The sequence below is a fragment of the Setaria viridis genome, chromosome 2, assembly GCF_005286985.2.
Source record: "Setaria viridis chromosome 2, Setaria_viridis_v4.0, whole genome shotgun sequence".
Classification (NCBI taxonomy): Eukaryota; Viridiplantae; Streptophyta; class Magnoliopsida; order Poales; family Poaceae; genus Setaria; species Setaria viridis.
In genome coordinates, this window is record NC_048264.2 from 38,965,293 (window position 1) to 39,031,362 (window position 66,070).

Below are 66,070 nucleotides of genomic sequence, written 5' to 3' on the forward strand. Positions count from 1 at the left end.
TTTTTAGATTGGTATTTTCGGCGTGCAGTGAAGCTTCCAGTACGTCTCAATTGGTTTACAGATGCGAAGGCAATTGTTTCTCATGTATGTCTGAATATTGTCTGAATATTGAAGGCTTCTACTAGTTCAGTTGGAGCCTATTCAGAACAATGAGCAACAAGCGCACGGTAATGCAAGTCAACCAAGCACTGGTTAAGACAGACTCGATCTGACCCCTAAGCAAGCACTCCAGGTAAACTGTAGATGCTAGGGCAATTGCACAGCAGGTAAACTTCATAAACTAAGGTGTACTTGGCGGGGCGGACTGGCACCTTACGGTATAAAACTGATAGTCCTGAAGGTATTCACAAATAAACAAAAAGGAATCCAAAAATGGATCCACCAAAAGAACCGTATCTAGCCATTTTACAGCGAACTGCTAATGCTAATGTGTTGCATTTTTCTTTTCGGTAAATCTTGACTATACACGTCCAACACGTTGTCTAGTCCCTTCGAAGTGCTAAGAACTCTCTTGCGATGAACATCTTCCCTCCCACAGATTACTTGCCAAGAACTCGCCTTACACAACATTGCCTTGGAGTACTGCTGAAGAAGCTCTTTCCGGCGTCGGTGCTGCCGTCATTTTTTCAAAGAAACCCAGAACTGCATTCGTGGAGTGTGATACGATACCGCTGCCAGATTAACCTGTTCCAACAAGTAATCAGAGGAAGATAAGTGCATGTGTTACGACCATGGGTAGTTGTTTAGTTTGTAGCGGAGTTTATCTTCGATTTTGAATTTAAGTATTCAACATGACAAGATGAAATGAGCTGCTGGTGCTGGATCCTGATGCGCCAAGCCATCACCCCAGCAACTTACTGCATGCTATCAGCTGAATTGCTATCATAAACATTAGTTCATCTGGATCCTAGTGTACGTAATCATCATCCATCTTTGATACACTTTTATTTGTTTGTTAGTGTTGTTGTCAATTCTTATCACATATGCATTTGCTCAACGCCTACTGCAACCAGGGTACTTGGCAAAGTGTTCACTTTTATATTAACTATTTTTTTTACTATTCCCGATGTACCAATGATTGAGAAATGCCTTTTTGAAGAAAAAAAAAAGATATTTTGAACCTAATATGATTTTGAGGCACATTTTTCTTTCTCTACTTATTGTAACCTTGCTTAAATGTTCCTCGCCCACATTAACTTCCTTAATTCGTGTGGTAAAAAAATCAAATGGGCGGATCTATTAGTAAGACGCAAGAGAAAAGCTCCTACTTAGTAAGATTTACCATTAGTTGAACCTCCAGTAGTTGACTGAGAACTTATCTCAGATATGGGAGGATCAGCATGGCTGACAGAATTTTCATGGGCTTCGTTATGGCCGACCATGGACTGCTCCCTTATCTCATAGGCTTCTTTCTCTCTGAGTTCTCTTTGCTCCACAGGACTCAAACTAGGTACAGCTGCCTCACTGGAAGAAGTCTCCATTCTTGATGGTGAACCCTCCTCAAGATTACGAGCATGACCTGCAACTTTAATTCTGTACTTTAGGGAAAAAAAACAATGGCAATGTTATGCCACGATTAGAACTGAACAATTATTGCAGTCTTTAATTACCATCTTGCAGCACAGCTTCACCAATTACTAAACCAATAGGTGCGGGCTTCTCACTTCCTGAAGGACTTGAATCATAAACAGGATCAGGAATGTGGGTATCATCAATGACCACCACTTCCTTGGCTAGAAAGTAGGAAAACACTTATAAGATGTGGGATTCATTATATAAATAACTAGCTGAAAAAGAGATATTTCTCTGGGATTACCTGATAGTTCGATGTCATTCACTTCGAAAGGATCATCAGAGCTATCGGATGATGACGACGTCAACTCAAGATCGTTTGAATGTGGGGACATATGATGCAACCCATTGCTTGCCATATCTATTTCTTGATGGTGTTGCATAAAACTAGGATCCTCTAATAATGTATTATGTGGAAAACTGAAATCACTCTGTTGTGCTTCTTCCCAGTCATTTGTATGTTCACCAGACAGTGATATGTCATCATCAGAGGAATCGCTTATTAGTACAGGTGGCTCCATGTCAAGGGCAAGAGAAACTTCCCTCACATGCCGAGCTATATGTGCATGTTCATCTGTCTGACTGAATGAAGATTGTTGTCCTTGGTTTGAGAAATCCTCCAAAACGTCCTTCTGGCTTTCTTGATCGGCAACTGATGAAGTACTATCCGAATCTTGAACTGAACTGGCCTTGGAGTTGCTCTTTTCACTAGTTTCTCCTTCAAGAACTGGATCTGTGATTTCTTCATTAGCCATGTTTTCTGTAACAAAGTATGGTCTAAAACGGGAAGGCCGTGCATCTTGCAAAAAGTCACTGAGGAATGGTGCTCCTTCAGTGAAGCTCTCATGCCTCCTTAACAGTGCACTCCTTTGTAAATGAGATGTTACAGGAATAGGTTCTGCATAGATTGAGTTGGTTCCTCCAGAGGAGCTGCTCTCATTTGCTTGTTCGCTTGGTAAATCAAATGGGTTTCCTATTTCCAGCGGCGCAGATGGAGCAGAATCTGGGAAGTTATCTTCATTGTAAGGAAGATCAAAAGGATTTTTCCTAGGAGCAAAAATAGAAGGGATTTGAACATTGAACTTTGATAGCTCTTCAATCGTAGGTAAGGAATCACTGCTACCAAAATCTATCAAGTTCCTGTCCGTGTATTTCCTCGCCCGACGCCTAGCAATTAAGGTCTCCAATCTTTGGTTACGCTCAATCTCCAAGCATCCGATATTCAGTATGTTCTTTTGATCATCAGCAGTCCATGCCATAACTTTAACATGCCGTTTGCCCTCACGTACATTGCCCCCATTGCCCTGTTGATTATCCATTCCATCTTCAATGCTGCTGTCATTGGAGTCACCATCTTGAGAGGACTGTGATGAATTGCTGCCTGACCTAAGATGATGAAATGCATGTAGCATTGGAATGTTATCAGTATCTGAACCACCTGATTCACTTGATCCTTGTTCGGAAGAAGCTACAGCGTGAGATCTCTTCCTAATCTTCTTATCTCTGTTTATGTGTTTGGCCACTCTCTCTTCGGATGGAATTCTCGGAAGAGGTACGCCCCTAACTGATTTGTTGCTATCATGAGTATTCAGACACCTAGCTTTCTCAATCTTTTTGTAGACATGATCTTTTTCAGAATTGTTTGGTTCACCAAAAGCAAGGATGACTCCAAGAAAGACGCCAGCAATTAGGAAGATTGGTGATGTGGTCACAAGAAGGGTGAACCAGCCGAAGAAGTACTTGTACAATATAAGTAGAAGCAGCACCAGGCAGAGAACCGAAGGATGGCGCCGAAAGAATCTGCCCGCAGTCCTCAATGGTGTCATTTCCTTCAAAATCTTTCTCCATTTCATTGTACAGTTTCCCACGTTCTTCCATATGTAAAAAATGTGTCAGCTCCGATGTTTACATCTGACAAGACTTAGAAAGCACAACAAGAAACAATTCTTTTGGGATTATGAATCTCAGATTTTGCACATTTGCACAACAAGAAACATCTTTGGGACGATACATTTGCTGGATCACCTCATGAATCATGAGTTCATGATGGCTTAGTCATCAGGTGCGTAATTGACGTGAGCCCTAAAAATCTGGAAATGTGAACCACCAGGCATAAAAAACGTACTACGACGTGTTCGAGGGCAAATAATCGAAGGCCTTGAAATCGAGCGCTGGCGGTACAGAAAAACAAAATGCATTTGCAGAAGGAAACGAGGATTTCCACCACGGGTTTTCGTACCGACGAGAGAGAGGAGAGGCCGAGCCGAGTCGGGGCGGATCTGCGCTCCACGGCGGCAGCGCCCGGGAGGTCGCGGCGAGGACGGCGAGAGCGCCTGCGGCGCGGGAGGAAGGGAGTGTGAGAGGAGGAGGAAGAGAGGTGCGGTGAGGCGCGGAAGGCGGTGGAGGCCTAACAAAAGCAGGGGAGGGAATGGTTGCCTCGCGGACCCGACTGGTTCTGTCAACGCGGTTGGGACTTGGGACTTCGCTAAAACATGCATGATGCTTCTGCCATGCATATCCTTTTAACAGTGGAATCAAAATGCTTATAGTATTTCATAAAGTCGAGCGTGAACCCAATTTATGATCTGTAATTCCTATATTTTTTATTATAAAGTATGACATCAATGTTGACTATATTTTGAAATAAGATTTTATACAGACGTAAATTGTCTAATCAGAATTGAAAAATGGTAGATTAAGTTGATAATGCATGAAACTTTCCCCAAAAATCCTATACAGAAACATGAAAATACATTGAGCTGTTCCACTCTTTTGTTTGCTCCCTCTCAAAGCATGTTCGCCACTATATTCTTCACAATATCAACGCCAGCAGTTTTTTAAAAGTGACAGACAAGTTAGAACACACGCAAAGGTATCTTTGTCACATAATTACTTTAAAATATCGCTGAAGCTAAATGAATCATTTTATATGATCTTACTTTGAAGAGATCGTTGCAAGAGAACGGTGCAACCGGATTTTGATTTAGATGTTTAGTTTTAAAAGTATTGCATTTAAAGTTTGGAATTGCCTTGCATGCGGATGACTGACATCATACGTTTTGTTGCATGAATGTATCTCATTATCTCTAGTACGCGGAGTGCCTAAAGCTGTATATATTCATGAGGTGACCCAGCAAATGCATCGTCCCAAAGATGTTTTCCCCCCACATGTGACGTCAATCCACGTTTGTTCTGTTTTCAACATGCATACATCTTTGTTTTGTTAATGCGGTATATTATAAAACAATCCTAAAAAGAATTTACAACAAAAATGTGTTTTAGAACCATATCAATGCCTGAAACATATATCTATGACTAAAGCACCCCGATAAAAAAAAGTGTGTACATCATATTGTTCCATTCGACAACTTTCTTTTAAACGTCCTATATACACACACTACGCAACAACAATAACCACGACAGATGAGCAAATGCTAAGTTTAAGTTCTGTGAATAAGATAAAATATTCAGATAAATTGAGCACCTATGTAGTTCAGAGACATCAACCCTGAAACTCCGTTGATATGATTGTTCACTACAAAATGAACATAAAAGAATATTTTTATACAACACCTCGTCCCATTTTTTACAAGCAACCTCAAACCAAGAAACTGAACAAAAATGTCAACCCCTGCTCATAAAAAATGCCGATCCGTGTCCCAGAAGACATAGGCCAATCTCTTTTTTTTGCTGAGAGCAGAATATCAGCAAAAACAAGAGAGTAATGCTGTGTGACTGGTGAGAGTATATCATTCCCTTGCCAGTGTGTCCACCATAATATGGACAGAAATTTCTGCACCTACTTCACACTCACGTATATTCCCGAACAGGCATTCATAATTACCCACAAAAAAGTTGAAAAGAATGCTATGTAACTTTGAGTGTGTCAATCTGTGAGCACTAATACAATCTGTTCCAGGGTATGTATGGGAAATATGTACCTCCATGTAAATTCTGTGGGCAAATACAAAACTTTTTACAGTTAGCAGGAATAGAGATATACTAGAGCGCCAGCTGGTACCTGCCAGGTCCTCAATCTTGAGGAAGGTTGGCTCTGGATAAGTATTTATTATCCTCAGCAACCAAATCAATAGTAGAAATCTAACGCAAAAGAATGTGCCTCTCCACAATGACATATGTCCAAGCCAGAAAATAGGTATTTAGTCAGCACTCAGCCACAATGTATCACCGGTATCTCCCGATTTGCACTTTACTCATGCTGCTCTCCAACCTCTGTATACTTGCAGCAACCCGACCAATATTTGGTTTTGTGTCAACACTGTTATCCTCGCTGACAACACTTCCAGTGTTAGTTTGTACATCGGTGTTCTTGGCATCACTGTTTGCAACAATTCCAGTGTTGGATTTTACAGTAGCTTTGATGGCATCGTTGCTCTTAACACTTCCGCTGATTGGTTTCACGTCCATACACTTGGCATCACTGTTTGCAACAATTCCAGTGTTGGATTTTACATTAGATTTGATGGCATCGTTGCTCTTAACACTTCCGCTGATTGGTTTTACGTCCATACACTTAGCATCATCAGCATTCGCAACACTTCTAGTGCTGGGTTTCGTATCTGAGTTCCTGGCATCACTGTTAGCAGTGCTTCCAGTGTTGAACTTCGCATCAAAATTCTTGATATAAGAATTAACAACACTTCTGATGCTGCGCTTCACATCTCTGTTGACAACATTGGAAGTGGTGGTGTCCACATTACTGCTCTTTTCATCCCTGCTTGAGATGCTGCCAGTGTTGGGCTTCGTATCAATAGTTTTGGAATTTTTGTTGGTGGTGTTACCTGTGTCCAGTTTTAAACTAGAGCTTTTGGCATCGCTGTTGGCTATGCTTCCAATGTGGGGCTTTGTATCAGAATTCTTGGCATCTCTGTTGGTGATTGATCCAATGTTCAGGTTTACATCAGCATTTTTGGCAAGTCTGTTGGCAATGCTTCCAATATTGGGCTGCACATCAGTGCTCATGGAAGCATTGTTGGTAATGCTACTATTGTTGTGTTTCGCATCAGCAGTCTTGTTGCAACTTCCAGTGAGGCTCCCTTTTTTGTCCGTCACATCAATATTTGTACAGGCACCACTGGTGGTATTCCCTGTGCTTTGGGCATCATTATTGTTATGAGGCTCACAAGTTTTGTCCTCATCATATTGAAGCCATGGATGCTTTAGGCATTCTGCAGCTGTCGGCCTCTTCTCTGGTGCAAAGTCAAGTAAAGGGCAGAGAAAATTGGCAAATTCCCGCGCATCAGATTCAGAAATCTTGTATTTGTCAACAAGGATGCGTTCAACAGATGACAACTTCAGCCTTCTTATCCGCTTTAGATCTCCATGGCGGTCAAAATACTCCTTTGATCGTGTTCCCATGGTGGCGATCTGAACTCATTTAAAAGTTATTAAACAGGTTAGTTTGATATTTCAGAAACCAAGGATTGAGTACAAAAAGAGTGCTGCACATACCTTTTTTGGCATCTTGCCAAGTAATTCCATCATTAAAGCCAAGTGATCCTGCAATGACAAATCTTCAGTCCTCAATGATGTCACTAAGGGTTACAATCAACTAAAATTTGCAAGGCTTAGCGCTCATACTCCTAGAGTACATGGTAATGCCAGGACGCCAAATTCAACTTAAATTTAAGTTCCAATACTGGAATTGGCGCTTCAGAATGTTGTAGATTAATCTAATATTGAAAGTTGCAACCCCTAGTAGTTTTTTAATTACCTGAACAGTTCCACTGCTATTTTTTGGGTGCACATTTATTTGTGGGTGTTATTCAAGGTAAATAGTTTTCTATCTATTAGTACAATGACACCTGCGTGTTCGAGGAAAAAAAATTGAGGTGAACAGGAATGATAGAATTTAAAATTCTAACGCCAAGCATACTCCTGTTGACTGTGACTGTTTTCTGATGTTAGACATATACTCATCTTATGGATAACATCAAATGTGTCCAAGTCAATGCTTACTTTTTCACAATTTCACTTCATTAAATTGTATTAAGTCTCTAGTGAGAAGGCACTGCAAAATTGAAGCCAACTCATAGATGAAAACAATAGCTAGGCTCATGAGGAATATGATATGTACCTCATCTTCGCTGTATCCATGGCCTTCCTTGGGTGTAAATAGCATTTCTCCTGTTGCAAGCTCAAAAGCAATACACGCAAATGACCACATGTCAACAGAAAACGAGTATCCTGCACCTAGAATGATCTCTGGCGCCCGATATTGCCTTGTCTGAATAAAATCAGTAAATTGCTTGTCAGCCCAACAAGCATTCCCGAAGTCCACAATTTTGCATGTCAGATCAATCCCATCCAAGCTCCTTTCTGAACGCGAAGATTCCACAACTGATTTTCTTTTCTCAGCAAGCTTTGCAAGCACCCTCCTTGCTCTCATCTTTAGTTTCTTCTCGATTGGGTTAAGACCAACTTCTCCGTTAGGATTCCCCTCAGGCTTCTCAAGGTTAGGTTTAAGCCCAGACCGAATGGGGTCCTTCGAGGGATCAATCGTTGAGACAAGGAGAACATTCTCAAGCTTCAAATCCGAATGGATGATGCCAAGCTCATTGTGCAAGTAATCAAGACCTACCAAAATCGACTTGCATATTCGCTTCACCCTATCAAAACCAATGCCTTTGTACCGGTTGTACTGTACAAGCTTGAGCAAGCTATCTCCGAGGAACTCAAAGACAAGGCAGATGTGTTGCCCGTTCGGTCCTGTGTGCTTGAAGTGATCTATTAGCTGGATGATACATTTGCGATTTGACGGATCCCTCTTTGTGATTTCTGACAGGAACTCTATTTCATGAAGAGCAGCCTGCGCAAACTCAGGGGCACTTTTTTGGATCTTCAGGGCTACATATCTCTGCAGAAAAGAGGGTACAATTTGTGACAACAATGTTTCATTCTTTGTGTTCAATTTCATAACTCTTGTTAAAGAAACCACCCTATCCAGAGCAGGTCTATCCAGAGCAATAATTACAAACATGTTTAGTTAAATGTAAGCCATATTTTCAGAAAAGAGAAGCATTAAAAGAGTTGCCCCAGTACTAGCAACCGAATTTCTTTTTGTATTGTACCAGAAAATAAATGAAAACTTCAATTTGGCATGACTTCGCTCCAGCATGTAAGACCTGATCCCACCTGATCGCTTTGGTAACGAGAGTAAAGGCTTTCCCAACGGCAGCGGCAAACGGATGAACCAAATTACCAAATGGGGAAACGGACAAACTGAATCCCTAGTCTAGTGAAACGAAGCCTACAAAAATCCAACAGCTCCCCCGCCATCCCTCCCCGTCGCAATCCCAATCCCAAGACCCATTCCCCTCGCGTGGGGCCCACGGGCAGGGCGCGCGCCCGCCAACCACGCAAGGCTGCAGCGACCCTTGCGATCCGATCAAGCGATCGATCAGCCCTCTGCAAATCGATAAAGCGCGAGATCTAGGCGGGCAATCGCATTACGAAGCAGAGGGAGGGGGTCGCGGATGCGAAGGCGGGCGATCTTTAGCTCCCCGTCGATCGCTGAGAATGCCGGGAGATGCCGCGATCTCGGGCGGATCAGGATGGAAGGGGCGGACGGGGGCCTACCTGCGATTGGACGTCGAAGGCGAGCCAGACGGTGGAGAAGTTGCCCCACCCGAGCTTCCGCTGGGCGACGTAGCGGCCGGCGGCGAACTGGTCCCCGGGGCGGACGGCGTGGTAGCCGCCCTTGCGGTACCCGTCGACGCCCTCGTCCTCCTCTTCCTCCTCCACCTCCACCTCGTCGCCCGACAGCGACGGGGACAGCGACATCCTCGGCTCCTCCTCCCAAACGCCTCGTGCTTCAGGGGTTCGGCCCGAGGAGCCGCGCGCGCGTAAGTGCCCGGCGATCCCACCGGCGGCGGCGAGCTGTTCGTTCGGGGCTAATTGGGCTGGGAATCACGGAGGCAGATGGTGGTGGGTTTGGTTGGGTCGCTTTTTTTCCCCAGGTGGTGGGGGGCGGGAGGGAAGGGAGGGAGGGAGAGGAGGAAGCGGGGAGCTTTCCCACGTCGCTCCTCCTATTTTGGATGTATTGCACGTTCACCCACGACGCCAGCTTCGAGCTTCCTCCTCGCCACCTCCTTTGCTCATCAGCTTCTTCGAAACTACTCTCCTTTTTCGATTTGAAGAAACCATCAGCAGATTTTCATCACCGGGCAACAGAGGCTATCATTGGTCATGATTTGTAGTGCGTAATGCGTTTTCTCTTTTTTCCTGTTGAATGTTTAGTTATACGAAAGCAGTAACGAAATTGTGCATACTAAAGATATTTGTTTGAGATTTTTATTATTAATTTGGATAAAAATCATGTATGCATGAATCTCTAAAGCATGTAGATGAGTCTGACGATAAGGGTATAGAGCAAGTCCAGCTCCAATAATTGTTAGAGTTAGCCATCCCTAACTCTAAAAATTCTTGGAGATAAAGCTGTCTTTATATTAAAGGTATTTGTTTGAGTTTTTTATTATTAATTTGGATAAATATGTAGTATGTTCAAACAATTTTATTTAATTCTAAAAACTCTATGCATTAATCTCTGAGTTGGAGTTGTGCCGGAAGGACCTTGGTTTTGCTTATATAGCTCATAATATATAAACTCACATGTATGTATAGGTATATATCTATAGTTAGGTCTATTTTTCACAAAATAAAATATTATATTTTGAATTTCAAAGGATCGCTCTCTCGAAGCATCAAGTTTTGACTGTGATGATAATGCCTTTGGCTATATTCCGAGTTGAAAATTATTCATCAATGGAATACTCATGGGGATAAATGTGTATCCTACTTCCAACAAGTAACAGCTTTAGATTAGCGGTGCCTTCGCTGAAAAGCAAGACTAATCAGTTTTATCCAGAGCAAAATGGATACATTTGTGAAATTTAGAAAGTCCGAGATGCCATCTGTGAATTTTGTTAGACGGGGAAAGTTGTTGCGTTGGAATTCAGGTCATCAGGATGGGTGCCGTGCACCTTGGCCACGTCATCCTCCAACGTCGTGGGTTTGGTAGATTCTCTGAAAGCTGTGAACAGCGGCAGGCAGCCCATCATTTGCTGCTGGTACCCATATCATTAATCAAACATTCAACCATGGTGCCCCTCGCTCACGCATTTGATTAGCGAATGATATTCTCCCTATTTCCTTTTATACCCTTCGGTTTCAACCGAAATAGTCAATCTAAGTTGGAAAATATTTGGTCTCTTTTTCCTTTTTGGGAGGATGGCTAATAAATGTGGCTACATTCTTTTATTAAAAAGCAATTGCACAGTTGTTAACTCCTTATATGATGCATGCTTGATGGAGAGAGCTAGGGAGAAATCTAAGGGTCTGTTTGGCATGGCTCCACTCCAGAACTCCAGCAACTCCACCAAAAAATCCAGCCAAACACCTCAACTCCAAAACTTCATGGAGCAGCCAACTCCATGGAGCTGTAGTGCAAATGGAGGTGGAGTTTTGGAGCACCTCTTTTGCTGCTCCAAAACTCTATATTTCGAACCTCCTCGTGGAGTTGGTGGTTAATTACCCACCAATACCACTGGTTAAAAAAAACGTTTCATTATGTTCCTCCCGAGCTCCCACCCGTGCCTATTTCCCCACCCGTCACCAGCCTACCGCCTCCCCGCCGCCCGTCGCCGCCCTACCCCTGTCGCCGCCGTCGCCGGCCCCGTGGCCGCCTCCACGCCGCCCTTCGCCGCCCCACCCCGCCGCCCGTCGCCGCCCCGCCCCCATCGCCGCCGAGCCCCGCCGCCCGTCGCCGCCCCGGCCCTGCCACCCAAGCCCCGCCGGCCGACCCTGTCCCCGCCTAGCCTGCTGCCCAAGCCCCGCAACAATGGCAGGAGAAGAAGAACCTGAACAGCACTGAGCAGAACGTGGCAGGAGAAGAAGATGGGATAGCGAGGATGACAAGTGGGGCCTGAATTGGGGGCAACAATGGCAATCCACACTGAAATCAATCTTTTTTGGAGTTGAGAGCACCCATCTAGCCAAACACCCCATTTTTGTTCTAGAGTTCTAGAGTGGAGCTGGCTCCGCTTGGAGTTCTGGAGTGGAGCAGCTCTACTGAGTTGGAGCCATGCCAAACAGGCCTAAAAAGGTTTTGGTTGCATAAAGCATGTACTGATATGATGGTACTACTGACCGACCCCTATTGTTTTTTTTATTTGTGCATTTTGTAGCATCACTGATAAGAAAATAATAATATTGGATATCCAGTTTTATAATTATGTGTCGTCAAATCTTGCCTACACTTTTCTTCACTCTAATGTTGTCATAATGAAATTATGCTAGCCCCTACTTCTCTGGAACGTATAGACTACGCTCAAGTACCATGTGAAAAAATACATTTTTTTGAGGGAATTGGCAGGGGAGGCCTCTACCTTTTTTATAAATATATATAAAGGATGGTATTTACAATGAGATTACACCGGCAGTAAGCCGAAAAGATAAACAGAGCGAGGAAAACTATAAGCGACTACTCATCCACTGTTTAATTCTACTACTGGTAGCTGAATTCACTCGCAGAGTTACCAGCTTTAATTCTTCCTCAAAAGAATGTTTCCATCTTGCAAAAGATTTCTCGAGACCATTAAAGATAATGCCATTTCTATGTGTCCAAATAGCCCAGCTGGCAATGATAACAATTTCCCTGAAGATGCAATTCCCAAACTGTTCTCTAGCTTGAATGATCATGTCAAGTGGTGGCAAATTCACGTCCCAGTTAATGCCTAGGAATATCCAACAAGCCTGGCTGATGGGGCACTCAAAGAATAGGTGGCTGAGAGTCCCCTCACAATTCTCGATGCATTGAACACAGTTGTAATCCTCAAAAAAACATGTGTTTTCTTCTAAGCACACATAAATGTCCACAACAATAGATTTATGAAAGTTACAAAAGTCTCATTATTGGCTTGCTGCTATGCTCCTCGCTTAGGGCATGTACAACGGTGAGACAGCCTCCTGTCTGTATGTTATTGGGATCAACAATACAGACGGGTAAACAGACACTACGTACAACCCACAGACAGAGGCTGTCTGTTTAGTTGTCTGCAAGTGTTTTAATGCTCGGATTTAGCCATGATCAATCGTGCATATCATTTTAGTAGACCATTGTGATGTTGTTTGATAAGAAACAAACAAATGTAATATGAACATGATTACGATATTTTTTATAACCATAAATGCAAATGATATTTATATATAATGGCATATAGCATGTTCTCATAAAACAAATATAATATAATATGATTGCAACATTTTTTTCTAATTTCCTCTATTTCCATAGCGCTGCCATATGTGCTCGACTAGATCTTTCTTGAGTTGCCTATGCGTGGGCCGAGCTTGGATAGCGGAATTCCTCCAAAGCACCTCTGTAAAGCATGGATTAGGGTCGTTGCTAGTGCGAACTTCAGGCGGGAGCACTATCTTCGCACTCGCATTCTCATTGACATCCAAAGGAACTCTAACCAATTCCTTCTCATCTTCCACAATCATGTTGTGAAGGATAACACAAGCTTGCATTATGTTGATAACGTCCATCTGCTTCCAAAGCCTTGCCGGTCGACGAACAATATCAAAGCGGGACTGCAAAACGCCAAATGCGCACTCGACATCCTTTCTTGCTCCTTCTTGCATCTTTGCATATAGTTTGTCTTTATCCGTCTGAGGAGACGATATTGTCTTCACGATCACCGCCCATTCTGGATATATTCTATCACCGAGGTAGTAGCCCATTTCATACTGATTTCCATTTACAATTTAATGTACCTTAGGAGCTTCACCTTTTATGACATCGATGAATAGTGGTGATTTGCTTAGAACATTGAGATCGTTCTGAGATCCGGCGGTACCAAAGAAGGCATGCCATATACGGAGATCATGAGAGGCCACTGCTTCGAGGATCATAGTTGGAACACCCTTATCACCACGTGTGAACATACCAGCCCATCCTTTTGGACAATTCTTCCATGCCCAGTGCATACAATCAATGCTTCCCAACATTCCAGGAAAACCTCGAGCCTCATTGACTTGTAAAATTTTTTCTAGTTCATCGGTAGTAGGAGGGTGCAAGTATTCATTACCAAAACATTCAATAATTCCAATAGCAAATTTTCCCAAAATATCCAATGAAGTGCTTGCTGCAATCTTGAGCACCTCATCAAGTGCATCTGCCGGTGTACCGTATGCTAGCATCCGAATAACCGATGTACACTTTTGAAGTGATGACAGCCCTTCTCTACCGGTTGCATCCGGCCTTTGTGTAAAATAAGGAAACCTCTCACTTAAAGTATGTACGATGCGAAGAAACAAGGGTTTATTCATGCGAAATCTCCTACGGAACATTTCATCGGTGTATATAGGATTTGCGGAAAAATAATTAGCGACGAGATCATCATGACCTTTCTCACGACTCCTTGGTATGTACCTCCTTGGTCCAATCTGTCGTCGACGGTGGCGAGTTTCAGATGATTCTTCAACAGTACCGGCCATCAATTGATCTCCAATCTTGCATATAAATTCTTCCAAGATTTCATCCTCTGCTAGCAAATCTTCTACAGTGAACACCTCTGTAGGATCAAAATCCTCGGCTTCCTCAAGATAATTTTGATCATCTGGTGGCGAAGGAGAGTCCATAGGAAAGAGTATACTATGCCGGATGAAAATGGAATGGAAAAAGTCTCTACCACTCGCAAACATTTTATACACCAATCAGGAAAGCAAAGAGGCACAGACTCAACAGTCACACGCACAAACTGAACAGTCACACGCATAGCTGAACAGTCACACGCACAGATAAACTGGTGCACGCACAAACTGAACAGGCACATGCTGAAACTGACATGCACAACTGAACATGAAAACGGCCATCTGTTCACACTAGACAAACACAAATTGATGCTTCCAGATTACATATGGTTGACGAAAAACTGAACAGTCCAGATAGCAATTAACTTACAAGTTCATACACTGAAAAACTTACAAGTCCAGATAGCATTTTTCTCATCGAGATAGCACTTTAACTTACAAGTTCATAAACTGAAAAAATGATAGCAATTTAACTCACAAGTTCACACACTAGATAACTGAACAGTCCAGATAGTACTACACTGGAAAAAGCCAAAATTATAGCAAAATTCATCTCAAATGTCTTCATAGTCCCTGCAATCACAAACACACAATCAGATTATAGCTGGTAATAATAAACTGAGTATACAGTACACTGCAGCTATACATACCAAAATTAAGTACTACTGGGAAATAGCCTCTCTCTAAAACACTTCATGGTAGCAATATATTCAGACTTTTCTTCATCAGACATTGCACTTGTATCTCTAGAGATGAGAGTAGTGTAGGCCTCCATCATCTTAGCCTCTTTCTCAAGTTTCTTTGCCTCTCTGTTCTCCTGAGCAGTAAGGTGAGCCATCCTAGAGCTTTCAAGCTTCTCAGCAGACAAATTCTGTTGAATCTCTAACGCCTTCATGCGATTTGCAGCAACATTTTCTTGTATTTTGCTCAACTTATCAAGTCCATCCACATCAATTGCTGACTCTTTTGATATACCATCTTCACCTAGTTCCTTTGATTTACCTTTTGCAGCAAGAGAAGCCTTTTTTGCTGCTTTCTGCCCTATTGGTCTCTTTGGCATTTCATCTGAACTTTCATCATTTGTATCCTCTCCTCGGCAAGCTTTCCAAACCTTTTTTAGCGTGAAGGGTCCTAGCTTAAGCTTTTTGTTGTCCTCCACATAAAAGGTTTGGGCTGCATCATACCACATATCCTCAGAATAACCACTTGCAAATACTCTTTGAGCCTTCAAGTAAGCACATTCAAAAAGGTCAGTCCACTTATTGATCTTGTGCCATCGATCCTTGCATTGCTTGGCATTTCTTTTCCTATTTAACGGGATACTCTTGTTGTACGAATCAACAACCTCACCCCAATACTGGTTGCCATCCCTATCAGCTCCTTGTGTAGAGTCCGTAGAATTTTCAACCCAAGAGCTCATCAATTTTTCATCCTCATCTATTGTCCATAAGATCCGCTTTTCAGTTCTTACATTTTCACTGTCACTATCAACTCCATCATGCTGGTGATCAGATAAATTTTCCAAATCTATTGGTGAACTTTCAGCATTGTGGTTTGAAACTGTTGTACTCATTGTTGCTCCAACCAAATGAAAGTTATGCGGCTGGTTAGGAAAATAACTCATAAATCCACCAGGTGGGTGTGTCTCTTTGTCCCTTAAGTACAAAAATAACACACATCAGAAATTAATAGTGCCACCATGTGCAAAAATTGGGGTACCATCAACTTATGCATTATGAATGCACCTAATCAGATAGTCCTAATAATTTTAGCACTACCAATATGCATCTCAGTTTCTTATAACAGATCACATTCTGTAATCCTATAGGGAATCACTACAAAGTGTGGTATATAACATATCACTTTTGTTATGTGTTCAGAACCAAATTCAGAGCACAAACTGAGTGGTTCACACCAAACTGAGCACAAACTGAGTGGTTCACACCAAAAAAGAGCTAATTTAACAGCACCTGATAGCAGTTTAACACCACAAATTCAAGATATGAAATTAGCATTTGGAGTAGTCCTATAGTTTAAGCATTGCCGCTGACAAATAGAAAGTAATATACAGAGCAGACATTCAATCAGAGCAAAAGATTCTACTGGAAGAACAAACATTCAGAGCACACATGGGTTAATTTACAGATAGAGCTTAGTGTTTTACCTTGTTGGATCCCAATTCGATGGAGTACCAACTCCAGGTGCTTCCCACCATACTGGACATGGGGAAGGAGGGATTGGGAATCCATTGGAGGAAGGAGAGCCACCAGATGTTGGAAATCCCCATCCGGTGGAGCCAAATCCGCGACCAGCAGGGAAGAGGGCCGCCGCCGAGTTGGATGAGTTGGGTGCTGCTGCCAAGCTGCTTGCACGCCCCATGAATGCTGCCGCCAAGCCGGTTCCACGGGGAAGCCTGCTCCCCATCGCCGCCATCGGAGCGGCGGACGTCCTGGTATTCTCCGCCACCGTAGCCTTCCTCTTCGAAGCCGGTGCCGCCTCCTTTGACATCGGACGGTGGCTGGGCAGCACAGAACGGCGACAGACAGGCAACGACAGCGAGGACGGCGGAGACAGTCGACGACGAGGCAGTGCAGCAGAGATCGGTGGAGATGGGCGAGGAAGAATGGTGGAGGCGGAGAAGGATGAAGTCGAGACATATATTGGGGATTTTGGCGGCAATCTTCACCTCTCTCTCTCGCGCGCAGCTGGATCCGCGAGGCGACGCCTCCGTACAACGCGCGGCGAGCCGGTGTCTTGGCCTGGGAGCACGAGCTCGGGCCGTCGCGTGGTGAGGCGACGCTCATCTTCTCTTTCCTCCTTTACTGCTGAGCGGCGGGGGGTTTTTGCATTTTGGAGGCTACGGAGACGAGGCTTACAGCCCCGTTGTACGTGCCCTTAAGCAGCTAAATCCATGACTAAACTATAAGGGCCATCAATTAGTCAAGCAGCCGTACTATTTAAGATGAGATGTAGACATGTAATAGATCTTTAATAGTGAAAAAAAAACTGAAAAGAAACCCAGTGTCTCCTGCAACCGAAAAAAACGTGCTAACGAAATTTACCAATTTCACTGAAAAGAAAAAGAAATTTATCTCTTTTCTCCTTTTGAAAAATGGATTCTTTTATATTACTTCAAATTGGAGTTGACCTCGGGATTCACCTCCATCCTCCCGACTCCGTGGTGTCCAAACCGTTGCAGACATCTCACGCCACTGCCACAGTACTGCCCGATCTTAGGGCCCACCTGTCAGCCAACGTTGCACGGCCGCGATCCAGCTCCTCGTCTCTCCTCCTCCGGCCCTCCTCCGTTTGCCACCGACGGCGGCCGCCCCCACCTTCTCCCTCCTCCCCCTCCGCTGAGGCCGTCCGAGATCCCGGCTTCCTCCTTGAAAACCATTATCTCTTCCCGCCTCACCCTCAATTCGAAGCAAACCCTCCCGGTCCAACCCCCGCGAGCGGAACACATTTGGATCCGGCTCGGCGAGATGGATCCCGAGGAGAGCGCCGCGCCGGCGCCGGCGCCGAACCAGGGGGAAGAGGCGGCGGAGGCAGCGGAACCTGCGCCGGCGGAAGAAGAGAGGGCGCCGGCTGAGCAGGAAGTGCCGGCGGGGGAGGACAGCCCGGCTAGCGGGGGCGAGGCGGCGGCGCGGGCCCACCACGAGAAGGAGAAGGAGGAGCTCGCGCGGGAGGTCATGGAGCTCGGCCTCCAGAACGAGTACCTCAAGTCCCAGATAGCCGGCGCCCGGCCGGCGGGCGGCGCGGATGAGGGCTCGGAGCTCGTCAGGGGCTTGAAGGAGCAGGTGGAGAAGCTGACCAGGGAGGTGCAGGAGCAGCGGCTGACGCGGGAGGCCACGGAGAAAGCCCTGGAGCACGTCAACGTGGCCTACGCCGAGGCCGACGGCAAGGTGCAGGGGCTCACCGCCAAGCTCGCCCAAGGTTAGCCGCTACTCCCCTTGAGCCTTCGCTAATGAAGTGTAGTCGGCCACCGAGCATTGATGAACTTGGAATGACTCTCACTTTTGCTAAGCTCATGTTTTATCCCTGCTTCCCTTACGTTCACCACATTGCAAGTAACAAGCTATCCTTGATTGACTGAAAATCTCTGTATGTACCACCAAAGGCCAAACTTCATCGTGTGTCAGTTAAAGACTTGTCTCGCTAATAATTTGAATCATCCAACATAATTGTAGGCGGCGGATTTGCTATTGAGCTTGTCTGTAAGTCCATACTGTTGCAATAACTTCTCCTAATGTATGCCTGTGAATCTGTGATTATGAAATACAAGTTGTCAAACTAGCATACTAGTCAAAATGGCTAGGGCATTGTTTGGTTTAGAAAATCGCGTTTTATAGAGGAGCAGATACATTGAGAACTGGTGGGCGTGAGGTTTGTCAGATCAGCATACACTCTGATATGTCACTAATGACATAAGTAAAGTAACAATGTAGCAAATACCCCAACAGGCATGCCTCTTTTGGCAGAAATGTATGGGTGTAAAAAGGGTAAGTATGAAAGTTAATCTTATTTACTTGTGTGGCTGAAAGTGATTCTCTAAGATAAACTCTATGGGGTAGGTGATTATGGGTGTGAAATGAACCAGGAGAAGCTAGTTTTTTTTAATTATTTTTTATTCTAATCTCCAAGCATCTAGTTTATTTCAAAGAATCACTTCATAGAATCCGTGATTCCCTGTAAACTGCCGTTTGGCAGAGCTTCCCACTATGCATGTATTATTACAGTTCTGAGGCAATCGCATGTTAAACATGTGCGTGATTACTTTTCTGAATTTATTTCTAGAATAGCTGTATCTTAGCTTGATCAGACTATCAGAGTACACCCTGTTATTTCATTATAATATGTCATACAACCTCGTCCTTGCTGCTACTGTTTTTGTCTTTCTTGTTTCAGAATCTTATTCATCATTAGTTCCATGCATGTAGCTGAACAGAAAATGGAAAAGGAACTAAAAGAACGTGACGACAAATATGTTGAGCTGGACACCAAGTTCCAGAGGCTTCACAAACGTGCAAAACAGCGTATACAAGATATACAAAAGGTAGTGGTCAAATTTAAATTTTCAGCTGTCCTATCTGCACATTAGCTTGAGAATATTAGATCTTATAATTTGCTGCTTTGGCCTTCTCCCTAAATATGGAAATTTTCTGCTGTCCTCTGCACCTTAGCTTGAAAATAAAGCTACTAAAATTTTTAAATCACGTGAAACAAGGAGCAGTTGAGTTTTAGTCTCTTCCTACACATTTACAGGAAAAAGATGACCTGGAAGCTCGATTTAATGAAGTCAATCAGAAGGCTGAGCAGGCTGCTTCTCTGCAATTAGCGGCACAACAAGAACTGGAACGTGCTCGTCAACAGGCTAGTGAGGCCTTGCGGTCAATGGATGCTGAAAGACAGCAGTTGCGGGCAGTGAACAGCAAGTGAGTGACTTTATTAATGTCATTGTACAATGCACATGCCATCTTCTAGCATATCGTGAATATAACACTAAACTGCCGTTTCTCTCCTTCCTTGGGGTTGGTGGATCTGAGTGGAATAGTTATATGAAATCTGACTATGTTGGACAGCAGCTCCTCCGTTATAGTTACAGTCCTATATTTATATCGGTAGCTCCTCAATTGCTGATGGAAATAATGTTTGCAGTCCTTTCATGAAGTCTTTCACAACATGCTAATTTAACATAATATACATATTAAAAGTGAATGCAAACCATGTTTAGGTTGAGAGCTAACCTTGATGAGACACGTCTCACCTTGGAGGCCAGAAACAATTCCCTCGAGAAACTGCAACAATCAGTGCTTGAAAAAGAGCAGGTATGTAAATGTAATGGTTTTTGTCTTTTTTTTTGTTTGATGACCTTTAAAAGTGGAAATGCATGGCCTAAGAAAGCATTAAAGAGTTGCAGGGCATGTAGTTGGAATACTAAAAATTCTTTTATGGCTTTAGGAGGGTGCCAAGTTCTATGGTGCTTATATGGATGGCGGAAGGGGGAGATAGGTCTAGCTAGCACTAGGATGACATTGACTAAGTTACTTTCTAAAATGTTGGTTTATATATCTAAGCTAAAATAAGCAAAGTGAAACTGTAAGAGATTCAGGCTCATTTCAACAGTCTAATATATAGGTTGTATGACAGGATGTCGATGTATTTGGTTAGCACTAGCAATTATTTGTTCTGATCTAAACTGCTCACATTTTGAGTCAAATCTACAGAACTGTTAACATTATTGTGTTAGCTTATTTAGTTTATGTAACAAGTACACAAGTGACCGATGTGATGTTTGTAAAGTTGCTAGAGAAAGTTCAAGGATCCCTTCAATCTGCTGAAGATAAGAGGATGACAATAATTTCAGAGCTCACTGCTAAGCATCAGAAGGTACGAGGAAAAAAAATCAGGAATTAAATTTCGAAAGCATGATTTCACAAAAAATGTTAAGGTAATCTAAGCTCTCATTTGTCGTCAGCAATTAGAAAGCTTGCAGGCACAGCTAGCAGAAGTTTCTGCAGAAAGGACGAAGGCATCTGAAACCATAAAGTCTTTACAGGTAATGGACCCAGTAAATAGCATCATTTATACATCATAAAACTATAATTCCATTTAGTGTTAATTCATGTTAAGCTGTTGTCTAAATGCTTTGTAGTATTACCATTTTCTTGGTCTGCTTTAATGTTGGCAAAGTAGTGAGTAGCTGAATAGATTGATCTCAGTATGCTGGGAATAAACGGTGAATTATAGTAAACAAGCACAGTTAGCTGGAATTTTTTCATATAATTATACTTTTTCAGGCGGTACTAACAGAGAAAGACTCAGAAATAGCTGAAATAGAAGCAGCATCAACGGGTGAAGCTGCCCGGCTTAGAGCTACTCTGGAGGAGGTTAAAGGGGAGCTTGCTCATCTAAAGGATGAACACGTATGTTTCTCTAATTTGTTCTGATACATACCATTGCTGTACGAAGTTTGAGCATACCTTGTCATAGATGCCAAATTCAAATTGGCAGACATATGAAGAGAAGTAGTTCTAATGCTGATTAGTTTCATACAAACCATGATGAGTTTTAGATTAATGAGCTTACTGCTTGCTCGCATTTGAGGCTGGCATAACCGTAGAAGAAATGCTGAACAAAAAGACTTCTGTGACTTGAAACTCTGCCCATTATTCAGAGCGGACAGAACACATGGTCATTTTGTTAGTAGATTACGGTAACCTGAAGTTTAATAGGTTCGTAGAACTTCTAGGCCTCACATGAATTTAATTTACTGTCACATGTTCTCTGAATGCAACCATATTTCTACATATTCCTTACTTTATTCAGTTCTTGTCTTGTGTATGGGCTTGCCACATGATGCATTAATTTGCATCGCAATCATTTGATTTGAAAAGTGACTGATTCCAGTAAAACCAAGGAATTAGTGTTAGCTTCACTACTATTTTTACCACTCCATCACTAGAATATTTTTAATTTTTAGTCAAGACAACTGTTGAACAGCTCTTGTTATGTTTGGTAGATCATTTATGATGTCTTGGAGGAACTAACAAAACTCGTCTAACTTCTATAATTACTCAGGAAAAAGAAAGGCAAAGCTGGGAGGCTACTTGTGAATCTCTTAGGTCAAAGCTGGAAGCATCAGAAAATGCGCGCCTTAAATCTGAAATAGAATCTACAAAACTTAAGAGTAAGTTTGCTGGTACTTCCCATTTTGATTTTGGTGCAACATTGATACATCTATGAACCTGTTTGGATATTCTGCAGGTCAATTGGAGTTAGAGTTGTCAACACAAAATCAGCTGTTACAAGCCAAAGACTCTGATCTAATGGCTGCAAAACATGAGGTATATTGGTATGATGAGTTTAAACTTAGCAAACATGAAGCAAAATGAACTTCCCTGATATTTTTATTGCAAGTTTTTTGCATGGTTCATATGTCTTCTTCCTGCATAGCTAGAAGAGTCCATATAGTTCATTCCTTAGTACCACTTTTTTAACACTTCATTCCCTACTTGTTGTACACAATATCAGGTAAGGTAGTGGATGGGAAGAACCTTCTTTCCATCCTTTTTATTGGAGCCCTTATCTCCAGGTTGTTAGTTGTATTAGGTGGTGAAGCTACACATTATTTACTATCACTACCCTATCATCATGAGGTTCATGATAGCTTGTTTTTATCTAAGTAACAGCAAGATTATGCGTGCATATCTTTGATCGTTGCATGCGCATTGCATTTTCTGCCCATTAATACCATGAGCTTCTGTACTGAGGTTGTAGTGGGGACATTGGAGTACAGATGCAGGATGTATAAAAAACAGGGATTTCTTCTATAGTATGAACTCATTGGCTTAATATTGCAACAGTGAATTGCATAGTTGTGTTATGTATATCTTCCTTAAAAGATGGTTTCTACCTTAACAGCAGCGAAACTTTATTAACATTTTCAGTTTTGGAGAACTCGTGAAAGAGATGGCTTGGCACACAGATAATTATTTTTAAGCCTGGGAAATACATTAAAATGGTCCTGATCAGTTAATTGTTCCAGCCTAATTTTAAGGACTGGTTTCATTGACATTTTCAAATGGAAAATATGGCATGCACTGCGACTTATAATTGTAAAAAAATATCATATTAAGCCCTTCAAATTTTGCAGATTAGTCGTCTGGAAAGTGAATTTTCTGCGTACAAAGTCCGGGCACATGCACTTCTACAAAAGAAGGATGCTGAGATTAACGCAGCTAAAAGTTCAGATTTGGTTAAAGAACATGAAGAGGCAATAAGGGTATGCCATCTTTTTATCTAGATATCTGATGTAACTGAAGATTTTTGGACTGGTTTAATTGATTGCTATTGCTTTCAATCAAGGAAGCTGAAAAGGAGGTGGCAGCTGCTTTGGCAGAACGAGATAAAGCAATCCATGATCTTCAAGAAGCTCAATCCAGACATGATGAAGAGATTGAGGCAAGGTAGGAGGACTTAACTTTCTGCTCAGCGAAATCAAATCTGATAGGCTTCCATCAGCGCTTGATGTGCTTGACATTAACCTCCAACTTAGTTTGTCAAATATGTTATCTGCAGTAGCTGCAGTTCTCTTAACTTTAGCTATTTCTTGGAGATCACTAGCAAAGCAGTATACATTGTAGCAAACTATGCATGCTATTACTGTTATACTCTGGCTGTTAACTTACTGTTGTTCACAGCACAAAACCTGTTAGCTGATGCATTATATACCATTCCATCAACCTTTGCCCTGTGAGTTTTATTATTTGCCAACTATCCACTCTTTACTTTTATTTTCATTCAGAGATATGGCGCTTGCTGATGCTGAGAAAAAGCTAAAGAATGTAATGAAGAAGTTAGATTCTGTTACTTCTAATTTCATCGTGGAAAAGGAATCGTGGGAGAAAAACTTGGCAAATGTAGAGGAAAACTGGAGATGTAAGCTGCTAATTCTATTTACTTCAGAAAGATCCCCTTTCTTTTGATGGGAAATGATGACAAAAATTATGAATGTGATGGTGCAGTGAAATGTGAGTCTTTGAAGGCTCAGACCAATGGCCATGTTGATGATGAACTTCAAAAGAATTTAGGGGAGTTGACGCTAAGATACGAGAAACTGAAGGTTTCTTCCTGGACATTGCCCTTGCTATCTTCATGCCCTTATTATGTCTTTGATCCAGGATTTTAATATATGCTTGGTTTTTTAGGAAGAACATCAATCTTTCCGTGATATTGCTGATAGAATGATTGAAGACAAGGAGCAAGAAATAGCTAAACTCCTCGAGGAAAACAGGGATCTTCACCTTTCTTTAGAGGCTAAACCAGAAGTAAGTCATTTAGAGCTTAACCCATTCATTGCTACCTTTATAATCTATATAAGGTAGTGGCCAAAGCTCCATATTGGGGATTATGTTGATGTCCAGAACATCATAAATTTACTTATGGAGGGAACATATAACAGCTGGCACTTTCAAATCAAGAATATAATGATGAAAACACTTAGGGGCCTGTTTGAATGTTATAGTTTAGAAAAATGTGGTACCAAGAAACAAAGTTTTTGAAATCAGAGAGACACAATACCATGGTTTAGAAAAAAGAGGTTGCGGATGAAATTTCTAAACTCCGAAAAACTGCATTTTAATCAAGGTTTTCAAAACTAAAAGATCTGTTACAATGGAGCATATCTAATTTTCCAAAACGAAAATATTCTGCAGAACTATAGTATTTTTTTTTTCAAAAACTCTTAAAATAACTGTGCATTAAAACAAGCTCTTACTAACTAAGTTCACCATTGCATTGCAGAATTCTCTTCCCTTATGATTGGTATTCTACATGTAAGATTGTGTATAATGTGTGGGATATATTGCTTGAGCTCCTTGGGCTGATTATATAGGAGTACATGGCTTGGAGGGCAAGTAGCCTCTCCTAGAGATAAGGAAGGTTATCCCGGGATTACAATCAATCCTAAACTAACCATATCCGGAGTTGCCTAATATACTCTAGCATCCCCCGCAGTCACAGCGGGAGCGCGCAGACAATGAGATTGGAGAATAACCTGAAAAGCTGACATCCCCCTGCAGTCACAACCGTCGATGCGCCGTAGACACTGTGGCTGGAATAGGAGCTGACAAGGCTTGTCAAGCAGATGATAGCCCCTTAGTGCCGAAGTAGCCAAGGTCGAGGTGGACGTGGTCGAAGCCGTGGAGGAGGGCACGGGTCCGAAGCGTCAGCGAAGGTGCCCGATACACAAAATCAGCAGCTTCTTGCCGACAGGTTCAGCAGGACGATGAGCCGACTGCGATGGTAGATGGTGCAGCTAAAGAGTGCAAATGCATCTTCCTTTAGCAACATCGGCAGCGGTGTCCGCGAGCATGTGGCAATAGGCGCGGACTCGGACCGAGAGCCAGCTTGACGAGGACCAGCAGCTTGGGTGGTGCCACCGCCTGAAAAGGCGGTGACACCGGCGATGATGGCTTGATCACGAGCGTCGCTGCTGCAGCCTAGGAGGACGCAACGACAACCTCGTCCTCGGGAGTGTCGACGATGGAGTGGCGACGAATGGCAGGGCGATGCAAAACCAATCTCCGATCGGGAAAAAGAAAAACAGCAGCAGCAAGAAGTGGCCCGCAGGTACAATCTCGGGTGCACCTAGTAGTTTCCCCTCCTCCCTTATCTCTTCCCCACCGTGGTCAACCACGGGCAAAGGAAAAAAGAAAGGAGGAGAGAAGCAGAGGCCCGCCCAACGAGTGAGGTCGACGGTGCGGGGTGTGCCCGGAGCGGCTTCTCCGCTCCAGCAGCACGGCAGGCTGGTAGCCCCATGAGCCGTCCCCGCAGCTGCGTCCTCACGCTCAAGGCAGCAGCAAAGGCGGCGCTAGGGGAGGAAGGGGACGGCGCGGGGGAGAGGGCCGGCGAGGGAGGGCGGGAGGGGCGGAGCCCCACAGCGCTGCGGCCCGGCAGCGAGGTCGACCGGTGGTGCAGTGGCCTGACGGCCCCAACGGCATGGTGGCCTGGCGTCCCCACGGGTGTCCTTCGCAGCTGCGTACTCGCGCTCAGAGGCAGCGGTGTGGCGGCGTAGGTAGGAAGGGGGGGTGCCTGGGCTGGTGCACAGAGGGAGCGGCGGATCCAGATGCGAAGCCGGAGGAAACAACGACGTGGAGGCATGGCAGGCCCGGCGGCGGCCCCATGGCGGCGCGGACGTGGATCCGATCGGCCACGGGTAGAGGTAGGCCCCTCTGCTGCTGGTTGACCACGACGGCACAGCGGATCAGATGGATCGGTCGCGCATCCTACGAGGGCGCTGCCCCCGGTGAAGATCGATCTCCCCGGGGGCGGCGCGAGGGCAGCGGAAGCCGGAGGCCTAGGGTTTGAACCTAGACTCGTGATATCATGTAAGATTGTGTATTATGCGTGGGATGTATTGCTTGAGCCTCTTGGGCTGATTATATAGGAGTACATGGCTTGGAGGGCAAGTAGCCTCTCCTAGAGATAAGGAAGGTTATCCCGGGTTTACGATCAATCCTAAACTAACCATATCCGGAGTTGCCTAATATACTCTAACACTACAAAATTTAAAATAAGCGCTATTATTTTAAGATAATGTTGATGATATTATTTCATTGATGTCACAGGTTAGCAACACTGATCATCAAAGTCAAGGTAGGTTTTTTTGTGTCAATATCATGTTTCATTGTCCATTCTCTTCTGTATTCTTCCTCTTAATTGAATAGCTGGATTGTTTTGTCACTAATTGTCATTGGCTTATATTTGCAGGACCTGTCAAGGATACGATGAGTGTTGAATTGGCTGAGCAGCAAATTCTGGTACTTTCCCATTTCCCTGAAGAAATAAGTCGGGAATGCATATAAAATGTTGCAATTGGGATTAATTGATATTTTAGCTTTGGTGTTAGTCTAAAATAGGACATGCTTGAATTAGGACTTGTACCCTGTGCTTTGGTACTTTGCACTCTGATTTTGTATGAAAAATTTCAAGTAATCATTCAAACCAGAACACTTTCGTGCTTACTGATACATAGGCCGAATGGATTTACTTAGATGAGAAAGATTGTCAACTTATACTCCATGCCTACATTTTCAGCTTCTTGCACGGCAACAGGCGCAACGAGAAGAGGAATTGGCTCAGTCACAGAGGCATATCTTAGCACTTCAAGTAGGCTACCAGCTTAGCAGGATTTCCTCACTCTTTTTCCTCCAGTTTTGGTGACCAAGTGGATAAGCTTTTGTTTTCCTTTATTTTTCAGCAAGAGATTGAGGAGCTCGAGCGTGAAAACCGTCTTCATGATCAACAGGTGGGTCATTTGAGATTTTGAGTTATTGACACTTTTTGTTAGTTGCATAATTTTGATTAGATCTGGCCATGCATCTGACTTTTTTAGTCGTGGAATGTTAACTGGGATTAAATTTTATTATGGTCTATATTAAGCAATGATTTCTTCACTGGAAGAACATGCTGTGTAGAGTATATGTGTTAACTCATAATTTCCAGGCGTTATTCCTAGAAGTTGAAGCTGCTTTGATAAGCCTATTTAGCTAATTGACCAGTACGCTAGCATTGCGGTTACGATTGTTCTTCTACACTCCAGCTGATACTGAAGTATTCGTTGTCTAGTATAAACAATTTGGATACTTGGCCTTGTTGCTACTGCATATCTTTTTAAAAAACAAGAGTTTCGCTGTATAATGTCAGTTTATTTGGTCTTGTATGTTTCTTAGTTACTCTGATGCTAATGTTTTTATCTTTAGCATTTATGATGTTTGTAATATTACAATTGAATATATCTTGTTTTATGTCATGATTAAACTGAAACTAGAAAAGGAGTTATTGGTTCATGGATTTGACATATCTTGTTTTTCATAAGAGGCATCCCTTTTTTTGCTTCTATTGTTTGTTGTAGGAAGCAATGTTGAAAACAGAGCTTCGCAATATGGAGAGATCACAAAAGCGAGAAGGAATAGATATGACATATCTCAAGAATGTGATTCTAAAGCTTCTTGAAACAGGTAATTAGAACTGCTTATTGTCGATAGTTGCTATATCTGAGTATTAACAGATGATATGAAACATTAGCGTGATATCTTGTCCCAGGGGAAGTGGGGGCCTTGCTGCCTGTGGTTGGGACACTACTACAATTCAGTCCTGACGAGGTAAACTGGGTATTTTATCATGGAAGTTCATTCTTGCTGCTGATGCTTTTTACATGGCCATTCTTGTTTTTACTGGTATACTATGTGTGTGGATGCCTTAGAGCCCAAGTTCTATTCAAGTCAATTTGAATGGGAGCTTGACATTTCGTCACTTGAAACTTGGCAGCTCAAGAAGTGCCAGCAAGGTGTCCTCTCAAGTGTGGCTTCTTCACAAGCTGCTGCGGTGTCAGATGGCGCAACCACACCGAATTCATTCTTTTCAAGATTCTCGTTCTAGCGGAGGTATGGGCCATTGCTTTCGAAGATTCACACAATCAAAGCCGGGGGAGGGGATGTTCTGAGCCTACAGATCCACAGTTTTGCTGATTGTAGAACGTGCTTATTCATTTATTATTTCCAGGCGTTCCTTCCCCTTGTCACCTTTGTAAAAGTAGTGTATATAGAGGTATAACTACTTGTTCCACAGCGAGTCAAGATAAAAAATGTAACGAAGGATGAATTGTGGGACTGGCATATATAGCATCTCATGTTAGGTTGTTGGGGGGAATGGTTTATCGACTGTTGTATAAATTTTGCTGAACATTCTGAGGATCCAGGAATCATTTGGCATTGGACTTTGAGTTTTATCGTTCCGGCTACGGTGCAGTCTTCGCTGCTTACAGCGTGGTTTCTGTTGCTGGACCTAATATGGGTCACTTTAGTATGCTGAAAAAATAATACCCATGTATGTTGCACAATCTTTTTCTGGAAACCTTAGGCAAGTCCATGCGTTAAGCTGTTTGGAGGGCAGGAAGCAGCATACGCGTATTTGTAGCTCGGATGGTCGGATTACGCTCAGCAGAAACAGTGGCGCAAGCGTCTCTTATTACATATGTTAGGGTCTTGCTTAATACAGCTTTCTTGCATGATTTTGATCTTGATATTGTATAGGATCGGCACAAACCATCACACGCGCAGAGGCATATGTTTTGTTTGATACTACGACGACTTTTGCTAGGCCCAGCGCTAAAAAACCTACTTTCTTACGATTACGGGGTTCCTTTGTGTAAGTAATAAAAAAAGGGGGGGAAATAGAAAAGAAAATTCGGAGGAAAGAAAAGAAAAGAAAATTTCGAAGCTGAGACGGAAAAAGGAAAGAAAAGGAAGCCAAACTTTGCATCTCTGCTCAGTCATCAGTCATCACCGATGCCAAAAATGGTTGGTTCGTAGATCCTCCAATTCATTTCCTCCTTACAAAATGCACAATTTCTTCCTGCCACCTTTGGGCAAGGGAGATTTAAAGAAAGCACTCAATGCAGAAAATGCTCCTACGTTACGGTTACCATAATAACCGCGGTACACCCACCACCACCATCACCCTAAATCGCCGTGATTGTCATTACCATAAACAAACGCGCCTCCGCACAAATTAACGGCGCATGCCACGCTGCCCGCTCTTGAGGGCCCACACGGCGGTGACGCCATCCAGGTGCCGGGCCGTGAGAATTGGCCACGCTGACGCAGGAGGAGTCAGGACCAATTCGAAAAGGGTGGAGAGCCGAGACGACCGTTGGAGCCGCCCCTCCGCTTAAAACCTCCTCCGCCTCGCCCACATCGTCTTCCCCAAATCCCAACCCGAGAGGCCGAGGGCCGAGCAAGCAACCACCTCCGCGCGACCGGCCATGGACCGCCGCCCGCCGCTCGCCGTCTCCCCGCGCCGCCTCCGCCCGCGCCCGCACCGCGTGCCCCGGCCGCCGCTGGTGCCGGCGTCCTCCGTGCTGACGCCGCCAGGTACGGGCGTCCCCCGATCCCCATCCCTCCCCTTTCGTTCGCCGATTGGTTTTGATTCATCAGCGACGGCCGCCGGGTGGATCTGATGCGCGTTCCTTCTCAACTCTCCAGGGTCGATGAAGAAGGCGGCGGCCCCGATGCGCGCGTCCATCTGCGCGATCCCGTCCCCGATCCGCCTCGAGCCGAGCCCGATGCGCGCCTCCATCTCCGCGCTCCCGTCGCCGGCCCGCTTCGAGCCGAGCCCGGCGCGCACGTCCATGGCCGCGGCGCTCCCCACCCAGACGCGCGCCAAGCTTGACTTCCCCGCCGCCGAGGCGTCGCCCCCGGCGAGGGCGCCGGCCGGGAAGGAGAACCTCCTCCCCGCCGCGGCGCCGTCGACGCCCCCGGCGAGGGCGCCGGGGGCCGCCGAGAAGGAGAACCTCCTCCCCGCCGGCGCGGACGCGCACGACGAGCTGGTGGCGCTCAACCTCGCCGCGGTGGCCAGGGCCGCGGGCACGCCGGCAGCCGGCCCGCTCTTCGTGCGCGGCAGGCTCTACGACCTCTACTCCGCGCGCCGCAACGAGCGCCTCAAGCGCAAGCACGGCTTCCCCTACTCCTACGAGGACTCCGCGTCCGCGGCGCTGGACCCCGAGGCGGTGGCCGAGGACCCCTGCGTCGCCGTCGAGCTGTCCAAGCGCCGCGTCGCCAAGAAGGCCTACACCGCCACCGGGGCCGAGTCCGTGAGGAGGTCCATGCCGGCCGCCGACTTCGCGGCGGGCCGCGCCGGGGGCCTGGGGCCTCGGTCCTCCCTCAGGAGCAGCAAGGAGATGAAGAAGGCCTCCGCCGCGTCCGGTGCCGTGTCGATGGCCGGCAAGGAGAGGAGGATCATCCCCAGGTCGTCCGCTCGAAGGATCTGAGGGCTGCAGCGCCTCTCACCTGAGTTGTGTGATCTCCCGGAGGTGGTGGTGTTCTTGCTTCCTCTCTTTGGATCGGTAATGTGGATATCGTGATGCAGTCTACCCATCTAGTAGATGTCAGTAAGAAATATTGGTAACTGTTGATTGAGTTAGCAGGAAATACTATTTTGGTGTCTGGAGTTGGTTTGGGGTTGAAATACAGATGCGTATTTTGCCATACAATGTGCTGTGAATAAGTTCAATCACCTCTGCTGCAAGTTCAGAATCTCGTTTTGTGGTGCTTTGTTTGCTTGATGGTTATAATCTGATTGAAACGTAGTAGTACTGAGGCGCTGTCAGTTTAGGTTGCCTGATGTTCTGAATTTGGTTGTTGCCATGATTCGATCTGTGTATGTCCCGGATCACCATTTTGAATTTGGTGGCAGTGTTCTTGTTCTGAATTTGGTTATCAGAATTAGCAAGTGGAAGGCCATCATTGTCGTGATTCGATCTCTGCATACATCGATCACCATTTTGAAATTGGTGCTCAGCATATAAGTGGGTGGAATCAGTGCATAGTTGGATCCGCCATTTTGAATGTATATTGCTTGATGGAACGGAGTTTTTTTTTCGGGGATTTGCATCTTACTATAGTTCTCTTGAAAAGACAAGTCATCTTCAGGATCTGTAGTTCTTGTACGTAACCCCGTCTTTGAGACTTTTTTGCTCTTTTGCATAGCTCCGTTTGGTTCTTTAGTTTCTATTAAAGTTCCTGTCACATCGAATATTTAGATACTAATTAGGAGTATTAAATATAGACTAATTACAAAATCAAATGCACAGATGGTGGCTAATTTGCGAGACAAATCTATTAAGCCTAATTAGTCCATGATTTGACAAAGTGATGCTACAGTAAACATGTGCATCTCGCGAATTAGCCTCCATCTGTGTAATTAGTTTTATAATCAGCTCATGTTTAGTTCTCCTAATTAGCCTCCGAATATTCGATGTGACATGAACTTTAGTCCGGACTAAAGATCCAAACATCCCATGTTTGGTTTGGTTTGCTTCTGATTATTATGCTCTTCAGTGGTTCAGAATTTTTTGTAGGCTTCGGTATTGCCATGGTAGAGAACAGTACTAGTGTGCCACTATGGACTTTGGAATGGGTCTGCAGTCTGCAGGGTGCAAAATAATATAGCTGCATGCTTGTCTATTGTCATACTGCTGCATATTGTGCAGAGTAGGTTGGATGAATTCTATTGACAAATTGATCTGAAGCCAATTGTCATATGATGCAGCGTTGTTTTATCATGCTCTTCAGATTATTAATTTGTTATGCTACTCAGCAGCTTATGATTTCCCGATTCATTAGTCAATTGTTATGCTATCTGCTCCTTCATGTTGGAAAACAAGTCCAATCACTTCTACTGAACTTTCAGATTTTTTTCGTTTGTTTGGTGGGGTTCACATTTCTCAGGCAAATTTTATGAGTTGTAGTCGACTGCCATATTTCTGAATCCGAACGCACACAGCGTGATTTCACAATTTATTACTGGCCTGACCCACATCTCAGACCAGGGCTTCCCAAGAACAACATGCTGGATTGGTCCTGGAAGCTGCATCCTGAACTCCTGAAGCAGCTGCCTTCATCTTTCTACTTCTTGCTAGTTCTAGATGTGCCTCTCATTATTCAATCTTGCATATATTACACACAGGAGCAACATGAGACGTTGCTACTAGAACACAATCAAGAGGTTGCTGCAGCTCCTGCAAGCTTCCTGAGTAGCCTGGCCGCCTCAAGCATCGCAACCCCAACCTCCTCCTTGCTGCTGCTTGCGACATCGTCATTGCCCTTCCCTTGTTCTGCATCGTCGTCGTCGTCTGGTGGGAAGCAGTGCGCGGGCGCCTGCCACTGCGCGTCCTCCAGCGCCAGGCCGGGCTCGAAGCGAATCACGTACTGCTTGATCCCCGTCACTGCAGATCCGGTGCCAATGCGCTTGATCGTTACCGAATGCAGGTGCTGCTCTTCAACGTACAATAATTGGGGTTACCTACCGTCGTCGATGAAGTCCCACCGCACGGGCCGGCCCGTGGCGGCCTCCTCGTAGTAGACGATGAACCCGGCCTTCCCCCAGACGTGGCAGTCGATGCCGCCGGAGACGGCGCGCCCCGCGTACTCGGCGCCGCCGCCGGAGAGCCACCAGGGCGGCAGCACGCCGACGGGGAACCGCACGACGCGGCAGGTGGAGGAGTCGAAGTAGAAGGAGGTGCCATTGTTCCACTCCACGTCGTAGAGCGGGTCGGCGGAGAGCTGGTGGCGGACCAGGTTGAGGTTCCGCCGCCGCGGCCAGTCGTAGTAGAGGTCCGTGATGCGGAGCGGCGGGCCCGTGGAGGCCGATGAGTAGTTGGTCAGGTTCGTAAACAGCACCGCGTGGAACCGCTCCGGCCACGGCGTCGGCGAAGGGAGAGGCAGGCCGGATGCATCCTCTGCCACCATGGCGGCGGCGGCGAACAGGAGGAGGAGGATGAGGAGCGGCGGCGGGGGCCAGCGGGTGGGCGCCATGTCGCGCGAGCTGGGGACTGTAGCGAGCGGGCAGGGAGGGGGCGGGCCTTATCTTTGTTGTGTGCTCGTTCGTGTCGTGTCGTGTCGGCTGGTGGTTGGCGAATGGACGACCAGAGTCCACAGGCAATCGAAGGCAGGAGAAGCAGAGGTTGGCGATCCGGCTGCACAAACTCCTTTGAGATTTCTGAAGCTGCACAAGCTTTCCGCACCCTAGCGCCAGGATATCTGATGAGAATTTTTTCACCGGATCCTCTATTCAACATCGAAATATGGTTGCACATTGAAAAGTATGTGAAAAAAATAACTATATTATTTGACTCTGGGATAGAAAATTATCGCCGCAATATGAACACAATGTTTCATACAACTATAGGCTAAATCTATGACTAACACGGGCTAAGGCCAGTCTCAGTGCAAGGTTTGGTAACTGTTTCATTACACTGTTTCATAGATAATCTGGAGCATTTAATTTTTGTGTGGAGTTACAATCAAATGTGTCTTGCGATGAAACTATAATATCCTCAGGGCAAGTTTCAATTGGTTTCATTGATTTGGTAACTGTGCCAGTTGGATTTTATGGGATGAAACTCCCCTCTTCTCTCTTCTCATAATTAAGTTGCTAAGTCAGCAAAACTGCTTATGTGGCATAGGATTTAATGGCCCGTGAAACCTCGCTGAAACCGGCCTAAAAGCCAGGAGACTCATGCGGGCTTTTAATGTTCACGCTGTTTTTGCCAAGATGGCCGGCCCAAAAACAAGCCATTCTCTGTCTCGAACAGCCCTGCTTCTTACCCATAAAAACACCCTACATGTGACAATACAGACGCATAAAAACAGCCCAAAATAGTACCTCAGTCCCTTCAAAGAAGGTTATACTCCCACCGGGCACCGGCCCAATCATCTACAGCGGTCACACTATACAGACGCATCGCTATTATCGGTCGACACAAACCTAGCTACCTGCAAAGGAGGATCTCTGATCTCTGATCCCTCCCTGTGTTGTTTCCCTTGTCCTCTGCCCCCCCCTGGTTTCGACAGTGATCTCTTGGGAATAATTGGCCATTTAGATCAAAACCTTCAACTCAAGTTGTGCACTAGGCGCATGTCGGCAGTACATACTCCCTTTGTCAATGACCTTGTCTTAAGGGCTCGGTAATTGACTATCCAGAGCAAATTAAATGCTAGGTACAGCGTCATGTCACGCTCGAACCAATCTAGAATTCGGCATAAATCAATTCTTCCCGTGGTTCGAGAGAAAAAAACTACCCACATCGTATTGAGGAGAAAAATGAAAGGTGGCGCGACAATGGCAACCTACCGTGTGGGGCCGTCCCCCACACTTCTCCCAGGCAAGTGTTCAAGATATGCGAGGTCGTGAATCATCCTTGTAAATGCATTTGCAGCGTCAGTTCTACAGAACCGCTCTTGCAAGTATTGCAAAAACTAAAGACAAGTCTTGTGTCTCTTGCTGCAAATGCAGTTTCAACCGATCCTGCAAATGATTCCTGCCGTAGCGAGGTTTCGCTCATAACTTATTTTGGATATATAGAATCAGCTTGTATGTTTTATCATATACCAAAACTGATTTTATAGCTACAGAGATGGCTACAGCTGGTCGGCGTGAACTGTGATCATCCCGTGGGACATGTGTGTGTGTAGGCTACAAGAGAGGTGCGTGGAAACTGGGCAGAGCAGCCGCAACACCACCCGTGCATGCACTGACACCCAAGTCCTTGTGCCCTTGGACGCATGGAACCCTACAGAGGTTGCAATCACCCGCTGGACGAATCATTACTACTCATCAGACATGCGTCGCTGTCGCTTGTCGCCGATCCGATCTTGCGTTGGGTTGCTTCCCTTGTCCTTTGGCCTAGCTCCTGAATCCGGATGACTGCTAGATGCCCGTGCTCAACAGCACGAACAATCAATCCTGCAAAATAATTGCTTCTATATATATCATATAGGCCTCGAACTAGCTACATGTTCAACGAGAGAATCTTCTAAGAAATACCTGTGTACACACACATACATGCATGTGTGGGTGTGTGTGCACGCATGGGCATCGTACTGTTGCTAGCCTCGCTTGTGATCTTTGTCTTGGAGCCACAACAAGCTACGATTCTTAATCAGCAACTGCTCGCTTCTTAATCAGCAACTGCTAATTAAGATCACCTAATTACCTGACTGGGAGTGAATCTAGTGATAGATTCATAAACCTAGAAAAATCAAAACCAAAATAATCTACAATTTAGAATGGATGGAGTAGAACTAGCTACCTGTTCAGCGAGAGAATCTTCAAAGAAATACCTGTGTACACACATACATTATGCATGTGTGTGCACGCATGCATGTGCATCATACTGTTTCTAGCCTCGCTTGTGATCTTTGTCCTGGAACCACAACAAGCTACGATTCTTAATCAGCAACTGCTAATTGAGATCACCTAATTACCTGACTGCGAGCCAATCTAGTGATAGATTTATTCGTCACATGGACAATGGGCCAATGGCGACAGCAACGGCAACAGAGTCTGCAGGAAGTCAGATGGAGTGATAGCTAGCTTAGCTGGTAGGAGAGCTAGCAGCGTACATTTCTGACCATTGATCTGTTTGCAAACCGCCGCCGGCCGCCGTGGGAAGTGTAGTGCCGGCATGCCGCTGCGTTCCGGCCGCCGCCGGGGGTCATTAGCCATTGTGCTGCTGCCACGGTATATATATGTTTGGTTTTTTTTAATCCAAAGTGTGATTACAATCGTCGAGCTATGATTCGGCTACTATCTGATATATTTTAATTTGATTGCCGTTTGGTTGGGTCTCAAATTTTGATTAATTTGTTCTTGTTTATTTGGCCACCTCTGGTCATTTTGGCGACAAAGTTAACAAAAAACAGGGACACTAACAAATTGGCTGGCTCAAATTAGATGTATCTTGCTTCGTTTCTTTCTTTGTTTTTGGTTTTCTCTTAATAATGGAACCACGAACCAACGGTGGCTATAGTACTCGAACTTCTCATCAAGTTGCATCACCTCAAGTGAGCTCGCGCATGTCGGCAGTGCTGCCTCATTTCGATGCCCTTATCATGAGGGATCAGCAATTAACCATATATACGGAGCAAATTAAATGATACAAAAAGCTTCTCTCGTCACCTTCAAACTAAATACTTCTGAAATATGACACAAACACCACAGAATTAACTCATCCCTGTCCTTTCTCACCTAGTATAAGGGTTTAGAGAAACTGTCAACCTTCTACTCCCTCCATTCCAAATTGTAGGTCGTTTTAGTTTTTTTTATGTTCATAGATATTATTATAATAATATCTATTAACTTAAAAAAATCAAAACAACCTACAATTTAGAATAGAGGAGTAATTTAGAAAAAGGACAAGTTAGCGTGACACTAGTTTTCAAGTTATAAATAGCCTTCGGTTTTCATACGCTTATATATACATGCATATTTACTCACCATTACGAGCATCACAAGGTGACTCATTACCTTTAGAATAAACTTAGAATAATACGAGCATCCATGCTTGAGTCAAAAATTTTAATAACTCAAAATCCTCTTCTTCATGGGGCCTCGTTCGCTTGTTTCCCGAATGGGTCTTGGATTGCTGCATACGTTTGTCTTCGTGCAGTCTAGCTAATTTCATTCTCCTGTCACGGGCGTGCACTTTTCGGCGTGGGGAGACTTGCAGGAGACGATCGAGGCGATCAAATGATTTGGCTGCTTATGGATTGTTGACACTTGACAGGAGAGTGCCACCCGTCTTTTTTGCATTTCATGCGTGTACGTTCTTTGACGCCGTCGTTCTTTTGGACCAAGACAACACAAGCAAGCAGTAATGCTCAGTTGTACTCCCTCCACCCCAAATTATAGGTTGTTTTAATTTTTTTAGATTCATAGATATTATTATGCATCTTGACATAGGGTATATCTAAGTGCATAGTAAAATCTATAAATTAAAAAACCTAAAATGATCTATAATTTAAAATGGATGGAGTAATTGATAATTGTTGTTGCAGCAATTAGGTTGCTTATATTATCCTAGAGCGCACTTGGTCGGAAGATGAAGTACCCAATGTCGATGCCAGTTAATTTCCTTGCTTTTCCTGTGAAGTATCCAAACTCTTTATCAGAGTATCTTACTATTAATAATTGGAGGCTCCTTTTGAAGCCTCCAGGTGAAGGTGGACACTCTAAAAAAAAGAAAGAAATCCTAGAAATTCTTACAAAAAAGCAAAACATCCGACCATCGATTGATAGATTCAAATCATCATAGCCATTGGATCTATTATGTTTTCTAAAAAATTACCCACCTATGCCATTATGAAAATAGCCTAAAGTAACCCCCTAAATCTATATATAAATTACCCACCTATGCCATTATATAAAATAAACTAAAGCAACCCCTAATCTTCATCAAAATTACCTACTTATGCCATTATAAATAATATTTAAAATAATCACCTAATTTGCAACTGAATTGCCCACCACTATTACTTAGAAAACTTAAAGTAACTCCTTAAATTTGCATCTATATTACCCACGCATGCTATTATTAAAAATAACATAAGGTAACCCTACGTTTGAATTAAATAACCTTAATTAAAAATATACATCAATATATGATTCTAAATCATCTATATCTTGCACTATTGGTATACGATATAATAATTAAGGTCTATACGCATGATGTGTGTCACCATTTATAAAGATCTAAAGTGATGTGAATATAGATTTCTATGTTAAAATTGTATCTCAAACTTAGGGTTCATTAAACAAATTCAAGCGCATACCTGCGATGCAAAGTGAAAAGTTAAAGATTATAAATGTGGATGAAAATATTATAGAGTAATTACTAACTAAAATCTATCACAATTGGATGAAGATATTAAGTATATATCTATATAAGTATTGTGTTCAAATATTTAACAAATGAGAGGTAGCTTATGGTAATAGTTTTGTAGCAATGTAGTCTCATTTTTTTCCATTGGAGGCTCCCCATTAGTTCCCATGATACAAGCTAAAAAAAAAGACAAATTCTCATAAAAATTAAAAACATCAAACACCAATCCTGTAAACTCTAATAATCATAACCATTGATCTATTATATTTTCTAAAAAATTACCCACCACTATCATTGTGAAAATATTAAAAAATGAGCTCTAAACCTATATCTAAATTACCGAGCTCAGCTATTATAAAAAATAATCTAAAGTAACCCATAATCTTCATCCAATTTACTAATACTTATCATTATAAATCATTATAAAACATAACTTAAAATGTCATTCTAAAATTTTATCTATGTTAACCACATACGTTGTTATTAAAAATAACCTAATAAAGTAAACATGTGCATCATACGTCCAAAAGTAAATTAATATATGATTCTAAATTACCTATTTATGTCATTGTTAATATAAAAATACTAAGTTAAAGTAAATACACATGATGAATCCCACCATTTAGACCATTTATACATGCATGTGAGGAATCGATGAAACATATTGATTTGTATGCTAAACATAATGTATGGAGGATTGGAGGTGCGATACAAAATGGAAAAAGTATGAATATGGATGAAAAAGTGCATAGAGTAATTATTAATTAAAAACAATCACAACTAGACAAAGATAGGTACATATCTATATAAGTATTATGTTGAAGTATTGAAAAAATAAGAGAGTAGTAGGTAAACAATTTTGATTATTAGCTAGGAGTTTAATTTCTAAATAATTTTCAAATACAATAACTTCTAAAAACATTAGCCCATGCGGGAGCACGAGTTGGTGGACTAGTACTAATAATTTGTACGATTTCTCATTCCATTTTTCCAATCCTGCGTTCCAAAATGTATCATCGTGCCTAGTTTTCCGAATGGGTTTTGGATTTTCAGATACGTTTGTCCGCGTGCAGTTTTTTCTCGTCTCACGGGCGAATGTAATTCTTGGCGTGTGGAGACTGCAGTAGAGGAGATAATGTCCTGATAATGATTTGGCAGTATACAGACTGCTGCAGTGACAGGGGCTAATTGGATGGGGATCTTACCATGCATGTGTACGGGTGGTTCTTTGACGTGTTCCTTCTTTTGGACCAAGCCAACACTGCAACACATATGCAGCAGCAGTCAGGTAGCTGTCAGTAGCCGATGGATATGAGGCACTAGAACACCCTAGGTAGCCTCTCCAGTTTAGGTTCAAAACGCTGTGAATGCATATATGATATGCATATATATGTAAATACCAATCCTTTGAAAGTTGAACGGGAAATGAAACAAGAAAGACGGCTTTAAATTGCTGTAAAGGTGTTGTACAGGTGCATTATTATACGTAGATCGACCAGAGTACCTTCCTCTCCATCCGATCCTTCTATCTCAGACCGCCATGGGAGATCGATGAAGGGGACTGGGGGATCATTTCGTCAATTTTCTCAGGCTGCAAGCAGGTAGCTAGCTAGTTCCCTGCCAAAGTTGGATGTCGGTTTCCACAACAAAAGAACGGCACGTCGACGTGCAACTACTATCTTTCTTGCCCCGTGAGGCCCGTCTATAGTGTGGAATCCGGCTCCACAGCCATTCTGTCATCGTCCGTCCTCCCGGTTTGTTTTTGTCCTGTGACAGCAACCCACTGCCATGCTCAACACTCCAGAGCTCATCTAGACCCTGCCAACCCGCTTCCAAATTCAATTTGAACGCGTTTGAGTGCGTACGTACAGTAGTGTAGGCAGTTTTCATCGTAGGTGTAGGGTGTTTAATTAGTTGGGCAAATCAATGCATGCAAGTGTGTTGTTGGCCTTTCCCCGGGAACTCATTCCTTCTAGCAATACACTTGAGAATGGATGGCGTAGGACGGACCCATTTTGTTTTGCTTATACTGCATGCATTTATCAAAGGAACGGCATCATGTGCCCGTACACTCTGATTTCGATGAACGGCACAACAGGGTAGGTGCCGGCGTGCCGCATGTGAACTTTGAAAGACGCCAGGACCCAGGCCAAGTTCAGGGAAGAAAGACATGGCCACTGCACCACTGTACTGTGCTCATTGATTATTCTAACCATTAGCATTCGTTCAGCAGGGGGTAGCTGCCGGGCAGCCAGCCACATTTGTTTGCATCCACCTACCTAGCTCATCAGACCTTGACGACGATGCGTCTCCTCCTGCACACACGCACACGCGCCGCAGAGAACATGCATGATGTGATTCAGTAATGTACAAACTGCAAGACGAAGCCGTCTTCTTTCTTCCTCCTCTCGACAGCAAGCGGCTGGAGGCACTACGGTGCTCTTTCTCCACCAGCGCCATTGATGCTGTCTCCTTACTCTCCCGCCATATGGCGAGCGAGTGACCACAGGTGTTAGTATGTACTACATGTTTTTTTGACTATATCTACCCAGCAGCTAGCCGTCAACCTCGATCACTTCCAGTCCAGCGCGGCGGCGGAGGCGGCGCCGCCGACGCAGCGCTGGCAGCCGTCCCTGGCCACGTCGGCGATCCGGACGCCGGTGTCGTAGACCTGGCCGGGCCGCCAGCCCGCCGGGAGCACCTCCCGCTCGGCCCACACCCACTTGCCGTCGTACCCGCCGGTGACCACGGCCCGGAACTGCAGCGGGCCGGCGGGGGCCCGGTCCGTGCGCCACACCGGCCCGTGCACCCGCGTCATGAACCGCCACTCCGACGACCCCACCGGAGCCACGTCCACCGCCAGGATGTCGGTCTGGCCGCCCTGGTACAGGAACTTGACGACCAGGTTGCTTGGACTCTTGCTCCCTTCTTCCACGAGTATGGACAGGTTCTTGTCCTTGTAGTCGCAGGGGATTCTGCAACCCAACAAAGAGATCCGAGCATGAGACATGTATGCCCTTGATTTCCATGAAAAAATCATACTACATACTAGCACTGTATGTCCTTAATTTCCATGAAAAGCATTTGATGAAGGAAAAAGTCCATTTTACTCCCCTCAATTTATTTATTTTGTTCGCTTAACCCCTAAGCAAAATTTAGGCTCACTTTGCTCCCTCGAAGTATTTCATTTTGTCCAATCTACTCCCTAATTATATTTCTCTTTTTTTCTTCACATGCAAGTTGAGTTTTAATTTCAGATTTTCCCAGTTGGATTATAACACGATACTAAACGTTAGAAAAATACATTAGCAATTGTTCATGATTACTTTTTGTATAGTTTTATATATCTAAGATCATTTTCATATTAAATATTCCTAACTTATGAAAACAACCATGAAAAATTCTTAGTATAATTTTTTAATATGAAGATATCATGTTTTGTATCGCTCACAAAATTTGAACTAAAAATTCAACCCATACGCACGCAGAGAAAAAAAAAGAGAAATTTAATTAGGGGATAGATTAGATCAAATGAAATAGTTTTAGTTTAGAGGAGTAAAGTGAGCTTAAATTTTGTTCAGGAGTTAAGCGAACAAAGCTGATAGATGAGGGGAGTAAAATGAACTTTTTCCTTGATGAATCTCCCTTCAACTAACTTGTGCTACATTCCAGAATGCCTAGAGGAAAATTGTGCAGACCCTCTCGTAGCAACTCATGTCAAATCACTGTGACTGTAAATATCCGTAAACCCAAATAGAAGGCATAATCTTTTTTTTTTGCAATTAACTATAAATTCAGGTTCACATATCTGACGAATTATTCAAAGATTTAAACCTCAACTTTTCTTAAACTTCGACCGTGAACTTCACAAATCAGAAATGTACAGCAGGTTACTCCCATGTCAAATATTTTGAGAATTTGCAATACTGAAATTAAGATTGAACTGTTGCTAGTTGTTCATCTGCACACTTTTCTATACAAAGTTTCCATCTGTTTACCTCTTGTACTCTACGGAGAGAGCATCCAACCTCTTCAACTCGTGGGCCACCCCGGGCTTGGCCAGGCCCGCGAAGGCGGGCCCGCCGAGCAGGAAGTCAGTACGGTTGCTCCTGTGGAAGTCGGTGAGCACGACCCGCACTCCCCTGCTGCTGCACAGCCTTGCATCTCTGCATCTCATCTGTTTCCAAATCGAAAAGTAAAAGATTAAGAACAAAAGAAACTGAGGTGAACTGGAAAGAAAAAAAAAATCCAGTATGCTGAATGGCATATCTGATTCGTCTGAGAAGCCAAAGAAAATGTTTGCCAAAAAGCCAAAAGTAGAAAGCCGCTGAGCAGAGCATATACATTTGGTACCTACAAACTGATACCCTTGGTTTTTCAGAACTGCATTTGGCAGAAAGGTGAACAGAAAGTTCCAAATTTGGTCTCTTGATTGAGTGGAGGCAACTAACTGAAATAAAAAAGCACAAAGATTCTCCCAGAATTCGAAGATTGCTTTGCTTGCTGGCTCTGAACTCTGAACATAACGAGAAAGTCCAGTCCCAAAAGCATCAACTTGGAGTACATCAGCGCACCTTCCCCAAAAATTCGTAAACAAAACCCATAGCCACAAATCCAAGGTACTGAAAGAATCTTGAGGCCAGAGAAGAAGACTCGAGAAAGACGCGTCTTGCCACCGAATAAAATTAAGGACACAAGAACCCCCAAAAAAAATAGTAGAAAAGAAAAAAAGGAGCGCAATTTTGGAACCGACAATCCCAATTGATCTGGTGGAATCGGCTCGTGATACCTGGAAGCATCTCCCGCAGCCGAGCCCTCCCCGGTGCTGCCTGGGCCCCCCGGCGGCGAGGAAGCCCCCATTGATCTCCGCGGCCATGGCGCCGTACCCGCAGACTCCGCTGCCTGCTTGTCATCATCCGACCAAGAATCGCTCAGAACCGTGGCGGAAAAAAGGAAGAGGACCGAAATCTACTGCCGGCTGCCGTCGATCTGTATGCCTACCTTGAGGGAGCGGGGACAGCGAGGGCGCGTAGGCCGCCTTGCCCTGCCGCACGCACCTCTCGCCGGCGGCGGATGCGCCGGCGCCGGCGGAGCAGGAGGAGACGAGGAGCGCCAGGAGGCAGCAGAGGAAGACGCCCATGGCGACGGCGTCGAGCAGTAGAGGGAGAAGAGGAGACTGTGACCTGCCTCTGGCTAGCACATGCGGCTGCTTGGCCACTGTGTTTAATAACCCGCGCCCGCCGATATATAGCGAGCACGGCGAGTGCCTGCGTGTGCGTGCTCCCCGGGTCTGGGCCCACCTGCCAGTGAGAAGAGCACGCACGGCACCGCGACACGGCCGCGTCTCCCTGCCTGCGGGCCCTGCCGGTGCACGGAGCCATCCGGACCCACCTGTCGGTGACTGCTCCTGATGGAACTGTGAGGCGTGGATATTTTGCCTGGAGAAACTCGCGGATGTGGGGCATGCATTTTTGGCCTTTTGGGAGCTTTTTAGCACTTTTTTTTAGTGTGGCTTTTATGCTGAGAAAAGTGTAGGCATGCAGTAATCGGGGAGGGAAAAAGAAAATAGTGTGTGGGCCACCCGCAGGCGTCCGAGGAATCAGTCAGAGGAGATCATGGAGACCACCGACCGGCTCTTGGCGAGACCCGTGATCTCAGACCCCGGAGTGAAGTTTACTCTTCCTGGTCTCATGAATCATGATGATGATAATTTACTTAACTTGATCACATTGGTTATGATTGTTCGTGAGGGTAAGTTTAACTGGTGCTGGTTTATACACAATCTCCTATAATTTTACAAGAGTGAATGTCCTCCTCCTATACGCATTTTGTTTCTTTTGAATTCCTCCTATACGCCACTAATATCCCTTTTGTTCATTGCCGCATGCACCACGTTTGAACGAGATTGTAGCCATCTACAAGAAGCAGCCTTTCTTTCCAATATCTGCAATCGTTCGACTTGCTGGCAGCATTATCACTACATCCGCAACATCTCTAGTTCATCATCACCACCGCCGCCGTCAACTTCCTAACGACACCTGGTATCAAAAAAGTGGATATCTTTCTCCCATATGCATTTATTTTGTTTTCTTATTCCTCCTATATACCTCTAATATCCCTTTTGTTTGCCATGGCACCGCATTTTTTTAGATAGGGATCGTAGCCATCTACAAGGAGCATCCATTCTTTCCAATACCTGCAAGGCTGCAACTGCTTGGCTTGCTGGCATCATTATCGCTACATCCGCAACACCTTTAGTTCATCGTCACCGCGGCCGTGAATTTCCGCCATCATTCTCCCGTATACATGTATTTTGTTTACTTATTCCTCCTATATACCTCTAATATCCCTTTTGTTCATCGTGGCAGTCTTTAATTCGCAGATAGGGATCATAGCCATCTATAAGAATCGTTTTTTTCTTTCCAATGCCTGCAATCGCTTGGCTTGTTGGCATCAGTATAGCATAGCCATTATCATTGTCGCTACATCCGCAGCCCCTCTAATTCATCATCGCTGCCACCGCCATCAACTCCCCAATGACACGTGGATTTCTATAAAAAAACAGATCTTCTATCATAATTACCACACTGCCAACTCCACTGATAGCTATATATATAAAGTATCCTTTGGACATCAATAATCCTTATGCTTTAGGATCATGTAGGAATAAATTTAGAAAAATATGAACACCTACGCTGAATTGAATTAGGAGGGCAGGTTCCACCACAAAGAACATTATGGCTGAGTTACGCTCAATTCACATTAATGCATAAAGTTTTACAATATAAATCAAAGAAAAATTAAAATTTTGAACATGTAATAATTCATCATCTATTATTGATCCATTTATAGAAAATTTCTAGTTTTGCCCATGCCTACTTGATTATCATTTGATTTGTTTCTAAAATCTTAAATGGAAATCGTAGCATTAGCATATTTGTTCCTTTTAGAGGCAAAATTTCTTCAAACTTTGGCTTTGAGGAACTGAGTTCGACCAACCCAATTTTTTCACAACAGAACATGTTCGATTTGGATGCTTCATACACAAACAAACCAATTCACGAAATAAGCTCTCTTTTCCCTCGATCTGGATAAGGTAAGTTGTGTATGAAGCATATTTATAAATGTTCGATTTGTATGCTTCATACATAAGGTAGATCGTTGCGGCGCCGTCAAATTTGTAAGCTCGACCTCAAGTCGTAGGGTATCTTTTCTCCATCGACAGGTGCAGTCAAGTTTTTTGTCCAACATTTAGTGCGAGTTAGTTGTTTGTTTGTACAGTACATGCATGTAATGTACTAGTAAGTTGGGAAACTTGCATTTAGTGTGAGTTAGTTGTTAGTCCGAATTTATCAAGAGCGAGTGTGAATCAGTGGAATCAGTCAATGCACTTTTTTCAAAATGCATATTAGGTATAAAAACAGACATACTGCAAATGTTCGGATCAGATATGATAGAATTTGAAATGGTTACACTTGGTAGACTTGTACAATGATTTTTGTTTTTTTTCAAGTTTCAATCTTATTTTTCTCACGTGATCGCACACTTGAACTAAGTGCCCATCAACGTGCTTATTATGTTGCCAGTGAAAATATGGTTCACACATTTCCGGATCGGAGAACATCATGGTTGTGGGATGACTCTTTTTTTGGGTCTTTGGGTAACTTTTCTTGGGAGTGTGTATTTGTGTGAAGGGCAGTGTGCGCACCACATAGGGTTTGTAATTACGGTGTTAACAAAGCCACGGCACCACCGACAGGCTTTGCCCAAGACTGGTAGTTTGAGGAATGAAGGTGTATGCATAAACATATACCCTCTTTGTCCACTTTATGCGTAATTTTTTTTTGAGAAAGTTAAACTTAGTAAGTTTTGCTCAATAATAATTAGTCATCAAACCATATGCGTCTTTACGGTACAAAAGTTACATTAGAAGATTCTTATTTCAATGTGCTTTGACATGACGTTGATTTTATAGCAGTTGGCAATATATTAGATAAATTAAAATTTTAAAGATACTTTTAAAATATTTTATAGCAACATATACATTATGTAAAAAATGATTTGCAAAACTAAAATTGTGAGGGCGCTTCCTTTTAGAAATTAAATTATGTAGTGGTACTGTGAATATATGAAAACGACAACCGCACGAAGCAGATACACTGCATTTGTTCAATCGAGTACATCCTCATTTAATTTCCCTCCAAATTAGGCAAGCCTGCAGTAGATGCTATGTCTTGTGCCGCTTCTTCTACCAATTGCGATTCTGAAAGCGATCAAAGTTGTGGCTGATTGGCAATCAGCCCTAGTAAATAGTACAGAACCTTCCTCAAGTCTCTATATCAGCGTGCAGAGGATGTGCCTAAGATTTTCTTTCAACAACATTTAGTGTGAGCTAGTTGTCTATCGGGAAACTACACTTAGGGCGTCTCGAATGGTCTAGCTTAGAGCTAACTCAATTAATTTTTTATTTGTTGAACAGGACAATAAGTATGAGACTAGCTAGGAGTGAAGAGATAGTCTAGCTCACTTTTCGATGCAACTCTCTCTCATAACACGATCTTCAAAACTACTATATACATGGGACCACACATCAACTATGAGCTATCAACTAACTTATACTGTTGGAGACGCTCTTATACATCAGTCTCAACAATTTCACAAAACATACTCCCTCTATCCTGAAATATAAGACATCCTAGAGATATTAGAACAGATTAGTAGAAGTGTAAAAAAACGTATGTACCCCTGAGTTATACGTGGGGAGTTGTGTTGTTTGTCTATTTTAATTAATGACAGTTGCAGATAATAAGGAAACTAATCCACCAATCAGCCACCCTTACTCCGTCAATTCCAAGGAGAACTAAATGAGCAATCATTCAAATGTGCCTACAATACCTTATATTTGAAGATAATTTTTGAACACTTAGATGCTTTGTATTTCAGGACGGAGGGAGTATAGTTTTAATATAAATAAAAATTCTAGGAACAAAATTGGGAACGGTGGAACTTGCACATGATGAGCCTACTTGAACCGAAGTTTGAATACACGTGATTATAAATGTAGCGAATCATGAATTGACATACGTAATGTCTATCACAAAATCTACTGTGAACTGATATCCAATTAATCATTTACATTTGTTCCTGGGGTCTGCAAGCGAATACTAGCTTTTAACATCTACCATTCGAGAATGAAATATTAGCATTAAAGGACGTAATAGGTTTGGAAATGGAGCCATAAGGGACACATGGAAGACAAGCATCACAGCGTGCGTCTTCTGCTTGCAAGGGCGAAACACTGCTACACTACACCTGTTGCAAGAAAGCCAAATGGAGAAGAGAAATGCATGCCGTTGGTACCATACAAAAGCCCATCACGTTTCAGATAGCAATTTTAACTTATTTTTCTTGCATAAGTTTACTAATTTGACTGGAGGTGGAGGGCAATCATGAACAGTGCCCCCACCAACCGTGGTTTCGCAGACAAAGTAGAAGAGATGCCGGTTGTTTCCAGGAGGGCTGTCCCTGGACACTTACTAGTAGTATATTACTCATACTGTCAGAAACTGCTGGGAGACCAATGCTTTTGGTTTGGTGCGGCGAAGAGCATCACGAACTCTGAAATTTCCTGCATTATCTTTGTCTAATCTGTGACATATTTTAACAAGTAATACTATTGTTTGCTGGATGCATGGTACATGACCTGATCAGAAGATATATAGTTAAATTAGTACTCTAAAGCATGTTCCAGATTAAGGAGTTTGGATTCCTTAGCTTCAACAATCTAAGCAGGGAAGCTTTGGTGGCTTTCTTCCATCTTGGGAGTTGATGAAAGAGAGAAGAAGCACGTTATGGAGGTATGGTCAGTCTTGCTGCAGATCATGTGGAGTTGGAACTTTTAGCGCGATCTCGTGTCTTGTTCTTTGACAATTGCGAAAGCTGTCCCGGTGGCACATGTAGTGCCTTGAGATCGACATAACCGTATGTAGGAGTCGTTTTCAAGACTTGTAAACTCTACTTTCTTTTCGATCTAGGTGAGACGTGCATGCCAATTATATTCCTCTAACTAAGCCTTCAACGAAATATTGAAATTAAATAAGGTTTATGACTATAGCCGTGGAGGGACACATGGAAGAACAACAGCGCCTTTGTGGGTCTTCAAGCAAGGCTGCTACTGCACTTAATACAAAAAGAGCCAAATGACTAAACAAAATGCATGGATGGCGTGCGTTGGTACAATTAAAAAAAAACTGATCACTCTCTGCTTCTTCTTTTTTTCAAAAAGAAATGTTAAGCTGACCACACACATCGTACAAGTATGACTTCAGCTTGCAAGCCAGACAAAAAAAAAATAACACAGGAGCTAGATGCTTCTGGACATTCATGGGCAGGTGACAACCAACAACCAGGCACAAGCCAGAAATGCATGATACTTGCCCAGTGCTATATTGAATATATGCACGTTAATTTCATAATTGTTCAAAATATAAGAAACTTTATTCGGTCTCATTAGAGGATGGCTACCTGATCCATCTTACAGAAATATTTCTTTTGGAAAAAAAATGGAATGATCAGTGTCCCACCAACCATAGTTCTTGGGACATGGAGGCATATAAAGCCACTGTGTCCCCCGGAGGGCTGGCCCTGCCCTTCATGCATGCCTGCACGTTCACACATTACATTGACTTGATAAGCTATCATTGGCGTTGTTGGAACCAGTGCTTTTGGTTGGTGTGGCAAAGAGCCTGAACCCTAAATTGTGTCTTGCATTCTCGAAGAAAACTAAGGTCCGGTCTAAATTATAGGTCATTTAAACTTTTTTCTAGATGTATAAATATTATTATGCATATAAACATAGGGTATATCTAAGTACATAACAAAGTTTATGAATCTAACAAAGCTAAAACGACCTATAAGGACGGAGGGAGTAGTAACTAATTGGGTCTTTGTCTCTTGCATTATCTTTGTCAATTCTATAGAGATTGAGAGCTTTGCAATATTGGCTCAGCTTTAACACTATGGATTCGCCATCTAGGACATGAAAGACACATAATAATGATGAAGCATACGTGGAGGAATGGCCCTAAAGTCTTAATCATGTGGGGCTGCTGGAACTTAGTATGGTTGTCTCTTGTCCAATTTGACAATGGCAAAAATAGATCTGTTCCGATAGCACATGCAACGTATAGCCGTCTGTCGCCTGAAAACGCTATGTGGGCTGGCTAGTGATTCTTTTATTTTCAGCCCAAGTTAACTATCCACCCTCCTACTATTTTATTTTTCGACCCAAGTTAGCTATACACGTGAAGGGAGAGCCGGAGAGGTGCCTCCGGTTTCTTTATTTTCCGTGTTTTTTTTTCTTTTTTCCATCTGTTATTTCTTTCATTATCTTCTGTATGTTTTCTTTCATTCTTTTTTTGTTTTCCGTTATTTATTTCTCTTCTCCGGTTAACATATTTTTTTCTGTTCTTTTTCCTTTTTTCTTACGGAGGCTTTTATTTTTTACTCTTTTTCTGTTACTTTTCTGTTAATTTATTTTCCGAGCTCATACAATTCTGTTAATTTATTTTGCGAGCTCATACAATTCTATTATGACTGTTTTTCCTTCTTTTTACTTTCACTTACATTTCAATTCATTTCACTTCTCTTTTATTTTTCTATTATCTTTTCTTCTATACTCCTCAAATAGATATACTTTATCTTATTTGTATTGCTATGTATTATTATTCATACATTTCTTTCTATTTCATGTACAAATAATGATCTTTCTATTTTTTCTGTTTTCGTGTTTTAGAAAAAGTATGCATATTTTTCTATTTATTTATGTTCTGCTTCCTTCAATCTTCCATTTTCACTTTTGTTCTTCCCCATCTAATATTTATTTTGTGAGTTCGTGTAATAATTTTTTCAGTGCATACAACTATTTTGTTCTGTAATTTAATACAATTTATTTCAAATTTATAAATCTTTTTGTCTCTCAAATTTTTATAATTTATTATTGTATATTTTTGCTATATAAGTTGTATAATTTGTTGGATGTGTATAATTGTTTTGTTCCATAAGTTCATATAATTTATTCGGCAATGTGTATGTATTTATTTGTGATATTCAATTTCTATTGTTTTGCACTGTATAATAAATTGTTCGTGACTTGAATTATTTTTGTTCGGAGTGTATTATTATTTTGTTCGTCATGTTTAATTATTTGTTCGCGGAAAATAATTATTTTTTCCATTAATTCGTATAATTTGTTCGGTTAGTTTATGTAACTGTTCGATAAATACAATTATTTTGTTCTTTGAGTTTGTATAATTTTTTTAATGCATATGTATTTGAAAATATACCAACTTGATGTTTATATTCTACTATTTAAGTTTTTAATATTTTTTTATAATATATTATTATTTTTATGTCTTTTTTATTCACATCATATAACTCATGTGTTCTCAATGTTCAATATTTCATAACAATTTATAATTATTTGTTCTTTATGTTATTTTTTTTGTTCCTATGAAATAATAATTTATTCTAGTTATTTAAGTATTTTTTTGCTATAATTAAAACTAATATTTTTGATTTAAAAAATATATTTTGAAAAAAAAATCTAAATATAATCGAGTGTGATCATGTTTTGAAAATCTTATCATTAGAAAGACTATGGTGTAATCGAAATTTAATTTTAACAGGTGATTTAAGATTTATGACTTTTTTAAACTTCCAATTTGCATGCATATGGGTCTTTTGTTAGAGCAACTGGTACTGGGATCGCATATGCTGCAAATTCACCACCCATCACCTTCTATAACTCCGCGCGTCTAAAGCTGATGCATGCATGCAAGAGAGACAAAGCAGATGATGTCATCCCACGTGCAAAATCGTTTGGACTTAAAAAAATATAAATCTTACACCGAGTATTAAAATTAAACTCTGATTGCACCATTGTATTTCTGACAATAAAAGCTTTACAACAAGATCCCACTTGACCATATTTGGATAAACTTTTTTATTCACATTTTTTAATTAAGATAGCATATTCTGTGAGACATATACACGTGAAATAAATTATACGAACCCGTGCAACAAAACAATCATACATATCGAACATAATATATGAACTCAAAAAACATGTTTAATTTTTTGTTCGTAGAAAATAGTTAGTTGTTCGTGGTGTTGAAGCATTTGTTCATAGTACAAATAACTAATTAATCCGTATCTAAAAAATATTTTTTTAAATTATTCTCCAAACATAGTCAAGTGGGGTCTTGTTTTGAAGATCTTGTTATAAAAAATTTAATGGTACAATCAAAATTTTTATTTGAAGGTCCGGTTTAAGAGTTATGATTTTTTTAGTTTCGAACCCTATTGTATGTGAATGACATCAGCAACTCTAGTGAGCTGTTACTCTTTCACCGCATAGCCTAACAATCATCACGTGGCCCACCAATCAGGCTGCAGGCTAGCCAGAGAAGGTAACAACGGTTGAAATGTTGCCTTCTGCGATGCATAACCGCGCCCCACACGTAGGCCTTGAGTTCGAGAAAGCTACTTTTCGGAAAGCCTATTCTGTCATCTCTATATATGATGCCACCATTTGGCGTCTTGGTACACGGACTGAAACACGGGTTTGCTTTTGCAAGGCACCTTTTTTTGCGATTTTTATTTTTTTTCCTAAAAAACTTAGGGTTTGTGATGATGTGGCATCGAACGGTTTCTATTGCTGTTGTAATCACCGCTGCATCAATTTGTCACTTTGTCAGAATCAGAACATGTAAACTAGCGAGTCAAGCTATGTAATATCCATCTATTATGCTGATTTTTGCAAAAATTTAAAATTTTTTGTTGAATGTGTGGATCATTTAAATATATGGCGAAACTTAAAGTCAACCCTCAAATCTTTTCCCTAAATTCGAAAGCTAGTAATTAAAATTGTGCATTCAAATTTAAAACATACTTGATGCCAGACCAGCCACCAGGCTAAGTATGCAGCCCGACCTGACCCAAGCAAGATCCAGACCACCACCGGCCTGCTGGCCCAGCTCGACCGCTGACCAACCTAGCATAGAGCAGCACATGCCTCCATCTCCTTGTTCTCCTTTCTCCTGCACGCAGACGCCACTCTGCTCGGATATTTCCGTTGCATGCGCTCAATTTCTCCATTGCTCCGTCTCGCAAAACGTATCGGTGAGGCGACCCGTTCCACAACGGGATGCTCCGCTTTTCCCCCGCGCACAAGCAGCTCAGCGCACGGTGCCGTCTTGCTGGCACTCCCACACGCGGCACTGTTTTGCCCAACCAAGCCCGATGCTCGCCGCGTAGCCTCAAGCTCGCGAACCAAAGATCACCGGCCATCCATCCTACAGGAGCTCACCCCAAAACCCTAGCCTTTTGGCTATAAAAGCCATGGCCGCCGCACCCTTGAGGCCCAGACCTATGGGGTTTTCTCACTGGTAGAGAACTTGGTATTAGTCCTAGTTGGTAGGATGCAAATCTCCCGAAAATCCATCCACAATAAACCAACCGAGACAAAAGGGGGGAGGTCTTTTATCTCGGGTCACTCAAGTGTCACAAGTCACACGATTTTTCACGCGAAATATGCGCGTGCGCGCTGCGTGGGATTAGAACCCACAACCTCCAGCCTCGAGCGTAGCTTCCTTACCATCCCACATACACAGCACATCTGACTATATAGGGGATGCAATCCTTTTGCATTAACTTGTGGGGGATCCTTTTATCCTGGTTGGTATTACAAACCGGGATAAAAGGGTTCAAGGGATTTAGTCCTCTTTCAGCCACCCCGTTGGGGACCCTTTTATCCCGGTTTGAAACACCAACCGGGATAAAAGACCCTCTTTTATCCCGGTTGGTATTATAAACCGGGATAAAAGGCTCTCGACACCAACCGGGATAAAAGGGGGGATCTTTTATCCCGGTTGGTGTTTCAAATTGGGATAAAAGGCCTCTCAGGGTCTTTTTTTCCACTAGCCTTTGCAACCGGGATAAAAGGTCCCGGTTGGTGAGCCCCCCACCAGTGACGAAGCTTTAGTCCTGGTTGGTGAACCTTTTGTCCCAGGCTAATTTTAAACCGGGATAAAATGGGGCGCATGGAAGGTAAGTTCTCTACTAGTGTCTCCACCACCGCCACCACACACTAGCAGAGCAAGGAGGAGACTAGAGAGAGGAAGGAGAAGAAGGGGGATGAAGGAGAGGGCGCCCGCAGCGCCGCCGGCCGGAGGAGCCGCCGTCTATGATGAGACGAGCAGGAGCTTCTTCGCCTACACCAAGCAGGAGCACGGGGGGATGCTAAACCACGGGCGATGTCACAGACGATGATGTCAACACTGACTGCAAGCTGGATGACGCACAAAGAGCCAAGGATGACGATCGCCACCGCACGCTTGAGCATGTCCACGACACCACTGTTGTAGCAGAGCTGCCAGAACCGCAACCCTTCATGCTGAGCCTGCTACGCTGGCAACCTTCTCGACGTTTTATGCGTTAGCCAAGCGTACCCTGGTGAGTCACACACGCACGCTCTCCTCCCTCTTCCTTGCACTGACAACCGCCTTGTCCCTGGCGCTTGTCATCGCCGCTATGATGCCGGCCTTTGTGCCGTGCGTGATGTGTAGGTGCCGCCGCCGCCTCCCGTGCAGCCGTGCCCTCGCCGCGGCCCTGGGATCCTAGAACATTGCGCGTGTAGCTGGCTGTGCCGCAGCCGGGGTTTACCCCGTGACCACGCACGAGCAGCCTACCTGCACCGCAGCCTCGCTTGCCGCTTGGTGCGCGCTTGTCCGCGTCGCACCATGTCGCGGTGTTGTGGGCACGGTCATCACGTGCCTGTCGCCACACCGCCCGCAGCCAATCACGGCACCACATGCGCGACCACACACACGTGGCGCACGGGATCCGACTAGCACACTAGATTCCAGGCTAACCTGTGCGGCCACGCGTGCGCCACGTAGGCGCACGTGGCATTGCCACGTAGAATAGGGTGCCCATGTGGAGCCACGTGGCTATGACGTGGCATGGGTTGGGCCCACTTGTGGAGCCAACTAACTGACAATGGGGCCCACTGACCAGTAGGGCCCACCGGCTGACTGGTGGGACCTAGTTGATCGCTGACCGTTGACCGGTCAACGCTGATGTCATGCTGACATTAGCCGGCACGTGGCGCACTCCCATGCTGCCACGTGGCGCAACCAGGAGCTTACACGTGTCACCTTAATTTAATATTTTTGAAAATTAATTAAATAATTAAATAAATCCTTTAATTTTAAAAATTCATAACTAAGTCTTTTGAACTCCGAAAAATTTGAAACCAGTTGTATGAAATTCGTAAAATTGAGCTCGTGCTATTTGTAACTTGTTTGATGTTATTTGGATCTTCTAAATTTGGATTTCTTTGAGATTTTGCCTAGATGTAATGCCAATTAATTTACATTGCGCCATATCTCGTTCTGTTTAGACCCGAGCTACGACCCGGAAGACCCTCAAGACCTCGACTACGCCGAGGAAGATCCTAGCGACTATGGACAAGGTGTCATGTCACTTCCAATCATATAGATCCTATGCATGCTTAGTTGGTAGCGCTTTATTTATGATGCTAGATGATGATGGATTGCATACCCAATGTTTCTAGCCATACCTTGATAATTGTTTGTGCTATTTTCCTTGTTACCTATTTGAGGACTAGCTACAAACTTCTAGCTAGTCCACCACACCTATATCCATATACATGATTTTGAGTTATGGATGGGCATATGCCATGATTTTGGTGTTGGGATTCCTTGAACACTCTCACGTGCGTTTGGGGTGTAACTCCTTGATGTGTTTTGGCGGGAGCGAGCTGTGGTTGGTACTGAGGAGTGCCCTGCTAGGAGAGAGCATTCTGGACTCTCCCTACCCCCTGTACTTGTGGCAGGTATGTTCTTTGTTACTGAGGAGCAGGTGGGGTACTTGTTCGTTGCAGGTGCTTCGGCACATACTTGCAAAGTAGAGTGCTCATTCTTAGCCTCGAAGGACCGAGTTAGTTTACCACCAGTCATAGCATCCATTTTCATACATACCGCTAAGTTTCGTTATTGGCGGGGTTTGGTTCGAGACTAGTGGTGGATAGTGCTCAGCCTGTAGGCGGGTTGGAGGTTCAGTGTAAGGAGTTCGAGGCGTTGGCCTGCTCTGACCAGACCGCACCCCAGCGTGGGTAGGTTTCACAACTTCAAGGTCCTCACTGGTGATGGCGTGCCCTGCATTCGAGGATGGTTCCAGACTCAAGGAAATAGGAGAGTACTATCCACTTACTAGGGCTCCAACCGTTAGGTGGGATTTGGATGGCTGATTCTCGTTCAGGCTCCATCCGTTCAGGTACAAATGTACAACCTCTGTAGAGTGTATAAATCTATAGTTGTAGTCCGTGTACTCTGGTTATGGACAGTGCTGTTAACCACCGCTACTTTTTACTAGACTTTTTTTACTCTTCTGCCTCCCCTTTTTGAGATAGGCTGGCGTTTGCCGTTGAGATGTCAGGGAAGGGAGCTATCACATCGCCTAGTGTGTTTGGGTGCTGTATCCTTGGGTGAAGGATCCGGTGATTTGTGCTCACTTCCTTGATCTGAGGTGTTGACCTCGGAGATGGTGTTGCTTTGATGCTTCCTTAATTGCTGCTGCTGCTACTGGTGCATATACCTCTATAGCCACAAATAGGATTATCCATGCATATAGTAATATTCCCTTGTTTCCTTAGCTTGCTGCTATTGGAAGTTGACATGGCCTACCCACTTCTCAGGTAGATGGTGGCTTTTTAGGGTTGGAGCCTAACTACGACTTCGACAACGACAGATAGGAAGACTAAGGATGGTCCCCTGCTCAAGTCGCCTCTAGAGATGGTGTTCGCCATAACTTATGTTTCCGCTGCGTCGATATTTTACCTTTCTGGATTCAGTCGTGATGGACTTTACCGGCATGTAACGAAGTGATGTACTCAATATTTATGATATTTATACTCTGTTGCTACTCTATATTTTTGTGTTAGTATGGATTTGTACTATCTGAGATAGGGATTCGCACGTGATATCCTTCTTGGGACTATCCTGGAGGTGCGTAGGCTTGAATTCTCAGAAATGGGAATTCAGGTCATTTCAGTTGGTATCAGAGCCGTACTTGACCATAGGACGATCTCTAACAATGGGTGTTTGCTTAGGACAGCCTAAATATCCTTGATTGAGTATATACTCCTTGATTAGTATATGAACCCCTGGCATTCTACTACTACATCCTTGATTTCTCACTAGTTGACTTAATAACAACCCTTCGTGCAATTCCTGCCTCATGGTGAACAACATTTGTCACCTACTCTAGATTAGTATATCGAGGTCATGCAACACTAAGGAAGGATGTATGATGCAAGATGAAGTCAACGACTCCAACTACAACTATAAAAGTTGAATACGGGGAATGGATGAAGATAACCCTACAGGACTCACTTGGATTACCCCTGCACTCTTCAGTGCCGGACTACACCACCAAGTTGTCTCTGCCTTAAGTTCAGAACATCAAAGGTTGATTATACTCCCACCAGGATGCTACATCAGGTCCACATGCAGATGAGGCTACAACTACAAGATATACCCTGCTGCCTCTTGCTCAGGCCAATTCAAGGACTTGGAGCTTTTTGGATGAAGGCTGGATGGTCGCCCTGGTCTACACTATGAAGAGAATGAGGACTTTAAGATTTTAATTTGTTGTGTGCTAGCATAAGCATGTATGATAATCAGCTACATAGTATCTGCACACACGAGCTCGAATGCAGGATTTGGAAACTCTGGAGATGCCCGTAGCTCAGCATGTGGATGAAGATCCATAGACTTGAAGCTACAGGTGTAGCTAAGTTGCAAAGGTTTAAGATATTGTAACAAGCTGCAGCTACACGAGGCAAAAGGATTGATTGAATGGAAGGTTAAGATCACCCTGCAAGCCAGCATCACATACCAAGAATAAGGAATAATGAATAAGGACTTGTTACTTCACCATAAGGAATTTCCCATTGCGGATAAGTGTGAGAAATTTGGGGGCATGGATTTTAAAGACCTACAAGAGAAGTTATTCCATCTAATGGTGAACAAACAAATGAAATCATAACAGAGAATGGATAGAAATGGACAGCAAGCACCCTCCTTGCAAGGACAAAGCTGTGAGAGCCATGGACGAAGGAGAGTAGTCCAACTACGACAGAGTATCTGAACTAGCAGAGTTGGACGAGAAGCTTTGGTCTAAGAACAGGGAGTTTTTAGCTCCCACGTACTAGAACCCATGTGCTTCTAAGGCTATTTATGGAACGCATTTTGTCAGAAAAGATAATTTGGTAACGGGATCTTAACCTGGTTGGTTCAAGAACCTAGGTTTGCTAAAGGATGTAGACCTGAATGCATTATGTGTTTCCAAGAGCAATATGGATTACAACCAACAAGATGGGCTAGCATAAATATAGAGTTTCACCAGCTTTCTTTGGAAGCTTCACACAAAGTCATGATATGGAATAGATGCAGAAGTCGGAGTGAAGCTTGTACCATTCAGTGATATATCACTAACATTAGAGAACCGCTACATACCCCCATGGCCATGATATACTAGTACGCTTCTTATCGACCGGGTGTAATCTCGAAGGTCTTAGGAGTCAGCCTCGAGATATGCTCTTTTGTTTGGTGCATTGTTTGAGTGAATTGGATCTTTATGGTCTTATGGATCTTATGCATCTTCATGTTTGTGTGAAATTGTATTGTGTGCTCATGCTTGCTAGATCCTTTAGATAACTCCTTTAGAAGCCTTATACTACCTTGCTTCAAGACCATGAGCTTGAAGAATGAAGGCCGATGCATTCAAGCAAATTAACAAGATTTGCTTCAGAAGAAGAGAAGAATTTCATTGCAATCTTAGCAAGTCAGACTAATACATTGGATAAGCTACCTATGAATATTGGAATTCAGATCATAGTCTTGGTTATGAGTGTCTCGAGAATTTGGAACCTCACAAGTTCAGATGTGCATGTGTATATACCCATGGAAGCACATATTGGTTAAGAGAAATTGAGTACCCTGAGACACTAGTGATGCGTTTGGACAAGTGCAGTCGATTATTGGTACTTAATTAATGGACAAAGAGAAAGTACTCCCTATGGAATAAATAATTTAAGAGTTCCCACTAGAGTACTCTAGCTTCCCGTTTGCACCTTGCTGGGAATTTTCAAATGAAAGGATGAGATTTGCCAATAAGAGGGCTCTCCCTATCTCGAGTAAACCCAAGCAAGGACCTGGAAAATGGTACCCTCATATCTTGGAAGTTGAAACACGGACATGAGTAACAAGTGCTTTCGAAAGGATCCCAAGATAATGAAAGAATGGATATAAGCGTTTGTTCATTCCAAGTTATTTTGGTGATCGAAGATAATATTCACTGCAAAAACCCTTAATATGTGCATTGAGCCTCCCATGGATGGATGATCATGTATTCTTTCTAGATTTACACTTCCCCTGCCACTCGGACATAAATCCATGGCTATAAGACTATGACATCACCAAGATGTGGAAGCAAATGGACTACAACTAAGTAAACGATACTTCGACCCAAATGTATTGTTGAAGTGTTTGGATATGGTTTGGATGACCAAACTCGAGGGATACAAGGTTTATGCTACATGAGTAGTCATCCGTAAGTCATACTATGGAATTAACCTTGGTTCCAGACCTACTGAGTTCTTTCAGAACTATTGGATAAGCAGCGTAACAGGATAAGCACCATAAGTTGTGCCATTAGGAACAGGATACATGAAGGAATTCCTAAGGAATTACTAGGTCTACAAGTGGATTGAGATATGGAGTTCCGATCGACCCTACTTTTGGAATAACTCCAATAGTAAAGAAGCTCTATTGGACACTACATATTGGACTAGTGGCATGAGAAATAAATCCAAGGACTACTGGACAAAAGTGATTGGACCTAGTAGTTTGAACCACCTACTCTATTGGAAAGGGAGTAAGAAGAGATTGTGAGCACAAGAGAGGATAATTGCTCACCTAGATGAACTAACCAACAAGTGACATTATTTAATTAGAATTGTAGAGTAACATGGCAAAGAGATGAAGCCATGTATATTTCCAGGATATGTATAAGGTAAGAATACCATCAAGAGGAATAATATAAAGGATTTGCAAAGGATCAGGATCCACACTGAGGATTGATAAGTGATCTGATTCACCAATAGATATGAGAAATAAGTACCCTATAGGGAGTTGGTCAAGTTTTGATGGTATTCTTAGGAGTTAGCCTCAGCTATCCTGTGTTTGCTAATGAGCATGAGTAACATGCAAGTCATGCACTTGAGAAGATCTACCTTGAGAAATTGGATCCAAAACTAACTAGTGTGAGCTTTTGGTTAGAGTGATTCACTCACATAGTTGAGGGTGTTGCAGATAAACCCTCTAAAGATGCATTACCATGAATGAGAAGTAACCATCCATGATATTTGGAACCTTAATATGATCAATTGTGATGGATAATACTAGCACTCTTATGAGAACCGTTCAAGACGTGCTACACCAACAATGGATTATAAAATAAAGTAACCTATGAAGTTGGTAAGGATTAATGGATTGGAGAGTAGTCTCTAGGCAAGGAGAACCAAACCTAGAACCGGAATCTCCTTGATTAATTGTACAAGAGCCTACTATGTAATATGAGTTGTTAAGCAGCGCGTACATGATGTACTTGTGCAAGAATCGTAAATACTCCTTAAGCCTTGAGATAGCTAAGGAAGTAAGAAGCGAGCTATCCAAGCCTTAAGATGCAGTTGTCTACTGAGAATGCTTGCATTGGAGATGTAGCTGCACTAATACTTTGGAAATCCATAATATGTACATATGGATCAAGAGATAATAATTTAATATCTTCGACATGTCCCATAAGGGCATGGTGTTAAGAAAATTGCTTGAATAAACGATGGAAACCTAGGGATGTTCAAAAGATGGATGAACTAAAAGAGATTTTGACTCAAAAGTGAACCTAAATCCCAGGATCGAGGAGTAAGGCACCCAGGAAACAAGTAATGCATTGATGTGCCAGATGGATTAGAAAAGGTAGTTCATACTTTCACCCTTGATGCACCAAGAGGTTTAAGATTATGAGACAAAGGTTTGGTAACTCAAAATGAAAGTTTAAATTACCTACTTCGCAATCCATAAATGAGAATGCTAGGAGTCGAATCCCAATAAGCAGTGATACCTAGTATCCGCCTATGAAATCCATGGACCAAGACTGAACTACCACTCAGCGTATCACTTTCGGATAAGCCATAAAATTTGGAAAAAGATAACAATATACTTATGTGCACGCTAAGAATAGAAGCTTTGGAATATGGCAATAAAGTTGGTTAAGAGCTTGTCGTATGCAATTCAACTATACATGGGCCACTTGGTAAGCTGAGAAATATCGAATTTAAGAACTCTGCTAGGAAAAAAGTATACGACTCCGTGCACATGGAAAGAAGTGGGAGAATCGTGCCTTATTGGTTTAAAAGTACATAATGAACGCCATGAGAACATGGCCAAGTTCATAAGGAATATGTTGGAATAAGTTTAAGTAGCTAGCAAAGGCTATGCTGACAAGAAGGATCTAATAACCTCGACTTGGAGGATTACAATAATTTGAGATCATCGTATTCTATCAGACACGAAGAATCTAAACCTAAGCTAACCAAAGTTGAGGTATACATGGCAAGATGAGATGGATTAAGATAATGGGACCCTAGCCTAAAAATTGGAATTTCCCAAGGGCTTGATGGAAGTATAGCCCATGAGATATGGATTATAATTAGAGAAGTGCCTATGGATTCTAGACCAAGAGATGATAGACAATAGCACTTGACTTCGAAGAACCACTCATGGAAACAAGAGCTTATGAACTTCAAATAGGTGGCAACACTTGAACAAGAAAGGTCACCAATGAAGACCTACGATTGTCAAAAGAGTAATTGCGCTGAAGCCGAAGATTTTGGGAAGAACGAAGACAATCAAAGAAGAGGAGTACCCACTGCACCTGGTACAGGCTTACGAGCTATTTGTTTCCTAGGGGCTAAACTTTAGCCCTTGTCACATTGGATGTTTGGATACTAATTAGGAGTATTAAATAGGCTAATTACAAAACTAATTGCATAGATGGAGGCTAATTCACGAGACGAATGTATTAATCTTAATTAATCCATGATTTGACAATGTGGTGCTACAATAACCATTTGCTAACAATGGCTTAATTAGACTTAATAGATTCATCACGCGAATTAACCCAGGGCTTCTGCAATTAGTTTTATAATTAGCTCTTGTTTAGTGCTCCTAATTAGCATTCGAATATTTGATGTGACAAGGGCTAAACTTTAGCCCAAGCATCCAAAGACGCCCTTAATCTCAAGGATCAGATTCTCCTAAAGGGGAGACTGTAATATCCCTCAAAATTGAGTTGATTTTAATCGTGCCAGTTTTTGAAAAAAATTAAAAGAATTTAATATCCCTCGAAATTGAGTTGATTTTAATTGTGCTATTTTTTGCAAAAATTTAAAACTTTTTGTTTGAATGTTGGTCAAACTTAAGGTCAACCCGCAAATCTTTTCCCTAAATTCGAAAGCTGGTAATTAAAATTGTGCATTCAAATCTAAAACATACTTGCATGAGTGATTGGGATTTTATTTGATTTTATTTGGATCTCGAAGGTGAGTTTGTATTTTGGACTACTGCTGCTTCTGCTAATCTTGCTTAGCATCTTGCTTGACCTTGCTTGCGAGTGGCCCAGCTCGTTCCGTGCATGCAGCACAAGCCCATATCCTTTTTCTCTCCATGTTGTTGATGCTAGACCGGCTACGAGGCCGAGGCCCAGTATGCAGCCCGGCCTGACCCAAGCAAGATCCAGACCACCACCAGCCTGCTGGCCCATATCGACCACTGACCAGCCCAGTGTAGAGCAGCACATCCCTCTATCTCCCTGTTCTCCTTTCTCCTTTCTGCTCCACGCAGACGCCACTCTGCTCAAATATTTCTGTCGTAGGCACTCGCTCTCTCCCTTGTTGCTCCATCCCGCAAAATGGATTGGTGAGGTGCCCCCATTCCACAACGGGATGCTCCGCTTTCCCCCCCGCACACAAGCAACTTAGCGCACACTGGCGCCTTGCTGGCACTCATGCGCGGCACTGTTTCGCCCAACCAAGCCCGATGCTCGCCGCGTGGCCTCAAGCTCGCAAACCAAAGATCACCGGCCGTCCATCCTAAAGGAGCTTACCCCAAAACCCTAGCCTTTTGCCTATAAAAGCCATGGCCGCCGCACCCTTGAGGCCCAAACCCTTGGGGTTTTCTCTACCGCCGCTGCCACACACCAGTAGAGCAAAGAGGAGACCAGAGAGAGGAAGGAGAAGAAGGGGGAAGAAGAAGAGGGCGCCGCTGGCCGGAGGAGCCGCCATCTACCACGAGCCGAGCAGGAGCTTCTTCGCCTACATCAAGCAGAAGCACGGCGGGATGCCGAACCACGGGGGATGTCACAGACGATGATGACGACGCTGACCACAAGCTGGACGACGCATCAAGAGCCAAGGATGATGACGGCCACCGCATGCTTGAGCACGTCCACAACACCGCCGCCGTAGCAGAGCTGACAGAACCACAAGCCTTCACGCTGAGCCTGCTACGCCCGCAACCTGCTCGACGTTTTGTGCGTTAGCCAAGCCTACCCTGGTGAGCCACACACGCACGCTCTCCTCCTTCTTCCTTGCACCGACAAACGCCTTGTCGCTGGCGCTTGCCGTTGCCGCTGCGATGCCAGCCTTTGTGCCGTGCGTGATGTGTAGGAGCCGCCACCGCCTTCCGTGCAGCCATGTCCTCGCTGCGGCCCTAGGATCCCAGGACACCACGCGCGTAGCCAGCCGTGCCGCAGCCAGGGTTTACCATGTGACTACGCACGAGCAGCCCGCCTGCACCGCAGCGTCGCCCCACGCCACCGCTCTGTGCCGGCCGCATCGCCTTCCGCTCGCTATGTGCTAGTCCACGTCGTGTTGTGTCACGGCATCGTGGGCGCGGTCACCGCGCGCCTGCCACCTCAACATCGCGTGCGTTGTCGCTCTGCCCACCGCCAATCAGCGCGCGCCACACGCGCGGCCAAACGCGCGTGGAGCATGGGATCCGGTCGGCACACCAGATCCCAGGCTAACCTGTGCGGCCACGTGTGCGCCACGTGGAGCCACGTGGCTTTGATGTGGCATTGATCGGGCCCACTTGTGGGGCCAACTAATTGACAATGGGGTCCACCGACTGCCCGGTGGGGCTCAGTTGATCGCTGACCAAGTCAACGCTGATGTCATGTTGACGTGAGCCGACACATGGCACACTCCTATGCTGCCACGTGGTGCAACCAAGAACTGACACATGTCACCTTAATTTAATATTTTTTGAAATTAATTAAATAATTAAATAAATCCTTTAATCTTTAAAAATTCATAACTAATTCTTTTGAACTCCGAAAAATTTGAAACTAGTTGCATGAAATTCGTAAAATCGAGCTCATTATTTGTAGCTTGTTTGATGTTATTTGGATCTTCTAAATTTGACTTCCATGGAGTTTTTTTCCTAGATGTAATGCCGATTAATTTACATTGCGTTGTATATCGTTCTGTTCAGACCCGAGCTATGACCCGGAAGATCCTCAAGACCCTAACTACGCCGAGAAAGATCCCATCGACTATGAATAAGATGTCATGTTACTCCCAATCATATAGATCCTTTGCATGCTTAGTTGGTAGCGCTTTATTTATGATACTAGATGATGATGGATTGCATAGCCAATGTTTCTAGCCATGCCTTGATAATTGTTTGTGCTATTTTCCTTGTTACCTATTTGAGGACTAGCTACAGACCCCTAGCTAGTCCACCACACATATAGCTTTTGAGTTATGGATGGGCATATGTCATGGTTTTGGTGATGGGATTACTTAAACACTCTCGTGTGTATTTTGGATGAGTAGGAGTGCTTGATGTGTTTTGGTGGGAGCGAGCTGTGGTTGGTACTGAGGAGTGCCTTGCCAGTACCTTGCCAAGAGAGAGCATTATGGACTCTGTCTACCCTCTGTATCTGTGGCGAGTACCTTGTGTGTTATTGAGAGAAGGTGGTGTACTTTTACGTTGCAGGTGCTTCAGCACATACCTGCAGTAGAGTGCTCACTCTCAACCCCTAACGATCGAGTCAGTTTACCACCAGCCACAGCATCTATTTTCATACATACCGCTCGCTTACGTTATGGACGGGGTTCAGTCCGAGACTAATAATGGATAGTGCTCAGCCTGTAGGCGGATTGGAGGTTCAGTGTAAAGAGTTCGAGGCGTTGGTATGTTCTGACCAGACCGCACCCCGATGTAGGTAGGTTTCACAGCTTCTAGGTCCTCATTGGTGATGGCGTGCCCTGCAGTTGAGGATGGTTCCAGACTCGAGGAAACAGGAGAGTGCTATCCACTTACTAGGGATCTGGCCGTTAAGTGGGGTTTGGATGGTTGATCCCCATTCAGGCTCCATTCGTGCGGGTACAGGTGTACAACCTCTACAAAGTATATAAATCTATAGATGTAGTCCATGTTCATTGGTTATGGATGGTGGTGTTGACTACCGCTACTTTTTACTAGACTTTGTCTACTCTTCTACCTCCCCTTTTTAAGATAGGCCGGCGTTTGCCATTGAGATGTGGGGGGAGCTCTCACATCGCCTAGTGTGTTTGGGTGCTAGATCCTTGGGTGAAGGATCCGGGTGATTTGTGCCGACTTTCTTGATATGAGGTGTTGACCTCGGAGATGGTATTGCTTTGATGCTTCCTTGATTGCTGCTTCATATACCTCTACAGCCATAAATAGGATTATCCATGCATATAGTAATATTCCCTGTTTCCTTGGCTTGCTGCTATTGGGGGTTGACATGGCCTACCCGCTTCTCGAGTAGATGGTGGCTTTTCAGGGTCAGAGCCCGATTACGACTTCGACAACGACGGATGGGAAGACTAGGGATGGTCCCTCGCTCAAGTCACCTCTAGAGATGGTATTCTCCATAGCTTATGTTTCTTCTGCGTAGATGTTTTACCTTTCTTGATTCAGTTCTGATGGACTTGTACCGGCATGTGCTGAAGTGATGTACTCGATATTTATAATACTTATACGTTGTTGCTACTCTATATTTCTGTGTTGGTATGAATTTGTACTATCTGAGATAGAGATTCGCACGTGATAATCTTCCTGGGACTATCACGGAGATGAGTAGGCTTGAATTCTCAGAAATGGAAATTCGGGTCTGGGCCAGCAAATAGCGTGATTCTCATCAGGGACGAGCATTTCTTGCCTGGCCCAACTGTGGATAGTGAGTGATTTCTACATAGTCCATAGCACATTTTAGTGGGCCGTGCCGAATTAGTTAGTCTCCGTCCCAAAGGCCCGGCTTAAAATGCCATCTCGGATCATCCTGGGCCGGTCCTTTCTTGCTGGTGTCCCATTTGTAAAAGGGAGGCCCAACTTTCTCTTGGCCCTTCCGATTTCTTCTTCCGGTTACACAACTGTCTGCTCCTCCAACGAACCAGATCGTACAGTACCAAAGTTTGATTGCCAGGGCTAACCTCGTATCCCGCAGCTCACTCTCCTCTCCGCACCCTCAACAGAATGTATTGCCATGGAGTTCAAATAAACAATTCAAGTCACGTAGATACAAGAGCATGAAAATAGTTTAGGCCTTTTTGCCTTGTTGATACTTGGTAGGGGTAGCACACACACCTGTGTCAAAAGTATTTTTTTTCCGTATACTTTGTGCAGTTGTATCGATAGGGCCTTACGCTCAGTAGCGAATGCTGGTCCTCAACAGGGTATAGCAGCGCATTCATACTTGGAATAATGCATAAGGCGTAAATAATGCATAAGCGGGGCCCCACCGGCACGCGTGCGCCACATGGCCGGGCGCCGCAACCTGTGGCTGCCGTTGCCCGGCACATGGCCCTGCCTGCCTGCTCGCCTTGGATTTGCCTGAGAAAGACGGGCAGCGCCTCCAGGGCCATCTATCGCCTCCGCCGCCGTGCCCTACAGCAGAGACCGGCCATCTGCAGCCAAGGCCTCGGAT

General features: G+C 43.7%; 7 protein-coding genes and 1 pseudogene across 8 annotated transcripts; 2 read left to right on the forward strand and 6 right to left on the reverse strand.

Moving 5' to 3' along the window:
• Positions 1 to 230: 230 nt before the first annotated feature.
• On the reverse strand, positions 231 to 4,203 carry LOC117843104 (uncharacterized). Its single transcript, XM_034723671.2, has 5 exons — positions 3,812 to 4,203; positions 1,817 to 3,443; positions 1,611 to 1,733; positions 1,283 to 1,519; positions 231 to 684 (listed from the first exon to the last, which is right to left on the reverse strand). Exons 2-5 carry the CDS (start codon positions 3,423 to 3,425, stop codon positions 680 to 682), a joined length of 1,974 nt encoding a protein of 657 aa, XP_034579562.1. The 5' UTR covers positions 3,426 to 3,443; positions 3,812 to 4,203; the 3' UTR covers positions 231 to 679.
• Positions 4,204 to 5,007: 804 nt separating this feature from the next.
• Positions 5,008 to 9,567, reverse strand: LOC117846516 (uncharacterized). Its single transcript, XM_034727719.2, has 4 exons — positions 9,172 to 9,567; positions 7,670 to 8,449; positions 7,045 to 7,092; positions 5,008 to 6,960 (listed from the first exon to the last, which is right to left on the reverse strand). The coding sequence occupies exons 1-4, from the start codon at positions 9,373 to 9,375 to the stop codon at positions 5,758 to 5,760; spliced, it is 2,235 nt and encodes a 744-aa protein (XP_034583610.1). The 5' UTR covers positions 9,376 to 9,567; the 3' UTR covers positions 5,008 to 5,757.
• A 3,294-nt stretch (positions 9,568 to 12,861) lies between these two features.
• On the reverse strand, positions 12,862 to 13,956 carry LOC140221940 (uncharacterized; annotated as a pseudogene).
• A 759-nt stretch (positions 13,957 to 14,715) lies between these two features.
• Positions 14,716 to 16,608, reverse strand: LOC117844380 (uncharacterized). The gene is made up of 2 exons (XM_072291899.1): positions 16,349 to 16,608; positions 14,716 to 15,839 (listed from the first exon to the last, which is right to left on the reverse strand). Exons 1-2 carry the CDS (start codon positions 16,606 to 16,608, stop codon positions 14,840 to 14,842), a joined length of 1,260 nt encoding a protein of 419 aa, XP_072148000.1. The 3' UTR covers positions 14,716 to 14,839.
• A 752-nt stretch (positions 16,609 to 17,360) lies between these two features.
• Positions 17,361 to 28,477, forward strand: LOC117846515 (protein GRIP). Of its 2 annotated transcripts, none has more exons than XM_034727717.2 (21): positions 17,361 to 18,120; positions 19,125 to 19,240; positions 19,450 to 19,619; positions 19,919 to 20,012; positions 20,488 to 20,574; positions 20,663 to 20,743; positions 20,985 to 21,110; positions 21,766 to 21,874; positions 21,952 to 22,031; positions 22,841 to 22,969; positions 23,053 to 23,153; positions 23,492 to 23,625; positions 23,712 to 23,809; positions 23,895 to 24,014; positions 26,316 to 26,343; positions 26,458 to 26,507; positions 26,785 to 26,856; positions 26,948 to 26,995; positions 27,602 to 27,707; positions 27,793 to 27,851; positions 28,018 to 28,477. In XM_034727717.2, exons 1-21 carry the CDS (start codon positions 17,670 to 17,672, stop codon positions 28,126 to 28,128), a joined length of 2,370 nt encoding a protein of 789 aa, XP_034583608.1. In that variant the 5' UTR covers positions 17,361 to 17,669; the 3' UTR covers positions 28,129 to 28,477. The 2 variants fall into 2 exon arrangements, with proteins under 2 accessions (XP_034583608.1, XP_034583609.1); XM_034727718.2 differs by having other exon boundaries at positions 17,995 to 18,120; positions 19,111 to 19,240.
• Positions 28,478 to 29,420: 943 nt separating this feature from the next.
• LOC117842771 (uncharacterized) lies at positions 29,421 to 30,774 on the forward strand. Its single transcript, XM_034723281.2, has 2 exons — positions 29,421 to 29,621; positions 29,733 to 30,774. The coding sequence occupies exons 1-2, from the start codon at positions 29,513 to 29,515 to the stop codon at positions 30,515 to 30,517; spliced, it is 894 nt and encodes a 297-aa protein (XP_034579172.1). The 5' UTR covers positions 29,421 to 29,512; the 3' UTR covers positions 30,518 to 30,774.
• Positions 30,775 to 32,008: 1,234 nt separating this feature from the next.
• On the reverse strand, positions 32,009 to 33,166 carry LOC117842202 (uncharacterized protein At4g14100). The gene is made up of 2 exons (XM_034722571.2): positions 32,555 to 33,166; positions 32,009 to 32,473 (listed from the first exon to the last, which is right to left on the reverse strand). The coding sequence occupies exons 1-2, from the start codon at positions 33,060 to 33,062 to the stop codon at positions 32,247 to 32,249; spliced, it is 735 nt and encodes a 244-aa protein (XP_034578462.1). The 5' UTR covers positions 33,063 to 33,166; the 3' UTR covers positions 32,009 to 32,246.
• Positions 33,167 to 40,069: 6,903 nt separating this feature from the next.
• On the reverse strand, positions 40,070 to 43,141 carry LOC117842209 (expansin-like A3). Its single transcript, XM_034722577.2, has 4 exons — positions 42,911 to 43,141; positions 42,699 to 42,811; positions 41,908 to 42,086; positions 40,070 to 40,884 (listed from the first exon to the last, which is right to left on the reverse strand). Exons 1-4 carry the CDS (start codon positions 43,047 to 43,049, stop codon positions 40,482 to 40,484), a joined length of 834 nt encoding a protein of 277 aa, XP_034578468.1. The 5' UTR covers positions 43,050 to 43,141; the 3' UTR covers positions 40,070 to 40,481.
• Positions 43,142 to 66,070: the final 22,929 nt, after the last annotated feature.

Bases quoted from the DNA above. Each gene is read 5' to 3' on its own strand.
- LOC117843104 (XM_034723671.2), bottom strand. From the start codon at position 3,425: ATGAAATGGAGAAAGATTTTGAAGGAAATGACACCATTGAGGACTGCG. The intron at 1,734-1,816 runs GTAATCCCAGAG...CCTACTTTCTAG, and splicing joins GAATGACATCGAACTATCAG to CCAAGGAAGTGGTGGTCATT. The intron at 1,520-1,610 runs GTAATTAAAGAC...TTAAAGTTGCAG, and splicing joins TGAAGCTGTGCTGCAAGATG to GTCATGCTCGTAATCTTGAG.
- LOC117846516 (XM_034727719.2), bottom strand. From the start codon at position 9,375: ATGTCGCTGTCCCCGTCGCTGTCGGGCGACGAGGTGGAGGTGGAGGAG. The intron at 8,450-9,171 runs GTAGGCCCCCGT...TCTTTTCTGCAG, and splicing joins CCTTCGACGTCCAATCGCAG to AGATATGTAGCCCTGAAGAT. The intron at 7,093-7,669 runs GTACATATCATA...TTGTCATTGCAG, and splicing joins ATGGATACAGCGAAGATGAG to GATCACTTGGCTTTAATGAT.
- LOC117844380 (XM_072291899.1), bottom strand. From the start codon at position 16,608: ATGGGGAGCAGGCTTCCCCGTGGAACCGGCTTGGCGGCAGCATTCATG. The intron at 15,840-16,348 runs GTAAAACACTAA...TTTGTACTTAAG, and splicing joins TCGAATTGGGATCCAACAAG to GGACAAAGAGACACACCCAC.
- LOC117846515 (XM_034727717.2), top strand. From the start codon at position 17,670: ATGGATCCCGAGGAGAGCGCCGCGCCGGCGCCGGCGCCGAACCAGGGG. The intron at 23,626-23,711 runs GTAAGCTGCTAA...GTGATGGTGCAG, and splicing joins TGTAGAGGAAAACTGGAGAT to TGAAATGTGAGTCTTTGAAG. The intron at 24,015-26,315 runs GTAAGTCATTTA...TTGATGTCACAG, and splicing joins CTTTAGAGGCTAAACCAGAA to GTTAGCAACACTGATCATCA.
- LOC117842771 (XM_034723281.2), top strand. From the start codon at position 29,513: ATGGACCGCCGCCCGCCGCTCGCCGTCTCCCCGCGCCGCCTCCGCCCG. The intron at 29,622-29,732 runs GTACGGGCGTCC...TCAACTCTCCAG, and splicing joins CTCCGTGCTGACGCCGCCAG to GGTCGATGAAGAAGGCGGCG.
- LOC117842202 (XM_034722571.2), bottom strand. From the start codon at position 33,062: ATGGCGCCCACCCGCTGGCCCCCGCCGCCGCTCCTCATCCTCCTCCTC. The intron at 32,474-32,554 runs GTAGGTAACCCC...CCGGATCTGCAG, and splicing joins GTGGGACTTCATCGACGACG to TGACGGGGATCAAGCAGTAC.
- LOC117842209 (XM_034722577.2), bottom strand. From the start codon at position 43,049: ATGGGCGTCTTCCTCTGCTGCCTCCTGGCGCTCCTCGTCTCCTCCTGC. The intron at 42,087-42,698 runs GTATCACGAGCC...ATTTGGAAACAG, and splicing joins GCTGCGGGAGATGCTTCCAG to ATGAGATGCAGAGATGCAAG. The intron at 40,885-41,907 runs GTAAACAGATGG...GTTGGGTTGCAG, and splicing joins CTCTCCGTAGAGTACAAGAG to AATCCCCTGCGACTACAAGG.